General features: G+C 37.6%; 1 pseudogene; it reads left to right on the forward strand.

Moving 5' to 3' along the window:
* The first annotated feature begins 46,596 nt into the window (after positions 1-46,596).
* LOC140616892 (dnaJ homolog subfamily A member 1-like) lies at positions 46,597-48,478 on the forward strand (annotated as a pseudogene).
* Positions 48,479-57,352: the final 8,874 nt, after the last annotated feature.

Raw genomic sequence — 57,352 nt, forward strand, 5'->3', positions numbered from 1 at the left:
GATGTTTTCTTGCATGAATAGGGAATATTGATAGATATGGGTTGTTTCCTGTTTTCTACTCTTGATGAGGAAAAAAATTTCTTTCTACCCTTCTAAGTTCCTTGATTGATCTATTAATCAAATTAACATAAAAAATGTAACAGCAGAAAAATTTAATCACGAATGCACAGGGGTCCTACAAGAGTATGAAACTCAAGGACAAGCCAGGTAATTCATATTTACAAGTCATCTTGTGCTAAAAGATAGGATAGGAGCCTGGGTGCTTCAAAGGGATGGAGAGTGATTCAGAGGACAATGAGAAGAGCAGATATTTGGTAATTAGATGTTTGGCCTGCCATACAAATAAGTTATTCAGGTAAAAAGGTTATCTCTTAGGAATGGCTCTCTTTCTGAGCCAGGCCTCCTGTCTAAATATTTTTTGGTAGTTTAAGGGAGAGGTAAAAGTATTCTTGAGGCACCTGGAGTCTTGATTGCCTTGAGCTCAAAATAGCTCACTTTCCAAAGTTGCACATTTTAGAGAGAATTGTTCTGAACCCTTTCGCTAGTATTTAAATAATTCTATGATTGGTATTCTAGGATCTTTCCTTTAGGCATATGTATGTACTAATTTCTGTTGGCCATATCTCTGCATCATCCTAGATATAATAATCCTAAATAAATTTTCAAAGTAATTTTATCAATTTACATTCCAGATTAACAGTATATCATTTCTGTAACTCCCTACACCTTGCCAAAATGTGACAGCTCAAACTTTTAATTTTTAGTTAGTGTGTGTGTATATATATAGAGAGAGGGGGGGTGTATCTACTTGTATTTTAAACAATTTGCATTTCCTTTATTATTACTGAGGTGGAGCACGTTTTCATAGGTTTATTTTCCATTTGGCTATTATATTATGTGTTGTGCCCCTTCAAGTCTCTTGAATATTTTTCTTCCAGTATTTTTATTATTGATTCATAGCTTTTCAGATAGATAGATGATAGATAGATAGATAGATAGATAGATAGATAGATAGATAGATAGATAGATTCCTTTATCAATTACATGTATTGCTGTGTCTTCCTCTCTATGACTTTCCCAGTCATTCCATTATGGTTTCTTTTGAGAAATAGGAGTCCCTAACTTCAGGATAATACAGTCTATGTATTTTTTTCTTATTTCTGTACTTTTATCTTTCTAAAGAAACATTTTCTTACTCTGAAACTGTGTGTTTTTCTATTATCTTCCAGAAGACTTTATGATTCATTCATATTTCATATTTCATTCATATTTACATGTATAATTCATCTGGAATGAGTTTTTTGTGTGTGAGATATAAGGCATGGGGTCAAGTTCTACTTTTTCTCAAACAAGTGTCTAGTTGTGCCAACATCATTTGGGGAAGTCTTTCTCCATTGCTCTCCAGAGCCACTGTGGTCGTAAATCAAGTGTTCATGAAGCATAGTCATTTCCTACACTGTCCATTCTGCTTCATTGATATATTTGTCTATTACTCTGCCAAACTATATTGTCTTAGTTACTGTCACTTTATAATGATCCTTGATACTTAGTAGAGCAACTTTCCCCCCTTTATTGTCCTTTATGAGTATCTTGATCATTCCTGACTCATCATTTTTCCAAATAAATTTTAGACTTATCTTCACAATTTTCACAAGAAACCTGCTGAGCTGATTGAATGAATTGACAAACCAAGTTGGCAAAAATTGACATCTTTATTAAGTCTTTGAATCCCTGCTTATGATTTAATTCTCCTTTTATTTTAGTCCTCCTTAATTCTGATTATCTTATGTATTTATTTCAGAGAGAGAGCACAAGGATGAGTAGGGAGAAGGGCAGAGGGAAAGGGAGAAGCAGACTCCCCACTGAGCAGGGAGCCAGACATGGGGCTCAATCCCAGGATCCCAGGATCCCAGGATCCCAGGATCATGACCTGAGCTGAAGGCAGTCACTTAACTGACTGAGCCACCCAGGCGCCCCTTATTGCAACACTTTAAATTCAGCTTTCTTACTACCCCTCCCTGATGATGTAAAGCCCCACTCCATTCCCCATGATCGCCTTTCAACTACAGATAGAGTCTCAAAGAAAGTCAAGACTGACCAGCCAGTCTCATGGACAGTCGAGACTTACTTCACTTTTGTGGTGGCTCCTGTAAATGAAATTTCCAGGGAAACATAATAGCTGATTATGCCATACTTTCTCCACATGAAACATTGGTGGCATGTTCTTTGCCCACTGTAAAAATCAGCCCAAATGGCTAAATGCATAGGTCTTACTAGAGCTTGCACATTAGTGGAAGGGAAAATTGTTACTAATTACATCAGACTACAAATATGTTTTTGGAGTCTGCCCTACTATTGACACCATTTGGAAATCCCATGAATTCTTAGCTTCTGCAGATACTCCACTGTTAATGGGCATATAATAGCTAACCTATTACAAGCTGTAGACCTCCCTTCTAAAATTGCCATACTACAGAAACTGATGTTGTATCTTTAGAAAGTGATAAGGCTGACAGATCTGCTTAGGTATACAGCCCAACACGGACCACTTTATCCTTTCTCTACCCAAGTTTTTTTGTTTTGTTTTTTTTTAAGATTTTATTTATTTATTCATGAGAGACACACAGAGAGAGAGGCAGAGACATAGGCAGAGGGAGAAGCAGGGTCCGTGCAGGGAGCCTGATGTGGGAATCCATCCTAAGTCTCCAAGATAATGACCTGAAGGAAAGGCAGATGCTTAACTGCTGAACCATCCAGGCATCCCTACCCAAGTTTTAACCCTATTTTTATCCCTGACTGCTATTATGAGTCAGACAGATGCCCCCAAATCTTTAAAAGGACACTGGGATACAAGAGTGCCAAACAATTTACCAGGTGGGTTACCTCTTGAACCATATAGACTTTCTCTAGCTATGCCCCTATACCAATCCTTTTATTTTTTTTTCAATTTTTTGGTTTACATTTACTTCCCACCAAATGAAATATATATGCAAACAGGGGGTAGTCAAGGAATTAAATGACAATTGTTTTTGCTCTGGCACCCACAGAATTTCTGACCAAATTATTTCTCAATGTACTACTTATAAATCTCACCAAATTTCTAGAAGAAATCTGCTTACCCCAGAAAGTTCTTCTAGGCCCATAATCCCCTTTGTGAAACTTCACATAGATTTTATAGATTTGCCCCCAGCCTTAGGCTATTGTTACCGCTTGGTCATTGTTTGCATGTTTAATGGGTGGAATGATGCTATCCAACATGACAACAGCAGTAAAGAAACTAGTAACTGAGCTGAGTCTTCAATTCAGCATTTCTTTATGGATTGAGTCAGACTGAGAAATTCATTTTACTTGCTTAAAAGACTTTGGGTTACTCATTAAAATTTCATATCTCCTATCATCCTCAATCATCAGGGCAAGTGGAATATAAAATCCAGACATAAAAAAGATGTTAGGAAGATTTGCCAAGTAACTGGACTTAAATGGCCAGAAGCATAGTCTTTGGCCTTTAGTAAGATCTGGAATATTCTGGGGAACCTGGGTGGCTCAGTTGGTTAAGTGTCTGCCTTTTGCTCAGGTCATGGTCCTAGGGTCCTGGGATCCAGTCCTGCCTGCATCAGGCTCCCTGCCTCGCAGGAAGATTGCTTCTCCCTTTCCCTCTGCTCTGCCCCCGATCTTGCTCTCTCTCTCTCTCTCTCTCTCTCTCAAATAAATAAATAATCTTAAGAAAAATGAAAAGTTAAAAAAAAAAGACCTGGAATATTCCAAATAGTAGAGATGGATTGACCCCTTCTGAAATAATGTTTGGTCATCCAAAGCCTACTGGCATCTCTAAACTTTTCATCCAAGGACCAAATGAATGATATGATGCTATACACAAGCACTAGTATAGTTGAAGAATATTGTCAACAGGTAAAATAGGCATGGCCTCCACCAACCAATGAACTTTGCCACCCCTTGATATATCAACTTGATATATCAAGTTCTTTAGAAGAAAACACATTCTATCTATTGCTTCAGTTGGAGGGACCCTATAGGTACGGCTGTCCACCTACACTAGCATCAAAATAAAGAAAACTTCTCCTGGATTCATGCAAGCCATGCCAAGATAGACCCAGATCATCACTCCCAAGACAACTGGAGAGAAGCCCTACAAGTGACCTGAAAATAAGGATTTCTAGGGCCAAGTTTCAGGCTTCAAAAGAAGATGACACCATGATATAGACAGCTTTTCCTAAGATCACGGATCAGAAACTTCTCTTTCATCTACCTCCTCTTTTCCCTTAAGACTCCTTGATATTAAAAACAAGTAAAAACCCAACTTTTTAAAAATACTTTTTCATATTTTTAAATCATTTAATAGAAGGCTGACTAGAGAGCGTTGTCTCTATTCTACTTCCCATAGATTTCTACTATGGGCTTTTTTTCATCCTATGTTTTGCTTTTACTAATGCTTTCTTTTTCAACAGGTCAGGCATAGACCAAACACCTCTTACACCAGTTTACCAAACCTTGGCCATGTTAACTACTTGTCTGACAGTAGGCTGTGTTAACATCTAGCTAGTGCAGAAAGAATCTGGACCGTTCTTTGTTCTTGCAGCTATAAACAACTGGTAGACTAAGTGCAGAAGATAGAAGGACAGAAAAGTATGGTATCCACAGCCAGAAGAAATGCTGAAAATGGCATCCTCAAACGTGGCAAGGAGTTGAAAAACAACTCTACCATAGAGGTTTGCCAAATCGCCAAATGTTTTACATATCCATCCTGTACAGCATGGGCTGCTTACCTTGTTAGATTGGCCAGTACCACAGGCTATATTTGAGTGGACCAAAATCTGGATTTATCTGGCTGGGTGACAAAAACAAGTTTGCCAGCTGCCAGAACCAAATGGTCTCTTCTGTTGGGGTTTTTTCTCAACTTGTTCTGCTCTCATAGACTGACAGGAGCACATGAAAAATTGAGACATATGGATGTTAACATTATCAGTGGCCAAGGTCATGAAATCTCCAGACTTTAAAAATTTCAGGCTTCAACTTAATCTTGTCTCTAAACCACACTGGTCTTTTTATTTTATGTGGTAACGAAGTATAAATGGGCTTCCTACCTACACAGTCAGGATGATGTGACCTTGGATACCTGGCTCCTTTCTGTGACTAAGTACTCCACCCTAAATGCCAGGCAAATTATAAATTTGTGCTCCTCTGTTCATAAAATTGTGCTGCATAAACATGTCCATCAAGAAATCATAGAAAATCTGCTGAAATATCACAGTACCAAATTTTATTCAGTAAGTGTCTCATTACTCAAATTTGGGAGATTATGAATTAGAAAAGCAATCCTAAATCTCTCAGTGGTAAAGAAGGAAGAGTTCAATACTACAAAATAAACTTTTAATAAAACCACCATTTTTCACCAAAACAAACAAAAGCCTCAGAAATCCACAGCTAAGCCTCTATGGTACTCCAATGCCCTGTACTCAGCACGCTGACTGCCCAGCAATGGAGTAGCAATGCAATCACAGTGAAAAATGTTGCTTCTATGTAAACCAAACAGAACAAATAATATCTAACATATCTGTTAACAGAAAGAATTAATATTTTTTTATCAGGTGAAAAAAGAACAGACATTATATTGAACTGATCTATTTCTGGGGCTGGAACTGGCTTAATGGGATGTGGAAAATATGCTCTGATTTGTTATTTTCTGTTTATTCATCCTCATTCTAATCTATGTTCTTTTAACTTTTTGCAAAGTTCTTACCATGCATTTACTAATTTGGTTTCTCTCTCAGCTCAGCTTTTTGTTTTTGGTGGGTTGTTTTTTTTTTAAGATTTTATTTATTTATTTATTTATTTATTTATTTATTTATTTATTTATTTATTTAAAAGAGAGAGAAAGAGAGAGCACAACCAGAGCATGCAGCCAAGGGAGAGGGAGAGGCAGGCTCCCTGCTCAGCAGGGCTCCATGCAGGGCTCAATCCCAGCATGCTGGGATCATGACCCGAACTACAGGCAGACACTTAACTGAGCCACCCAGGTCCCATCAGTTCAGCTTTGAAGTTCAGGGAATTTTCAGAGGCAGAAACGGTCAGAGGCCAGGGCAATCCGTACCAAATTGTGCCACAATGGCATACTGATTATTTTGAATTGAAGCTATTGGAAAACAACCAGTGCAGAAACATTCACACCCTCCTTTGTCCCCCTGAAAACAGAAAACAAATCTCCCATGTGAATAATGCGCCCTATCCATAATAGGAAGTAAAAAAAACACCCTTATCATCAGAGACAGGGAAATTGAGCAAGCCGTAGAAAACACTTTGTTACTTCTTTATCTACTACAACCTACTACCTCAGCACAAATTCTGCTTAAAATTCTTTACCAATGAAAGATCCCAAACATTTGTTGTTGTTTCTTAAAGATTTTATTTGTTCATGAGAGACACACAGAGAGAAGTACAGACAAAGGCAGAGGGAGAGGCAGGCTCCCCGAGGGGAGCCCGATGTGGGACTAGATCCCTGTAATCTGGGATCACACCCTGAGCTGAAGGCAGACACTCAACCACTGAGCCACCCAGGCGCCCCAAACATTTGTTTTTTCATCCCATTAATTCCTCACAAATTTATTATCTCTTTGTCTAAAACATAGCAAAACTGCCTGCCTTGGTCATTTCTTTGGGTCTCAATTTCATTATTGGTTCTCAATGTGCATGTAATAAAATTTTGTCTTTTTTTTTTCCTCCTATTAATCTGTCTCACATCAATTTAATTGCTGACTAGTGAGAAGAACCCTGGAAGAGGGGGAAGAAGAAAATTTCTCCTTCCTCAACACTAGCAATCTGGGATCCTTTACTTTCAATTTTAGTGACTGAAAGGTTTGAAGTTGAGCTTCATCTCCTCCAAAGACCAGTCCACTCTTCCATCAGCCTTACTCCCTGGGCAGTGTTTTTCAACCTGGGATTATTTTGCCCCTCAGAGGATATTCAGCAGTGCTTAGAGATATTTTTGGTTGTCCAACATTGTCAGCAGTGAACATTGGGGAAGACTTGATACTGGCATCTAGAAGGTAGAAGTAAGAGATGCTTCTGAACAAGACAATGCACACAGGACAGCTCCCAACAACAAAGAATAATCTAACTCAAAATGTCAATAGTCTCAAGGTTGGAAAATATTGTCCTGGGTGTAGCTTTTTGGTGAACCACCCAAATGTATTGATTTTTCAGTCTTTCTATCTCTGCTTGAGGACTGAAACCACTCTAGTTCTGAGACTGCCAAAAGCCCTGCTCTGCTCCTCAGTTTCTCTGTCTTTGAGAATCTTTTATAAGAAGGCAACTAACTCTTTTTCAGAAGGCAACTAACTCTTTTTCTGGGTTTCAACTTTCTTTTGGACTTCCATTATGTTATTCACTAATTTGTTAACTCATCCATTTATTTATTTATTTATTTATTGAGAGAGGGAGAATAGAGGAGAGGCAGAGGGAGAGGGAGAGAGAAACCCCAAGCAGGCTCAGCAGGAAGCCCATCATGAGGCTCCATGTCATGATCCCAAGATCATGACCTGAGCCAAAATCAAGTGTTGGAGGCCTACCTGACTGAGCCACTTGGTTGCCCCTCACTGATGTCTTTAATATGTTTAAATTTTTTTCTGGCTTTACAGGTTGTCCTTGGTGGAGAGACGGTGGGTATTACTTAGTGAGTGATTATCCATGCTTTTTTTGAATAGCCAAATAAAAGTACTTGAAATCTCATCCTGCCTTTAAGAAATTGCCTCTGCTGGATAATGCTCAGACTCAGAGAGTGGTTAAAACTTGATTGTTGTTTAATACCTCTCCCTCTTAACTATTGCTCCAGGCTGCTCCATTAGTCACAGTTTGCTGATTTATGCCTGCTTCCATGTGGTACAGCTTTCAACCCATATTACTTTGGGAAATCTGAGGATGCTGGCTCCCTGTATTATCCAAAGCACCCCAAAAATAAAAGTAACAAGAGTTTGTATTGAATGATGATATGATTATTAATAAGGATAATTAAAATATAGCAATAATTATAACCAACATTACATATTTCTTCTATATGTCAGAAGCTAAACACTTTACAGATAATTTTTTTAATCCTCACAACAGCCCTATGACTTAGGTGTTATTAATATCTTATTTTATTATATATATAAGGAAACCAAGGTACAAGGAAACTTGCCCAAGGCCTTAACATTTTAGATCCAGGCAATCTGACACTTTGGGAAAATATGACTTATTTTGGCATATAAAACTACAGAATGTCTCAAATTGAGTATAAAATCTCATTGCTCTTAATAAGAGCAACCACAATCATATAGGGCCCCCTAGTGGCAGAGCATCTCCTCTTCATTCAGCTTGCACATGCTTGCTCAAGCTTGCCTAGTTTCCACAGAGACTTTGTAAAAAACCAGTCTTTCCCTAATTCTTGTAGATGTTTGTCCAAAACATCAGTGACAATTGTTTTGCTTCCAGAGGCAACAATGATAACATTGAAGATAAAAAGCTGAACCAAATTTCTAAGAGAAAATTTTTATTTACTAATAGATTTTTGATGGTTGTTTGTTGCATGTGGGCTTTGAAAAGCTATAGTGGACTTTGAAAAGTTTAAACATATTTCTAGGAAGCTAAAAGTTATATGCATGTGTAGTGTGAGTGGCCAGGACCGTACACATGTCCAGGAATGACACGAGGAAGCCCTAAGCTTTCACCTCTGACTGACCTTCAGACTCTGCAATAGGAGATAAAGGGGAAGAAAAGTTTTAAGCAGCCTATAGGAGTGTTGAAAATGTGTCTTAATAGGCACACAGACTCCTCCAGCAAATACTGAAAGATTTGTAGATGAAAAAGTTGAAAAATCAATTAAAAAAGAAAAACAAATTTTTACATGGGCAAAATGACTTGGAAGGACATTCCGCATACACACACAAATTGAAATAGCAAATAAGCTTATCGAACACTCAAATTTGCCATCACTTAGAAATTAAAACTAGAGGGAGTTACTGCAAGGCCAACTACAATCCAATTTTTTAAAGAAAAGCTGATAATACCAAATGTTAGTGAGAATCTGTATCAATTGGAACTCTTGTGTACCGTAGACCCTTAAACAAGCTGGGTTCGAACTGCATGGGTCCACTTATAGATTTTTTTAGTTAAATATATAATACTATATTATAAATAATATTATATATAATTATTATTATAAATATATAATACTATAAATGTACTTTCTTCCTTTTTACTTTCTTTTTTTAAAGATTTTATTTGTTAAAAAAAAAAAAAAAGATTTTATTTGTTTATCCATGAGAGACACAGAGACAGAGGCCGAGACATAGGCAGAGAGAAGGAGGCTCCATGCAGGGAGCCCGATGTGGGACTCATCCCGGGTCTCCAGGATCCCGGGTCTCCAGGATCATGCCCTGAGCCGAAGGCAACGCTAAACTGCTGAGCCACCCAGGCGTCCCTCTTCTTTTTTATTTTCTTAATAACATTTTCTTCTCTCTAGCTTGCTTTACTGTAAAAACACAGTACATAATACATACAACATATAAAATATGTGATAACTGACTGTTTATGTCCAGGGATTGAGCTCCATGTGCAGCTCCCTGCTCAGCAGGGAGTCTGCCTTTCCCTCTGCCCCTCTCCCCAACTCATAAGCTCACTCTCTCTCTCTCACTTGCTCTCTCAAATAAATTAATATATATATACACACCTATATATATAGAGAGAGAGAGAACAAGAGAGAGAGAGAAACATGTCTATGTTATTCCTAAGATATAATGGAATTTTTTTTTTAATTTTTTATTTATTTATGATAGGCACACAGTGAGAGAGAGAGAGGCAGAGACATAGGCAGAGGGAGAAGCAGGCTCCATGCACCGGAAGCCCGACGTGGGATTCGATCCCGGGTCTCCAGGATCGCGCCCTGGGCCAAAGGCAGGCGCCAAACCGCTGCGCCACCCAGGGATCCCTAATGGAATTTTTTTATTGCTGAACAAAGATGACTTAAAAACTCCACTAAAACAGCATTTGTTGAAAAATAAATTTAATGGAATAAAAAGGATAAGGAGGAAATGAACACAAAAGGTAAGTGTTCACATATTTTAGAAAATGTCAAGTGACTTAAGCCATAGAACTCCAAATGCTAAGAAATTAGAGGAAGTATGCACCTCTAAAGTTGGGTGTGAAAAAAAAATAAATAAAAAATAAAAAATAAATAAAGTTGAGTGTGGTATAAAAAACTTATGATGGCCCCACAATCCCTCTGTTCTGGGCCTCATGCCCTTGTATGATCCCCTCTCCTTAAGTGTGGGTGAGACCCATGACTTGCTTCTAACCCATAAAATGCAGGAAAGATATTACATTATGTATAATAAAGTTACATAAGATGGTAATATCTGTCTTGCTTGAGGACACTTTTTTTTTTTTGTATTGCTGGCTTTGAGAAAGCAAAATACCATGTTAGGAAAGTCTTTGTGGTAAGACACTGAAGGCCACCTCGAAATGGTAGCCAAGAAGAAACTGAGGTTTCAGTTTGACAGCATATAAGGAACTGAACGTTGCCAAAATGTGAGTTTGGAAGCAGATCCTTCCCAAGCTGCACCTCAGATAAGACCTCAGCCACAAGGAATACTTGGATTATAGCCTTGTGAGAGTCTGAAGCATAGGACCCATCTAAGTCATGCCTAGACTCCTAGCAAACACAAAATTTATGGCAATAAGTTGATCAGACATTAAAAAACTAATACAATAGAGGGCAAACATGGGGGAAAACTGGAGTATTAGTTGAAAATACAAATAAGGAACATTTTAATCTCTTGAGATCCTTTCCACCCCGAATAACCAAACTGTAACCTGACATCTCTGCAGAAAATTGGAAGTTTACTGCCTGGTATGAGTAAACCAAAAAGAAATCTGAATTCAAATTGGGAGTCTTTAGGAAAGGCTAAAGGAGGAAGCATTTTATTAAAAAGAGAGGAATTAATTGGAATTATGATTAATGAGGTCAGAGACTCTGACCTATATTTTAATTAACTTCAAGATCCTTAAAAGCCAGGCTTAAGGCAACCAGGCTGAAAACCAGAGAATTGTTTTAGTTTTAGTTTTTCAGTTGGAGTACAATTAGCATGTAACATTATACTAGTTTTAGATGTACAACATAATGATTTGATGTATGTATATATTGTGAAGTCATCACAATGTGTAGTTGACATTTGTTACCACACATAGTTACATTCTTTTTTTTTTTTTTGCAATGGGAACTTTTAAGATATTCTAATTTAGGAAATTTCAAATATACAATGCAGGGTTATTAACTATATTTCAAATATGCAATGCAGGACTATTAACTATATTTCAAATATACAATGCAGGATTATTAACTATAGATTACTAATGCTATGCTATAAATTATAGTGCCAGGACTTATTTATCTTATAACTGGAAGTTTAAACATTCTGATCATCTTTGTCCGTTATGCTCAGCCTGAATCCCCACCTTGGGCAACCATCAATCTGTCCTCTGTAGCCCTAAGTTCCTTTTGTTGTTGTTTTTAAGATTCCACACAGAAGTGAGATGATATGGTATCCTGAGTTATTTCATTCAGCCTAATGGAGAATTGCTCTTTCAGAAAAGCAACCAAAAGACCTATAAATATTGAGGATAAGAAGAAATGAACAGTCTCTGTCTGAACACACTGTTTTTCTGTTTGGTGTTTTTGACATTGTAGCTAATGACATTTAATCTTTTATTATGATATTATCGTCTTTTTTTTTGCCTTGCGACTTTAATGACAATGGTGGAGAAAGGGAATTTCACAAATTCTTAAGAATGTGTACAATCTTTTATTGAATAACCATTTTTCCTTAAGCATTACTATACTCAGTTTGACTTTTTTCTAAACTCAAAAATGCCTCCTTGAAAACACCAGATTAACAGAAGAGGCAAAATGAAATAAAGCCCCAGGGCTTGAGGAAGGGCTTGAAAAAACTACTAGAGAAATGTCACAGAAATTCAGTTGAAAGGACTCAGGGCAGGCAGCTCCAAAATTTGCCACAATAGCATATTGATTACTTTGAATTAAAGCTACTTAAGAAACACCAAGTGTAAGAAGGACACGCTGACCCTTTTGCCTCACTGAAAATAAGAAATAAATTTTTCATGTGAAACGTACCCTCCCCGTACCAGGAGGTAGAGAGATTCCTTATCACCAGCTAGGGGATTTAGAGTCAGGAAAACTGTATAAACAAATCTTGCTACTTTTTACCAATTAATACCTTAGCCCAAATTCTGTTAAGAATTCCTTATTAACTGAAGCTCCCAAACATAACACTCTTTGTCCTGTCAATTCCCCACAAAGTTATTGTCTCTTTGTCTAAAATGTATCAAAACTGCCTGCCTTGGTCATTTCTTTGGGTCTCAATTTCATTATTGGGCCGCTGTGTGCATGTAAGTAAACTTTGGAGGTGGGGGGTTCTCTCCTTAAACTGTCTCATGTCAATTTAATTTAGACTAGTTGAAAGATACTTAATGGATAGAGGAAAAATTTTCCTTCCTCACAGTGGTAACCAAGAGAAACAACAATATTTGTATAGTTTATTAAAGATTACAATGTTCATTGTAGAGATATTACAATTACAATATCTTACAATGGTGCTTTAATATTATTGTATATTTGTTGTAGATTGGAACATTACCATTAAAAAAAAAGAAATTTGCCCAAAATTGTTTAGCTACTACCCTTTGAAGTCAGATTCAAGCCTGAGTGTTTTGAATTCCAAATGCAGGAGTCTTATAGTGGGTTATGATGGAAACTCAAAGCCAAATAACATAGAAAAAATGAAACCAAAACAATTAGCAATATAATATTCGCTTTTTAAAAAATTTGATTATAGGATATAATTAATGAAAATATGTTTAAATGTACAGCACAACTAGCCATGATTGATTAACAAGAATCATTCTTAACTTCCCATTATAATCAACTAGAAAATTCAACAAATATATCAAAAAATTATTTCAGAACTTACACATCAGACAATTCAGGACTATGATCCTTCAGAAAAGGAAAACAACTAAGGTGGACAACTAAGGTGACCCCACACTTCACTGGGAATAATTTTCCATAATGCAGGAGCAGGAACAAGCATCCAAAGGAAGCTAGCAGCCTCACTGAAACTGAGGACACAAAGAAAAATTTTAGGAGTTGTGGAAGTTGTGGGCAAAGTTTCAAAAAAAGAAAAAAAAAGAAGCTCTCGATTCTGCTGAATAGTATAATGGTTATACATAGAATAAAAATTCATAATGCTGGGTAAATAACAAAAAAGTAGTTATCTGCAGACCAGTTCTCAGAGCCCAACCAGGGTGAGGAGACATTCAAGCTCTTATTAGTCCAAATGGAAAGTCATTAGTATTCACCATCACTACAGAAGCATAAGACCTTAGTGGTAGGAATAAACTATCCCTATTTTTAAAATATACATTTATTTGAGAGAGAGAGTACAGGTGCATGTGTGTGAGTTGGGGGGAGGTCAGAGGGAGACAATCTTCAAGCAGACTCTCTGCTGAGCGTGGAACCCACCTGCTGGGATCTCACAACCCAAGAGATCAACAACCCAAGTGTATATTAACTGATGAATGTATAAACAAAATGTGATCTGTCTATACAATGGAATAGTATTTTATGCCACAAAAAGGAAAACAACCACAAATGGAAATATATACGTCATAAAGCACATAGCCCCTCCATTAAGAGAAATAGTTCCATACAATCATTGTATTTATCCTCACCTTTCAATGACACTTAAAACATCTTGACCTTTTCTTTTAGAGTCCGTAAGTCTCCACATAGGTAAGGAGGTCATCTGATACCTCCTAAAAGGATACTTTGTTACAGCAGAACACAAATTGGTGGTGGTTAAGCCAGAATTAGAAAATGCTGACTATCCAGCACTCCTGATAAATTTAGAATATGCAAATTTAGGAGCAGTAACATGCAACATCATAACCTCTCAAATCTATTAATGCATTGCAGATCCTCAAACACCTATCTACTTTTCCTCTGGTGGAAGGGAAAGTGTTATTTCCACACACACTCCCTTAGCTGTTCTATTTCTGTAGATAGCATTTCTGAGATACATTCTATAGGGCATAAAGACAACTACGAGAGGTTCGTGGATCAAAAACAATCCATGCATGCATTTCATCTAGTTCACACTTAGTCTTGGACTCTGTTTTGAAAAAGCAATCAGAACTAACTTGATAGTCGTGTTTTCCTTGGGTTTGGCCTCCACTACTAAGGAGTTTCACTGGTTTGGAGAAGATACTAGACCTTGTTTTCACTGGCGCTTTGGTGTGTAGGAGCCCAGTCTCTTATATGTCAGTGGTGCTACTAGTTCTGCTTCTGTCACAGCTGTCTGATTTTTTTTTCTTCTTCTTTTTTAAGATTTATTTATTTATTTATTTATTTATTTATTTATTTATTTATATTTATTCATGAGAGATACAGAGAGAGAGAGAGGCAAAGACATGGTCAGAGGGAGAAGCAGGCTCCCACAAAGGAGCCTGGACCCCCGAGATCATGCCCTGAGCCAAAGGCAGACACTTAACTGCTGAACCATCCAGGCATCCCATAATTTTTTTCTTATTATTATTGGTGAAATCTGTACCTCACTCCAAACTCACATGTGATAGCTTGACAGTTTTCAACCTTGACTAAGTATGAAATCATATATAAAGGAGTTTTTTTTTTTTTTTTATTTCTGGTGTATGGGACACAACCCAAGTGAAAATCAAAATTCCTCAAGTAAATCCACACATAAGTTTTATTTTTCTTTTAAAAATGTTCTTATTAAGATACAATTGACATCTAATGTTATATTAGTTTCAGGTGGGCAACAGAATGATTCAATATTTGTTTATATGGGAAAATAATTATCACAATAAGTCTAGTTAATATCATTACCATACATATTTACAGAAATTGTTTTTCTTGTGAGAACTTTTAAGATCAACTGTCTTACCAACTTCCAAATATGCAATGGAGTATTATCACTGGGTCACTCTGCTGTGCATTCTACCTCTATCATTTATTTTTTTCTTTCTTGCCTTATTTTCATTTCTCATTTTACTAATAGGAGTGGGATAGATTGAAGGCTTTTTGGTGAAAACTTTTATTTATTTTTACTTATCTTTATTTTTTATTTCAATTTATTTTTATTTTTATTGAAGTACAGCTAACACACAATGATACATTTCGGGTGTACAAATGTAACTTGAGAACTCTATATGTACCAAAATGATTAAAGTTAGGACAATAATAAAGCACATCCCAAATACATACTATTTAATTACTTAGATCTGGTATCTATCAATAATGATAACTGAACACTACGTATTTTAATTGCTAATGCTTAAACTCAATGTTCAAAAAAGTTATAGCCCAGGAAAATTGTCATCAAGTTTAAGAATATCATCTTAAGCATATAATTTTCCTTATAACTAAATATTGTTATTCTTTCACATCTTTATTGATGAATATTTAATGAATCCAGAGTACTTAGCTGAACAGCTTATTTTCTTTCCAGACATATTTTATTTCTATTATTTAATGACATACATTGCAAGGCACCACAACTTTTAATATCCTATTGTTTAATTAATCCATAAATTAACTATCTACAAAATGGTCCTTCTGGCTAAGTGAGCCCTACCTACAAGAATCATCACAAATCAAAGTTAAATCAATCAAAGTTAAATCTCAACAAACTTAGAGATTACTACGTAACTCATACCTTGGTTACTTAACTTGGGCAGAGAAAGGAGACAAAGATTATTAATATTAAATATCTACACATTTAATTTAATCTCAAGTATTTGTTACATAATCTAAAATAGATTCTTTACATGCTAGTGTTTTGTTTTGTTTTTATATGGCTAAACTTTTGATAATATTTTTCATATCAATAGAAGTCTACTTTTTAGTCAAAAATGGCTGCTCTCATTCTGGAAAAATGATAGAATCCAGTAATAAAATTCAACATAGCATTAACCGTTTTCGTAATCCAATACATAATGACTAAGTGTCTGTTATGTTTCAGGCATAGATTGAGTGATGAATACAACAAAGTATAATAAAATGTGATTCTCATCCTCAAACTCTAGAAACCATTATTGCATCATACCATGGGCTTTGAACTGTTTCACTTGAGTTGAAATCCTCTCTTTGAAAATGAAAGGATTCTACATTACCTCTCAAAGTCAGTTTTTCTTTTTATTTATTTATTTATTTATTTACTTACTTATTTATTTTATTGGAATTCAATTTGCCAACATATAGCATAACACCCAGTCTCATCCCATCAAGGGCCCCCCTCAGTGCCCATCACCCAGTCACCCCCACCCCCCACCCACCTCCCATTCCACCACCCCTTGATTGTTTCCCAGAGTTAGAAGTCTCTCATGTTCTGTCTCCCTCTCTGATATTTCCCACTCATTTTTTCTCCTTTCCCCTTTATTCCCTTTCACTATTTTTTATATTCCCCATATTAATGAGACCATATAATGATTGTCCTTCTCTGATTGACTTACTTCACTCAGCATAATACCCTCCAGTTCCATCCACATCGAAGCAAATGGTGGGTATTTGTCGTTTCTAATGGCTGAGTAATATTCCATTGTATACATAGACCACATCTTCTTTATCCATTCATCTTTCGATGGACACCGAGGCTCCTTCCACAGTTTGGCTATTGTGGACATTGCTGCTATAAACATCGGGGTGCAGTTGTCCCAGCACTTCACTGCATCTGTATCTTTGGGGTAAATCCCCAGCAGTGCAATTGCTGGGTCATAGGGCAGATCTATTTTTAACTCTTTGAGGAACCTCCACACAGTTTTCCAGAGTGGCTGTACCAGTTTAAATTCCCACTAACAGGGCAAAAGGGTTCCCCTTTCTCCACATCCTCTCCAACATTTGTTTCCTGTCTTCTTAATTTTCCCCATTCTCACTGGTGTGAGGTGGTATCTCATTGTAGTTTTGATTTGTATTTCCCTGATGGCCAGTGATGTGGAGTATTTTCTCATGTACTTGTTGGTCATGTCTATGTCTTCCTCTGTGAAATTTCTGTTCATATCTTTTGCCCATTTCATGATGGGTTGTTTGTTTCTTTGGTGTTGAGTTTAATAAGTTCTTTATAGATCTTGGATACTAGCCCTTTATCTGATACGTCATTTGCAAATATATTCTCCCATTCTGTAGGCTGTCTTTTAGTTTTGTTGACTGTTTCTTTTGCTATGCAGAAGCTTCTTATCTTGGTGAAGTCCCAATAATTCACTTTTGCTTTTGTTTCTCTTGACTTCATGGATGTATCTTGCAAGAAGTTACTGTGGCCGAGTTCATAAAGGGTGTTGCCTGGTTCTCCTCTAGGATTTTGATGGAATCTTGTCTCACATTTAGATCTTTAATCCATTTTGAGTTTATCTTTGTGTATGGTGTAAGAGAATGGTCCAGTTTCATTCTTCTGAATGTGGATGTCCAATTTTCCCAGCACCATTTTTTGAAGAGACTTTTTTCCAGCGGATAGTCTTTCCTGCTTTGTCGAATATTAGTTGACCATAAAGTTGAAGGTCCACTTCTGGATTCTCTATTCTGTTCCATTGATCTATGTGTCTGTCTTTGTGCCAGTACCACACTGTCTTGATGACCACAGCTTTGTAGTAGAACTCGAAATCTGGCATCGTGATGCCCCCAGCTATGGTTTTCTTTTTTAAAATTCCCCTGGCTATTTGGGATTTTCTGATTCCACACAAATCTTAAAACAATTAGTTCTAACTCTCTGAAGAAAGTCCATGGAATTTTAATAGGGATTGCATTAAACGTGTAAATTGCCCTGGGTAACATTGACATTTTCACAATATTGATTCTTCCATCCATGAGCATGGAATATTTTTCCATCTCTTTGTGTCTTCCTCAATTTCTTTCAGAAGTGTTCTGTAGTTTTTAGGGTATAGATCCTTTACCTCTTTGGTTAGGTTTATTCCTAGAGCTTTTGGGTGCAATTGTAAATGGGATTTAGTTTGCAGTTACCCAATGAATCTGAGGTGTGGTTTTTCTCTGATTACAAAGGCATATCATTACCTCTCTAACTTTGCCCAACAAAAACGTATCCACTTTTTTTTCTCCCTAGACTGAGTGCTTTCAGTTTCTATGAGAAGATAGAACTTAATTTGAATAAATAATGTGGACTAGAGTTGCATTCTTATTCTCCTACCCATAAAAACTCTCATACTATTAGTCCAATTTTCTAGAAGCTATTTTATCTCATTTCAAGCAACAAACCAGCATTTTCAATTCTGCATTCCAGGGTCAGATTTTCTTTTTCTTTTTTGTTTATAGATAGAACTTTACTTTCTGTCCTGGTTCAGAGATTTGAGGATAGCATCTTCAATGCTATCTAGTCCAATCTACTAATATTAAAAAGGAGAAAACATAAACATATAATGATTAAATTATCTGCTAACAATAATGTTTATGACCAGAAGTCAAATATTTTATTACTCTTTCATTGCATATCCCTAGGGTTAGATAAATAAAGCTTCTGTTCTCATGTGTCATAACATTGTAGAGGGAAAGAATTATTTGACACACTGAATTGTCATGTCATACAGAAGCCTAGGTATGATATGACATGGCCCAAGTCTTCCTCTTCTAACTCGATATGTTTTACTTATTTTATTCTAACTCTTGTCTTCTTTGCTCCTTAAAGTTACCATAAGCCTCATATGTGCTGAGACCCTTTCCTTAATCTCTTAATCTTCATATTCTCAGCATCTCACACAGCACCAAGTGTGTAGCAGGTAATCAGTACATGCTTGGTAAGTAGATAAATGTTTAAATGGATAAATAAATAAATGGGCCCCATGAGTTACTCAATAGATATTATAGGTTCATTCGTTCTCTAAATAAAACAGAGAGAGCTGTCATGATGAAATTGAGCAGACTATCAGTGAGAAAGTATGATTCCACTGAGGATATCCCGGGCTAACACTGAGAAATTCATGCTTTTCGTGAATCTTACTTCAGGGCCTAAAAGAGCGACCTAGTATCCCTTACGTCAATCTTTTAATAAAATCTGAAATTTGATTCTGTAAGTTTTTAGGTCTCTCACCTTAGTTCTTTATATTAAAAACATATGTAGGGATGGCATTACACTCTTCTTGGAATTACCTTGACTGGAGGAGGGGCAAGATGGCAGAAGAGTAGGGTCTCCAAGTCACCTGTCCCCACCAAATTACCTAGACAACCTTCAAATCATCCTGAAAATCTACGAATTCGGCCTGAGATTTAAAGAGAGAACAGCTGGAACGCTACAGTGAGAAGAGTTCACGCTTCTATCAAGGTAGGAAGATGAAAAAAAATAAAATAAAATAAAATAAAAAAGCATCCAAGAGGGAGGGGCCCCGCGAGGAGCCAGGCTAAGGCCGGGGCGAGTGTCCCCAGTACAGGAGAGCCCCGCCTGGAGAAGCAGGAGCTGCACCAACCTTCCCGGGCGGAAAGGCCTCGCACGGAGCTGGAGCAGGACCCAGGAGGGCGGGGATGCCCTCGGGCTCCGGGGACACTAACAGACACCTGCGCCCCGGGAGAGTGCGCCAAGCTCCCTAAGGGCTGCAGCGCGCACGGCGGGACTGGAGCAGCTGGGGGGGGGGGGGCTCGGGGGCGGCTCCACGGAGGGGGCTGCAGGACGGGAGCAGCTCGGGGGGCTCGGGGGCGGCTCCGCGGAGGGGGCTGCGGGGCGGGAGCGCAACTCCAACAGCGCAGGCTCCGGAGCACAGGGCGCCGGGACACAGCCCAGGATCCGGCCTCCCCCGGGACAGGCAGAGGCCGGGAGGGCCCAGGACAGCAAGGACTCTCCTGTCCCGAGCTGAGCAGATCAGCGGCCCCGCCCTGGAGCCTCCAGGCCCTGCAGACGGAGAGCTCTGGAGCTACTGCAGGGGCTGACTCCAGGGCTCCAGAGCTGGCCCCGCCACTGCGGCTGTTCCTCCTGGGGCCTCACGGGGTAAACAACCCTCACTGAGCCCTGCACCAGGCAGGGGCACAGCAGCTTCCCCAAGTGCTAACACCTGAAAATCAGCACAAGAGGCCCCTCCCCCAGAAGACCAGCTAGGAAGACAGGGGAAAAACAAATTATTGACCCAGCAGCACTGGAAAGTTCCAGGGGAAGTCAAGGGACTTGCAGTATACAGAATCAGAGGATACTCCCTCTTGGTTTTTTGTTTTGTTTTGTTTTGTTTTTGTGTTTGCTTTTGTTTGTTTTGTTTTTTGTTTTTGTTTTTGTTTTTGCTTTTTGATTTCTATTTGCTTCCTGCCTCTTTTTTCTTTTTTTCTTTTTCTTCCCTTTTTTTTCTCTTTTTTTCTTCCTTTTTTCTTTTTTTCTTTTTCTCTTTTTCTTTCCTTCTTTCTCTTTTCTCTTTTCTCCTTTTCCCAATACAACTTGTTTTTGGCCACTCTGCCAAAATGAGCAAAATGACTAGAAGGAAAACCTCACCTCAAAAGAAAGAATCAGAAATCAGAATCAGAAACAGTCCTCTCTCCCACAGAGTTACAAAATCTGGATTACAATTCAATGTCAGAAAGCCAATTCAGAAGCACTATTATACAGCTACTGGTGGCTCTAGAAAAAAGCATAAAGGACTCAAGAGACTTCATGACTGCAGAATTTAGAGCTAATCAGGCAGAAATTAAAAATCAATTGAATGAGATGCAATCCAAACTAGAAGTCCTAACGACGAGGGTTAACGAGGTGAAAGAACGAGTGAGTGACATAGAAGACAAGTTGATGGCAAAGAGGGAAACTGAGGAAAAAAGAGACAAACAATTAAAAGATCATGAGGAGAGATTAAGGGAAATAAATGACAACCTCAGGAATAAAAACCTACATTTAATTGGGGGTCCCGAGGGCGCCGAAAGGGACAGAGGGCCAGAATATGTATTTGAACAAATCATAGCTGAAAACTTTCCTAATCAGGGAAGGGAAACAGGCATTCAGATCCAGGAAATAGAGAGATCCCCCCCTAAAATAAATAAACACCATTCAACACCTCGACATTTAATAGCGAAGCTTGCAAATTCCAAAGATAAAGAGAAGATCCTTAAAGCAGCAAGAGACAAGAAATCCCTAACTTTTATGGGGAGAAGTATTAGGGTAACAGCAGGTCTGTTACAACAGACAGGTCTCCACAGAGACCTGGCAGGCCAGAAAGTGCTGGCAGGATATATTCAGGGTCCTAATGAGAAAAACATGCAACCAAGACTCTCATTCACAATGGAAGGAGAGATAAAGAGCTTCCAAGATAGACAGAAACTGAAAGAATATGTGACCTCCAAACCAGCTCTGCAAGACATTTTAAGGGGGACTCTTAAAATTCCCCTTTAGGAAGAAGTCCAAAGGAACAATCCACAAAAACAGGGACTGAATAGATATCATGATGACACTAAACTCATAACTTTCGATAGTAACTCTGAACATGAATGGGCTTAATGACCCCATCAAAAGGCGCAGGGTTTCAGACTGGATAAAAAAAAAAACAGGACCCATCCATTTGCTGTCTACAAGAGACTCATTTTAGAAAGAAGGACACCTACAGCCTGAAAATAAAAGGTTGGAGAACCATTTACCATTCAAATGGTCCTCAAAAGAAAGCAGGGGTAGCCATCCTTATATCAGAAAAACTAAAATTTTCCCCAAAGACAGTAGTGAGAGATGAAGAGGGACACTATATCATACTTAAAGAATCTATCCAACAAGAGGACTTAACAATCCTCAATATATATGCCCCGAATGTGGGAGCTGCCAAATATATCAATCAATTAATAACCAAAGTTAAGACATACTTAGATAATAATACACTTATACTTGGTGACATCACTGTAGCACTTTCTACACTCGGTAGGTCTTCTAAGCACAACATCTCCAAAGAAACGAGAGCTTTAAATGATACACTGGACCAGATGGATTTCACAGATATTTACAGAACTTTACATCCAAACTCACTGAATACACATTCTTCTCAAGTGCACATAGAACTTTCTCCAGAATAGACCACATACTGGGTCACAAATCAGGTCTGAACTGATACCAAAAGATTGGGATCGTCCCCTGAGTATTCTCAAACCATAATGCCTTGAAATTAGAACTAAATGACAACAAGAAGTATGGAAGGACTTCAAACATGTGGAGGTTAAGGACCATCCTGCTAAAAGATGAAAGGGTCAACCAGGAAATTAAGGAAGAATTAAAAAGATTCATGGAAATTAATGAGAATGAAGATACAACCATTCAAAATCTTTGGGATACAGCAAAAGCAGTCCTGAGGGGGAAATACATCGCAATACAAGCATCCATCCAAAAACTGGAAAGAACTCAAATACAAAAGCTAGCCTTACACCTAAAGAAGCTGGAGAAAAAACAGCAAATAGATCCTACACCCAGCAGAAGAAGAGAGTTAATAAAGATTTGAGCAGAACTCAATGAAATCGAGACCAGAAGAACTGTGGAACAGATAAACAAAACCAGGAGTTGGTTCTTTGAAAGAATTAATAAGATACATAAACCATTAGCCTGCCTTATTAAAAAGAAGAGAGAGGAGACTCAAATTAATAAAATCATGAATGAGAAAGGAGAGATCACTACCAACACCAAGGAAATACAAACGATTTTAAAAACATATTATGAACAGCTATACGCCAATAAATTAAGCAATCTAGAAGAAATGGACGCATTTCTGGAAAGCCACAAACTACCAAAACTGGAACAGGAAGAAATAGAAAACCTGAACAGGCCTATAACCAGGGATGAAATTGAAGCAGTCATCAAAAACCTCCCAAGACACAAAAGTCCAGGGCCAGATGGCTTCCCAGGGGAATTCTATCAAACGTTTAAAGAATAAACCATACCTATTCTACTAAAGCTGTTTGGAAAGATACAAAGAGATGGAGTACTTCCAAACTCATTCTATGAGGCCAGCATCACCTTAATTCCAAAACCAGACAAAGACCCCACCAACAAGGAGAATTACAGACCAATATCCCTGATGAACATGGATGCAAAAATTCTCAACAAGATACTAGCCAATAGGATCCAACAGTACAGTAAGAAAATTATTCACCATGACCAAGTAGGATTTATTCCCGGGATACAAGGCTGGTTCAACACTCGTAAAGCAATCAATGTGATTCATCATATCAGCAAGAGAAAAACCAAGAACCATATGATCCTCTCATTAGATGCAGAGAAAGCATTTGACAAAATACAGCATCCATTCCTGATCAAAACTATTCAGAGTGTAGGGATAGAGGGAACATTCCTCAACATCTTAAAAGCCATCTAAGAAAAGCCCATAGCAAATATAATTCTCAACGGGGAAGCACTGGGAGCCTTTCCCCTAAGATCAGGAACAAGACAGGGATGTCCACTCTCACCACTGCTATTCAACATAGTACTGGAAGTCCTAGCCTCAGCAATCAGACAACAAAAAGTCATTAAAGGCATTCAAATTGGCAAAGAAGAAGTCAAACTCTCCCTCTTCGCCGATGACATGATATTCTACATAGAAAACCCAAAAGACTCCACCCCAAGATTGCTAGAACTCATACAGAAATTTGGCAGTGTGGCAGGATACAAAATCAATGCCCAGAAATCAGTGGCATTTCTATACACTAACAATGAGACTGAAGAAAGAGAAATTAAGGAGTCAATCCCATTTATAAATGCACTCAAAAGCATAAGATACCTAGGAATAAACCTAACCAAAGAGGTAAAGGATATATACCCTAAAAACTACAGAACACTTCTGAAAGAAATTGAGGAAGACACAAAGAGATGGAAAAATATTCCATGCTCATGGACTGGAAGAATCAATATTGTGAAAATGTCAATGTTACCCAGGGCAATTTACACGTTTAATGCAATCCCTATCAAAATACCATGGACTTTTTTCAGAGAGTTAGAACAAATTAAGATGTGTGTGGAATCAGAAAAGACCCCGAATAGCCAGGGGAATTTTAAAAAAGAAAACCATATCTGGGGGCATCACAATGCCAGATTTCAGGTTGTACTACAAAGCTGTGGTCATCAAGACAGTGTGGTACTGGCACAAAAACAGACACATAGATCAATGGGACAGAATAGAGAATCCAGAAGAGGAACTTCAACTTTATGGTCAACTAATATTCGACAAAGGAAGAAAGACAGAAGAGATGCCGTGCCTCAGCCAGGCTGGCACAAGACTTGCCCCCACAGCCCCTGGGGTATGTCCCTGGGTCTTGTTGAAACTGTTTTCTATCAAACCCTTCCTTGCCTGTTTCTATTTAGCCGTCATTAAAGAGCACCTGGCACAGTCAAAAAAATTGGGAAAATTGGACATCCACATGCAGAAGAATGAAACTGGACCATTCTCTTTCACCATACACAAAGATAAACTCAAAATGGATTAAAGATCTAAATGTGAGACAAGATTCCATCAAAATCCTAAAGGAGAACACAGGCAACACCCTTTTTGAACTCGGCCACAGTAACTTCTTGCAAGATACATCCACAAAGGCAAAAGAAACAAAAGCAAAAATGAACTATTGGGACTTCATCAAGAAAGCTTTTGCACAGCAAAGGATACAGTCAACAAAACTAAAAGACAACCTACAGAATGGGAGAAGATATTTGCAAATGACCTATCAGATAAAGGGCTAGTTTCCAAGATCTATAAAGAACTTATTAAACTCAACAGCAAAGAAACAAACACTCCATCATGAAATGGGCAAAAGACATGAACAGAAATCTCACAGAGGAAGACATAGACATGGCCAACATGCATATGAGAAAATGCTCTGCATCACTTGCCATCAGGGAAATACAAATCAAAACTACAATGAGATACCACCTCACACCAGTGAGAATGGGGAAAATTAACAAGGCAGGAAACAACAAATGTTGGAGAGGATGCGGAGAAAAGGGAACCCTCTTACACTGTTGGTGGGAATGTGAACTGGTGCAGCCACTCTGGAAAACTGTGTGGAGGTTCCTCAAACAGTTAAAAATATACCTGCCCTACGACCCAGCAATTGCACTGTTGGGGATTTACCCCAAAGATACAAATGCAATGAAACGCCGGGACACCTGCACCCCGATGTTTCTAGCAGCAATGGCCACGATAGCCAAACTGTGGAAGGAGCCTCGGTGTCCAACGAAAGATGAATGGATAAAGAAGATGTGGTCTATGTATACAATGGAATATTCCTCAGCCATTAGAATCGACAAATACCCACCATTGCTTCGACGTGGATGGAACTGGAGGGTATTATGCTGAGCGAAATAAGTCAGTCAGAGAAGGACAAACATTATATGGTCTCATTCATTTGGGGGAATATAAATAATAGTGAAAGGGAATAGAGGGGAAGGGAGAAGAAATGGCTATGAAATATCAGAAAGGGAGACAAAACATGGAAGACTCTTAATTCTGGGAAATGAACTGGGGGTGTTGGAAGGGGAGGAGGGTGGGGGTGAGAGTGACTGGGTGGCGGGCACTGCGGGGGGCACTTGATGGGATGAGCACTGGGTGTTATTCTGTATGTTGGCAAATTGAACACCAATAAAAAAATAAATTTATTATTAAAAAATAATTTAAAAAGTAAAAAATGCAACAGATTTTGCATGTGGATTTTTGTATACTGCAAAAAGAATGGAATTACTTTCACTGTCACAATTTGCATTGTTTTACATGATAAATGAAAAAAATAGACATTTTATGTTCTGAGAATTAATAAACTTCTATTAAGAATGTTTTATTTAGGGGCTCCTCGGCAGCTCAGTTGGTTAAGTGTCTTCTTTGGCTCAGGTCATAATCCCAGGATCCTGGGATTAAGCCCTGCATGGGGCTCCCTGCTTAGTGGAGAGCCTGCTTTTCCCTCTCAGTCTGCCTCTCACCCTGCTTGTGCTCTCTCTCTCTACCTCCCTTAAATATAAATATATTTACTTATATAAATAAATAAAATCTTTTTTTTAAAAAAGGATGTTTTAGTTAACAATAATAATTTGAACATAAAACGAAGCTCTCTATGATAATATTTCGCTAAAGAAGCATTCAGGTTAATGGGTCTTGATGCTTGAGTTTGTAATTGGTTATATTTCAATATCAGTTATTGTATTACTTTCTCAGTGTATTTTATCTATGTATGTATCATATATCTAGTGGAATTGATATACTGCAATTATTTTGGATTAGAGGTTGTTGGTTTAACTCTCAGACAAAGATTATAATTCCTGCTTCTTTTTCTGATTTATTATTATCTTTTGAGTAATCCAAAGGCAATGAAATAGTATGGATAACAAACCAACCACTGCTTTGGAAGACAATAAAATAACTGTGATTGCGGACTTGAATATTCCCATAAATATGTAGATGTTGAGCAAGGTAATACCTAAGAGTACTTTTATTTTAAAATAAAAAATGAATGAATGCATGAAATTATAATTATGTATCACAATAAGTAGGCATGTTACATAAGAGAGAAAAGAATGGATCAATCCAAATAGGTGGCTGTTGTCAATAAACTTATTAAAGACTCTGGAGAGCTCAGTCTTATATAAAAATTTAGGACTACAGAGAGTTGATCATTGTAAGATTAATGTTGTGGAACATGTATGATAAATCCACAAACAAAAGTTCACATCCATTCACAGTTTTATAGGTCCTCTCCTCACAAACCAGAAGACCAAATATAGTCTCTCTTGTGTGTGCATGCTCAAAATGAAGCTGGGTCTATATATTTCAAAGGAAAGTAATTTAGAAGCGTGGTAATGAAGAAAGTTTATTCAGCTCGCTCTCACTTCTGACCATATGAGAAATTACTTACTGGGCTAACTATCCAATCTATCCAATTGTGTAGTTCCTCACCATCATGGAATTGTCCTGAAAGTTGGATGTGCAATGATCATCATCCTCCTTGTAATGGTAATTGTGCTGAACATTTTGGGTAAGTAACCATCAAAATTATTTATTTTTCCCAAAGTGTTTTTCTTTAATAACCTGTTTTAATTGTGTTTGCTGTTCAGTGGCTCCTAAACAACACAGTACAACTTCACAAAACACGAAATTTGAAAAAATTAAAATTAGAGATTTTCCCATAGAACTTCAGCATGTGATATCATTATGGATTCACTTAATTGCTAAAGTGAGGTCAAGAATATGCTTATATTTTATGATCAAAATCACACAATGCAGCTTGATAGTGACCTATATACAAACTTCTCTAAGACTACATTCAGATGAAAGAAGATTAAATTATGTAGTGTATTTCTATGTAAGAGTATTCATATTAGCTACCCCTGGGGACTATCAATCTTGTATCAGTATATGAGAAATTTGCCTAAATTAATCAACTAAATTGAGCATTTAAAAATTCTACTCATGTACTTTGGACCTAGCAGCATAATCTAATATTCAGGTGGCAAATATTTTAATTGTTGAATAAGTGCTTGGAGAAAAAGCTCCTCACAAATATCTATAGGACAAAGATAATATACAAATTGTATATATTCCAAGGAATTCAGGCTTCTAGATTAAACCCTAGAACAGACCAATGCATACCTGCCTACATCAAAGAACCCTTGTGAATGATGTTAGCAATTACAAATGACATTGGAAGTTGCAAATTAAATAGGCACTGTGATAGAGTTCCAGAATTGGAAAGAGCTAGACTTCTAGGTCAAACCTCTAGTTGAGATGAACACCCTAAGTCCCAGAAAGAGAAGTTATCTGACTAATTTCATATAACTGGCCTATTGTCTAATTGCAGCTATAAAATTAGGAGAGAAGGAAACAAAAACAATTAGCATGAAAAATCTCTTCTGTATCTTTTTTGTCATGTTAAGGTAGGTTTATGTGTTACTAAAATAGCAGTTTTTAAATAAAATATATCTGTTTGTTACGTATAGATTCATTACCAAAAGAGATTTTAAAGATTTATTTGCCTGATACGCACTATTATGAAATTAAAAGTCACCAAAGGTAATTTCAGTTAAATAATCCTCAGAAAGACAAATACCTTCCTCATTGTAGAAAAAGTCTCACCTCATCCTACCCTTCTATATGCAACATTTACATGCAGATTCTTGAAAGAAACAGAATTATGAACCAAGCCAAAACCTATAAAATCCTTCCCCTGAATCATGTTACACTGGATATAATCTAACAATATCTCACTAAATATAAACTATCCAAATGGGGCTTATATCCATTGCTGGATATTTTGTGCTTAATAAAATAAATATGAAAACTCAGGACAAAAATTAGGTGAGAATCTCTGTGGTCCCAGATCATATTTTTTTTTCAATTTCACTAAAGTTGACATTAATAAAATAAATAAGAATGCAAAGGAAAGTCCAAATCTTAGAAAAATAGGGTTGTTTCCCTCCCTAAAATTATAATTATTTAACTTACTATAGAGTTTCTACATTATTAAACTTCAGAATCACTAGAACCCAATGCTTTTATGCTTTTTATTTAATTAGGAAAATATGTTTCTTCTTTCATGAGTTACCCAGTTTAAATCTGAAGGACATAATATTGTGAAAATGAATCAAAACAGAAATTTTGTACTGGGAAAAATAAATCTGGAGTAATCAATCACCTCAACAGGCAACGTTATTTTATATTATATAGTCAAATTCCTGAGTAACCAGACACTGACAGTCACATTGGTCTTACTTGAATATATCTGAAAAGAGAGATTCCTTTACCCCTATAGAGAGATGATTTAGATCATTGCTTTTTAGGGACCCATTACAGTCCATGACAAAAATATTCAAAGATCCAAAGCAAATGAGAAAAATGAGCTTATAGAGTTCTAGATTAATGAAAAGGTATTTCATTGACCCAATTGCATTTTATTATTTTTATTTCTATGGGAGCATGTGCGAGTGTAGGATATAGTCAAAATATCTTCATTCTTAAAGTTTATGATTGTATTAGTTCTTTTTTTCTTATCAGGTAATGTTATTACATGAAAAGCAATTGCAAATGGTAATCTTATGTTAATCTTTCTTTTGCTAGCTCATATGAATATATTTGCACACTTTTAAAAGTCAAGAAAACACTCAATTATTTGAACTTTCTGCTCTCTTTTTTTCCCAGTGGTTTTATTACATTTTGAAATCTGTTAACTTCTCAATTCCATGTTGAAAAACCATTCTCCCTTTGAACATCTGAGTGTAATTCTATTAGAAAGACTTACCAGTCCATAATGTAGAATATATACAAATTCTGGGAATTCATTAAAACATTAAATTGGATTTTGATATTTCCAAGCCCCCTTGATCACATTCTAAAACCTGATACAATATATGTTCATTTTTGTTAACTTGTGTGACTATGAGGGCAAATTTTGTGACACTATCCCCAGAGCAAAAGCATTGAGGTGTCCTATACCTAATACAGAGATGGTAATAGTGGTATTAAATAAAGCTCTAGCTTTAAATTCTGTCAAAGTTGTTTTCTAATCCTCATCTTATTATTATAGATGTATAAGCCCCTGCTCCTAGAGTCCTAGATCAATTAATCAGGAAAGAATATCCATTCTAAATTTGATCTTAACAAAATAATAAAACCTTAAAATATATGAGGTAAAACGTAATAGATCTCTTCAGCCATCATTTCTAATGCTTTGTCAACCTTCCCTCTATTTTCTTTCTAGAATTTAATCAGATGTGCAATAGGCCTTCGCTCCTCCATTTTGCTTACCATCCCATTTTGTCCTCATGGCTGTCGGTTTGTGCTGAAGGCAATGTTTTTAGGTATATCTTGCAGTTTTAAATGCTCTCTTTTCCTATGTCTAAGCTACAAACTCATTCATGGAGTCTAATGCCAATGATCATACTTCTCTCTTTTTTTAAAAAAAGATTTTTATTCATTTACTTGAGAGAGAGAGAGAGCAGGAGGAGGGGCAGAGAGAGAAGGAGAGAATCTTCAAGCAGACTCCACCCAGAGCTGGTCCCAGAGCTCAATCTTATGACACTGAGATCATGACTTGGGCTGAAACCAAGAGATGGAAGCATAACCGACTGAGTCACCCAGGCGCCCCCAATGATCAGTTTTCAATCCTAGACTTATTTTCAAACAACCCTGGTAGCTTTCGATAGTCTCCTATTATCTGATTATTTTTAATTTATTATTTCTTAAAAGAATTTAAAAACATTATTATTTATGGTACACATGATTTTTAAATACCTAAAGTCTTTGGTGACCAAGCTAAAGTCTTTGGTGACCAAGACTGCTGTTTGTATTTCCTGCTATGTTGAGTGTTTTTTAAAGTATTTGATATGTGTTTATTTTAATTTGAATGATTTCAGGACGCCTGTGTGGCTTAGTGGTTGTGCATCAGACGTTGGCTCAGGATGTGACCCTGGGGTCCCTGGATCCAGTCCTGCATTGGGGTCCCCACAGGGAGTATGCTGCTTCCTCTGCCTATGTCTCTGCCTCTCTCTGTCTCTCATGAATAAATAATACATTTAAAAAATTTTTTTAATTTGAATGATTTCAGTTGATGGAATTTCTAAAAAAATTAAAGATACTTTCTTGCAAACATTATTTGCATTTTCATTTGCAGGGAGGCACTGAGGAGCTAATGATTAGATGGCTTGAGGTACTTTTGAAAATGGTTAATTAGCAGACTGTAGACTTTTATTTATTTAGAAATATATATTGTTTTATATTCCATGATAGAGAAACAGTTGGGAAGCACTGCTTCATACTATCTAGTCAAAGTATCTACTATTAGAAATATAGAAGTGAAAACAGTAGTTTCTTATTAAATATCTTCTTAAAGTCCCAGTTGCATAGTTGCTGTGTCTTTAGCAATAATTATAGCATGTATTTGGCATTATTACCTGAAAAGGTTTGGATATGATGTATTACACTGATCTGAAAAAGAACTGTACAAGTGAGACAAGTGTGTGAACTTAATATTGAAAGGAAGAACAGTGTTTTGAATATATGTTGCTCACCTTATGCTTTTATTCTTACCTATATGTTTGCCATTTCTGATGTTCTTCTTTCTTGAATATGAAAGGTTCTATTTAGAAATATTCCCAATAACTTCCTGAAAAACTTCCTTTAACATCCATTGTAGTGATCATTCAGCAATGGATTCTTTATGTTTTCCCTTATCTGAAAGTGTCTTAAATTTGCCATGATTTTAGAAAGATAGTGTCATTGAATATAGAATATTTTGTTGGCAGTTATTTTTCCCTTAAACAATTCTTTTAAGTTTTATATAAATTCCAGTTTGTCAACATACAACATAGTGTTAGTTTCAAGTGTACAATACAATGACTCAACGGTTCCAAACAATGCCTGGTGCTCCTCACGGCAAGCACCCTCCTTAATCTCCATCACCTACTTTACTCATTGCCCCACCCATCTTCCCTCTGGTAACCATCAGTTTGTTCTCTAGAGTTAAGAGTCTATTCTTACTTCCCTTCAACAATTTGAAGGTATTTTTCACTATGTTCTGTCTCCTGTAATTCATGATGAGAATGAGAGATTTTTAATAATCGTATCCCTATAAATGGCATGCAATTTTTCTCTGCTTTCAAGATTTTTCTCTACCTTTGTTGTTAAGCAGTTTATTTTTATATATAATTTCTTCATATTTATCTTGCTTAGGGTTTGATGAGCTTCTTGAATGTATAAATTTATAAATTTAAATAATTTAGCAAAATTTTAGCTATTGTCCTTTTCCCCTCTTATTATCTCTTTCCTTTGGTTCTAGCACTTCAATTTCATATATGTTAGATATTTTTATATTGCCCTGCAAATCCTTGAGACTCTACATTTTTTCCAACTTTTTTCCCTTTTTTTTATATAAGACAATTTCAAGTTTACTAATCATTTTTTCTGCTAATTCTCTATTTTTAAGACAATCTAGTGAAGTTTTCATATCATGTATTTTTCAATTATAAATTAAATTTCTGAATGAAATTCAAAATTCTCTATTTCTTGGATAGAAATGTTAAAATATCTTATTTTTTAATTGCAAGCATATTTTCTTTCTTGTACTTGAGCATAATTAGAACAGCTGCTTTAGAATATTTGAGGATAATTCTAACATCTGCATCATTTTTCTATTGCAATGAATCCCTTTCTCTTTTGAATTGGTCATATTTTCCTGGTTTTTCTTACATTAAGTGATTTGAGATTGTGTCCTAGACTTTGTGAAAATCATGCTAAGAAATCTATAGATTCTGTTGTACTTCTCTAAAAAAATGTTGATTTTCCTACTTTAGCAGGGACTCGGTATGGTTGAACTCAAATTTTAACTTCTTTTAGGCAGCAGCTCAAATCCATGTTTTTATCCTTAGCTGGAATGTAGCTTTCACATGCATCAGACAGAAACTTGGAAAAATTTTAGACATAGAACTTGGTGCACATCTTTTATTTTTTCTCATCTATGGGATTCACTCTTCATTTTTAGCATCTGTGGTTGCCCCAAACTCTGTTCTCTGGTATTTTAGTTTAGAAAGACTACAAATGGGCTATTGAAATTTTATTTACTCTATGTAGCAACCAACATTGGTCTGTCATAGACTAAAATTTATAAAAATGAGAAACTTTTACCTTGCTCTACTTATTACAAGTGTCATTTCCCCCTCCAAAATGTGCCTGCTTTTATTAATGATTCAGTGGCTTCAGGTCATTGTGTGTGTATAGGAATGTGTGTTTTTTTTTTTTTTTTAAGATTTTATTTATTTATTCGTGAGAGACAGAGGCAGAGACACAGGCAGAGGGAGAAGCAGGCTCCATGCAGGGAGCCTGATGTGGGACTCGATCCCCGGTCTCCAGGATCACACCCTGAGCTGAAGACAGCACTAAACCGCTGAGCCACCCAGGCTGCCCGGAATGTGTGTGTTTTTAAAGGATGTTTAGTTGAAGGGCAATGAAGTTTTGGTATATCCAAGATGCTTATGTGTCATCATCTAAATCTACTGGCAAATATTATAAATTAAAACTACCTATTTCAAACACATTTTTGTGTAAGGATCCTTTTGTGTAAAGGAGGATAAATCTATCCTGAGTTTGGGGGCCACCTATTGCACAAATTTTGCCCAAGAAAAATTATTCCAGTGTGATATATAATTCCCAAAATGTCTGGTTCATTGGTAGATTGCTAATTAAAATCTCTAATTTCTATTTTTCATTTAAAATTCTTATCTCCCTGAGATTTGGGTGTTCACTGTTTGATCCTAGTGTCTAGTACATTGTTTTGCTGATAGAGAATATGATATATTTTAATTGAATATATTAGAAAAAGGAAGAATGAATATATGCATGGCTGTAAGTCTATTAATCTTTATTTTTTCCAAATCCACCCTGAGAAAACCACATATGTTTGTCAAAAAAAAACTTTAGACCAGAACTTAACAAATTATTAGAAGCTTTAATGATACTAGGGATACCGTTCTGAGTTTCTTTTAATTACTTATCCTTTTCTCCTCCCAGTTTCTTTCAATTCTTCCTTTCCTCATAAATCATGCCCCTTTAAAGACTGGAAGTTACATTGGGGGGGGGGGATATGTTACTGGGTTGCTGAAGATAAGAAATCTTGGAATGAAAGCAAAAATGACTGTGCCATGAAAAATTTACATCTCATGGTGATTCAAGACTTCATTGATACGGTGAGATATCAAACTTAGAGATTATAGCATCCTTCACATTTTCAATGCATTTGTTGTGCTACATCTTAAAAATGTCTATGAAATAAACTTTAAACTTCATTGCTTTTAACTACATAAATGATTCAATGAATGAATCATTGAACTACAGGATTATTTTAGGCTTTTTGTTTTCTTTTTTGGCTATGGATTGGAGGAATTCATTTGGTACTATACACCTAAATTCTTCTCCACAAGGGATCCCACTGCTTACTAGATTCCATTTTAAAATGTAAAACAGTAAATATCTTACATCATCTCTCATGTTTATTGCAATGTTCACAAAAGCTGCAATCAGATATGGCAGCTACAATTAAGATGATACTGAGAGAAAAGAAATACAGAATAATCCTCCTTAACATTTCATTCTCCTTTAAGCAGAATACTTTGGTAACTCTGGTTCAACTCAATTTTTACTACATGAATATTGGACACTATACTTTCAATTAATAAAGCAAATATAGATGTTAATTAGCAAGCAGCAGATAAGGATACTCAGGATGAAGACTTGTGTATTGGAAAGACAAGTCATGTCAAAGTTTCCACTTCTGAAAACCCAATGACCAGCAGTGCTTTAAAACCTTAGTTGATTAATAGCCATCTGGAGGACAGCACAGCTGTTGAAACTTCTGAAGAGAAAAAGAAAGAAAAAAAAAAAAACCTATTCTGAGTTTCACAGGAATCCGCCACAAGAAGACAAACAAAAACAGAAGTAAATTATCTTCTCACCCTAACCAGTATAACTGCCAATCTCAAACTGTAAGACTGCCTATCAGATGCAGTTCAAATTGATTCAAATATGAGCCCAATCCAGGATACATAAAGAGCTGAAAAGAGATCTGCTTTCTTCTCCAAGAGATCAATTTTAAGACGAGAAAGAGGAAGCGGGTATCAACTAGAAAGCTTCTCTGAAAGGGATAAATAAGAAATCATTGCATGGAGAAACTGTGCAACGAAAGATTTCAATCAGAAGCTCATCTAGAATGGATAAAGAAGATGTGGTTTATGTATACAATGGAATATTACTCAGCTATTAGAAATGACAAATACCCACCATTTGCTTCAACGTGGATGGAACTGGAGGGTATTATGCTGAGTGAAGTAAGTCAGTCAGAGAAGGACAAACATTATATGTTCTCATTCATTTGGGGAATATAAATAATAGTGAAAGGGAAAATAAGGGAAGGGAGAAGAAATGTGTGGGAAATATCAGAAAGGGAGACAGAACATAAAGACTGCTAACTCTGGGAAACGAACTAGGGGTGGTAGAAGGGGAGGAGGGCGGGGGGTGGGAGTGAATGGGTGACGGGCACTGGGTGTTATTCTGTATGTTAGTAAATTGAACACCAATAAAAAAATAAATTAAAAAAATAAAATAAAAAAAAAAAAAAAAAAAAAAGAAGCTCATCTATTTCCTGCTCACCATCAAAGGGAAGGATGCTGAAATGCAGAAAAGACATATCTTCTAGGCCATTGATAAACCAGATTGGGGTGACTAGCAGACTGAGACGATTTTTTTTTACTTTTTATTTAAATTCAGTTCAGTCAACATATAGTATATTATTACTTTCAGGGGTAGAATTCAGCAACCCTAAGTTCAGAAACAGTGGTCTTGGGATGCCTGGATGGCTCAGCGGTTGAGCATCTGCCTTTGGCCTAGGACTTGATCCTGGGGTTAGGGATTGGGTCCCACCTTGGACTCCTTGGGAGGAGTCTGCTTCTCCCTCTGTTTGTGTCTCTGCCTCTTTCTCTATGTATCTCATGAATAAATAAAATCTTAAAAAAAAGAAACAGTGGTCTTCTTCCTGTTCAGATGACCTCTCTCACATTATTCCTAAGCAAATATATGGGCCAGATGTAATTGTTCCCTTTCATGGATAAATAAGAATCTGAAAGCAATCAACATAGGAAGTATGCATACATATTTCCACTTCCAAACTTCTCCAAAAAAGACAAGTAAAAGTCAAATAAAATATATATTATAAAAGAATAATTACTCCAAGAAACAGACAATAATTTTCTAGCCAATACTTTTCCAGCTCTCAAATAAGAGTAAAATTTTAAAAATAATTATTAGTGTATATAGAATTGCCATGTATCATCATATGGCAAAAAGAAGAAGAAAGAAAGAAAGAAAGAAAGAAAGAAAGAAAGAAAGAAAGAAAGAAAGAAAGAGAAAGAAAGAAAGAAAGAAAGAAGAAAGAAAGAAAGAAAGAAAGAAAGAAAGAAAGAAAGAAAGAAAGAGAGAAAGAAAGAGGAGGAGGGAGGAAGAAGAAGAGAATGAGAAAAAGAGGTAAACAAACCACAACAACAAAAAACAACAACAATAAAATAGAAAAAAGCAAGAAGGTTTATAGCTTTCACTCTGTCATGCAAAGATCTTGAAGAAATGTTGCTACAACTTTTACAATGAGAAATAACCAAGTTAACTTTAAATTGCCAACTTGTTTCAAATCCATTGAAGAATTGAGTTTGCAGTGCCAAAATCCATGTTGAAACAGGTACCTGTGGGAGAGAGAAGACATATCCTCACTTACTTAGAACACACAAATCAGCTACCAGACATTAGAAAGAGGAGTTCAGTCAGAGTATTTGAAAAATGAGTGAAGTCTGAGTGTAAGTTGGCAAAATAGTGTGAAGCTCCTGGGCTCTGCAGAAATTGGGGAATTCTACAATCCATTGAAGGCTCTTTTTTTCCCTTTTCTTTTCTTTCTTCTTTTTTTTCCTGTAAATGCCACTGGTTCCCAAGATTGGAAAGAACCAAGAGAAAGTGTCCATTGTGGTGCAAACCTGGGAGAAGAAAATAGCAATGACACGGAAGAAGCAAGGAATTCCACCTAAATCCTTGTCCCCTCTCTGAGCTACAGGACAACAGCTTTCATGTGTGTTGGTGGGAAGGACAAGTGTCCTTAGGGACCTGATCAAGCATCACTGCAGGTGCAAAAGAGGATTTCGGGCAAGAGATACTCCTGTGGGAGGGGTAAGAACGCACAATGGGACCACAACTATACACAGGGTAGGGGCAGCAGAAGGGAGAAAGCTCATGGAGAAGACACAGAGATGAGTGGCTGCCTAAGACCGAGGCATAATCAGATCAAGAAGACCATTGCCTCTGCTGCCTTTCACTGTCAAGCTAACAAGTTTCAAACAAGAAGTCAAGAAGAACACTGCTGAGTGAGGAACAGAGGAAGAACACTGTGTAAAAAGGTCTTCTCTGAGGCATGATGTGAAGGGGAACCTAAACGCCCAGGTCAAGGAGACGTCTTTCTGACAAACAAGCAAACAAACCCCATCAAACACAAGATATCATAACAGGAATTTGAAACCTGTGGAAGCTTTGCGGGTAACCAGAGCAACAATAAATCACAAACTCACCCCCATAACTATTGACTTAAACCCCACATGAATGACCTATGAGAAGGAACTCTACTCATTTCTATGCACAAAACTATTTAAGCCAGTCTCCACTATACTAGACAGCTTTCAACAATCAAGTACGAGGTATATAAAAAGACAAGAAGAAACAAGACACTTCCAAGAACAAGGAGGACTGTTGCACAATGATAAAGGGGCTGTATGAGTTTGCTAGGGCTGCCATAGCAAAGTACCATGAATTTAATGACTTAAGCAACAGAAATTAATTTCTTTTGTTTCTGAAGACTGCAAGTCCAAGATCGAGGTATTGGCAGGTTTTGTTTCTCATGGTGACTCTCTCCTTGGCTTTTAGCTGGCCACCTTCTTACTACATCCTCACATGTTCTTTCCTCTATGTATGTATATCGGTGTCTCTCTGTGTGTCCAAATTTTTCTCATAAAGACACCATCAGATTGAATTAAGACCCACTCTAATAGCCCTACTTTAGTTTACTGACCTCTTTAAAGGCTCTGACTTCAAATGCAATCATATTTTGAAGTACTGGGGGTTAAAACTGCAACATATAAATTTTAGAGAGACGCAATTCGGTCCATAATATTCTACCCTCTGGCCCCTAAGTCCCATCATAGGGGTCAACTATATATATGGAGAAATTCACAATTATAGGTGAAGTTGTCAACAACTCCTCTTTGAGTAACTGATAAAACAAGTCCAATAAGTAAATAAATAAATAAATAAATAAATAAATAAATGCCTGAACAATACTATCAACCAATTAGACCTAATTAATCTTATAGAAAACTGTATCCAACAAAGTAGAATCCGTATTTTTTTTCAATACACCTGGAACTTTCCTGAAAACAGTCCGTATTTGGAAACGTAATAAACTTTTAAAAATTACAAATATATATATTATACAAGGCATGTCAGACCATAACAAAATAAAACTTGAAATTAGGAACAGAATAATATTCAAAAAAAAAAAGAAGAATATTCAGAAAATGCCCAAATATTTGAAAATTAAACAACCACTTCTTAATAATGTATGGGCCAAAGAAGTGATCAGAGAAAAATTTTAAACTATATTATGAACTGAATGAAAACATTTTAACATATCAAAATTCACAGGTTTCAGCTTAAGAAGAACTTGGAAATTTATAGCATTAAGTGCTTATATTTGAAAAGAAAATAATATAAAATCAATCATCTACGCTTCCGTTAAAAAAAAAAGGACTAGAAAAAAGCAAACTAAACCCAAAACAAGCAGAAGGGTGAAAGATGTACACTACTCTATGTCAAGTCTTACTATAAAGCAAAATTAGTTAATATGGTGTGAAATTGGCAAAAGAGAAATATGCAGATCAGTGGAACTGAATAGAGACCAGAAATAGGCCTATCAAAATTTAGCCAACTGATTTTTTTTTATCATAGTGCAAAGATAATTCAATGGAAAAACACTATTCTCTCTCTTATATGCCTAATGACTATTTCTTTTCCTACAAACAGTTATGACATTTAGCATAAGAGTTTGGCTGCATGTGACAGAGAACAAAAATCACTATAGCTTAAACCAGGTGGACGTTTACTTTGTTTATTGAATCTAAAACACTGTTAATTATAAGATGTAACATTGGTACCCTTAAAAGCATTAGTACAGTTAAAAAGGAAAAACAAAGACAGAGAGAGGCAGAGACACAGGTAGAGGGAGAAGTAGGCTCCATGCAGGAAGTTGATGTGAGATTCGATCCCAGGACCAGGATCACGCCCTGAGCCAAAGGCAGATGCTCAACAGCTGGACCACCCAGGCATCCCAAAAACTAAGCTTCTGATTAAACTACTACAAGCCATAGATTGTTTGATGTTTCCAATTTTGAAGCATTAAAATAGGGGGGGAAAATCTGTCCATTCTACATGCAATAGGTCATATTACTCATATTGTAGTCCATACAGTTATGGATTTCTGGTCTCATCAGTGGGGTGCTGTCCATGTTTTCCTATTTCTGGTTGATTCACCACCATGTCCACATTCTAGCCATCAGAAAAGAGGGAAATGATGAATGGAAGGGTATAGTCCAACATTTTTAAATGCTTGATTAGAATTTCCGTATCACTTCCATTCTAATCCATTGGCCAGAAATTAAGTCAATCACATTGCCACACTTAGCCAAAAGGCAGCCTGGGAAATGTAGCCTTTATTATGTCTGGCCATATATATGGCTCAGGGGTTACATTACTATAGAAAAAGATATTAAGAAACTATAAACAGTATTATCACATGAGCTCAGATTTGCTTTCTTTCTTTAATTTTCCCTGTATACATTCCTCCTTCTATATATTATTTCATACTCATATTTAATAATAACCACTAACATTTGTGTAATGAGAATTTATTACATGCCAAGCAGTACATAATAATATTACTTAATAGCAAAATAATAGTAGCTCTTTGAGATAGGTACTATTATAATCTGAGTTGCAGAGATTGGAGAAAAGAGAAGTAAAAAGATTTAATAACAGTGCAGAGGCACAGAAGTAAATTGTAGAGCTAAGACTCAACTTTGGAAGTTTGACTTCACAGCCTTAGTATCTCCTGCAATTGTACATAATTCTACCTTAATGCCATTATACTGCACAGCAGCAGTTTGTCCTTCCACTTTGATTTGTTGGATAAAGGTGAAGTAGGGGCACCTGGGTAGCTCAGATCATGATCTTAGGGTCCTGGAATCCAGCCCCATGTCAGGCTCCCTGCTCAGAGGGGAGTCTGCTTGTCCTTCTCCCTCTGCCACTCCCCCCAACTTGTGCACTCGCGTGCTCTCCTCTCTCTCAAATAAATAAATCTTTTTAAAAGAAGAAAAAAAAAAGGAAAGAAAAACAGGAAGTATGTCCTACCTGCTTGGCCCTGCTTCTAGCACAGGGTCAAGCACATAGAAGATTTGCTGGAGATATTTTCTTTTTGTATCTGTAAGAATCTGCCAGTTGTTTCATATAGATTTCCTATTCTCTTTAGAGTTTCTAGGGGTACCTAGATACTTCAGCATTATACTGGATTGGCTTGACTATTCCACCTGGAGGGGAATCATGGACCAGGGGAGACAACAGCCTTTTTGACTCCGTCTGTGAGTTTATTGTATTTTAGCTTTTTTTGCAGTATTAATCCCATATTGTGTGATAAGAAAGAGTCATCTGATGTTATTGGGCTTGAACTAGGAAATAGGTTTAAATTTCCTGACCAACTCATGTGATCTGATAAAAATATATAATGGTCTACTCAGAAAGTTGAGAAGCAAAAGAAATCTTACTCTATCCACTCAGAAGATTTAGGTGAGAATAGGGCTTGCCGATAGTACCTTTTTATTTTATCATTTTGTTTAAGAGGTAAATTGACAAGCTTAAAATCTCTTATAAGAGCACAAGTTTAGCTTACAAAATATAAATTTCTGCTCATTTCAATAATTTTTACATGAACAAAGCAAGAGGTGCCATTTTAGCATGATCTACATACATCTCTGACTAATCATTAACTATTAACTTCTCTTGAGAAATAAAACTGAAGGTGGGAAGAATTATTTTACCTATCATACAGTGTATTGTTTAAGTTGTTTTCATGATCTATTTTTATTTTAAAACTTAGAAAGTATTTCCTAGGCCCTCTTTAGTCTCTAGACATATGCTGATATAAAGATAAGCATTTTCTTTCTTCATAGGTTTTTAATAGAAGAAAAATGGAGAACCCAGAGCATGAAATGTGCCCAGATGTCTCGGATTAAGGTAGCCAGAGAAAAATATCAGAAAAATGATCAGTGGATTTGTTAACTGTAATCCACACTGCAGAAAATCAGTCTCCATTTCTCTGACTGAAAGACACCATGTCAAGTTCAATGTCAGACTCCATCAAAGACCAGAGGGCTCTGCGTGTGTGTGTATGTGTGTGTGTGCGTGCACATGCATGCTCATTCCTGTGAGTATAGTACTATTTCTCAGAGATGTAGGAAGGCTAATAGAGAAAATGAAGTGTCATAGAAACTGAGTAGATAGAATGAATACATTTTTTCATCTGAATTACCAATGACCCCCTTTTTGCCTGTATTTTTAGAACTTCAGTCTCCTCTACATCTTGTCTCTACAATATCCTTATTTAATCTGTTACATTCTTACAGCTTTCATGTACAAAGCAATTCATATCAAATTTATATCACAGGGGATCCCTGGGTGGCGCAGCGGTGTGGCGCCTGCCTTTGGCCCAGGGTGCGATCCTGGAGACCCGGGATCGAATCCCACATCGGGCTCCCGGTGCATGGAGCCTGCTTCTCCCTCTGCCTATGTCTCTGCCCTCTCTCTCTCTCTCTATCATAAATAAATAAAAATTAAAAAAAAATTTATATCACTAGCCCAGTCCTTCCCTGATCACCAGACTCACATATCCTAGTGCTTATTTAACATAGCAAATCTAAAATCTCAAAAGCATTTCAAACTCAATGTATAAGAATAATTAGTGAACTCTCCTCACCAAAGGAACCAGCCTCCAGCACACAGCCTCTCAGTCAATGGCACAACACACAAGAAATTACACAACCTATAAACCAGCTGCCTCATCACCAGCCTCTTTCTGGCCCATGCTTCCAGGCTGCTCTCCATTCTACCTCTCACAAAACCAAGTCTTGTCACCTTTTTTACTAAATATCTCTTAAACCTGACCTCTTCTCTTCCTTGCTTTCACAAACTTAATACCAAAGTACTAAAATATTAAATAACTGCCATTAAATAATACCAAAGTACTAAAATATTAAATAACTGCCATTAAATAATACCAAAGTACTAAAATATTAAATAACTGCCATAACAGTCTTCCTGTTCTAACACATCTGACATGTAATCTAAGTGATATTTAAAATATATATACACTAATGACATAACCCTTCTTTTGAAAAATGCTTCAACATCTTTCTTAGAATAACACCAAACTCCATAACACAGCTTAGAAATCCCTTGTCAGGTCTAATCCTTGCTTACGTTGTCAGTATCTGTCTACACAAAATTTACCCAAACTCCCAGCACCACAACCCCCTAAATTAATTTCAGGAACTGAAACAGAGTTCCACCACACTACATTTACAGACATTTTCCTTATACCTGGAATTCTCTTTTCTCTCTTCTTCATCAAGTCAACTCTCAAACTTTATATATAAGCCAAATGTTTAAGGATCCTTCCTTGAACTCCATGACAAGGTCAAATATCCCAACATTACAATCCCCTCCCCAGTACTTATCACATTTTTGGTCTTACATATATCAGTTTTTGAGTGATATATGATTAATGTTCTCCACTCTCACCTGACTGTAAATTACATAAAGTTTCAATATTTGTTTTTATATTTCTAGTGCCTTTTAAAGTCTCTAGCACATAATAAATACTAAAAAAAATTATTTACTGTATTGTTTTCTCTAAGTGATCACAGAAGTAAAATACTGATGTGTGGCTGAGGAGCTGGCTACAAAAGAAACAGCAACTCAGGGATCCCTGGGTGGCGCAGCGGTTTAGCGCCTGCCTTTGGCCCAGGGCGCGATCCTGGAGACCCGGGATCGAATCCCACGTCGGGCTCCCAGTGCATGGAGCCTGCTTCTCCCTCTGCCTATGTCTCTGCCTCTCTCTCTCTCTCTCTGTGTGACTATCATAAATAAATAAAAATTAAAAAAAAAAAAGAAACAGCAACTCAGACAGTGAAGGCTTCATTGGTAAGTCATTGAGTGCCAGGAGAAAACTGAAGAATTGTTCTACTTGTGTGACTGATATAAAAAGAAAATCCTATAAATGCCAAGGGAGTTTGTATGAAGGGCTAAATGCTTCAGAGACAAACTTTTTTATGATGTTTATCCTCATCTCTTTATGGTGATCATGTCCTTACAAGCTTTCTTGTGCATCATATCATAACATTATAAACCAACTTGTATATGTTGAGTTGGATAGTGTATATAAACTTAAAGCATTTGTATTACGGCTTGTTAACGACTATATTCCAGGGGAAAATAAGTTTTATTTTATGAGCACAGTAGTGTTTATAAAACTATAAGAATATTTATTAGCCCGATTTTCAGACTAAACTACTTGAAAATACAGAATATTTCATGGGACAATAATCACCAAAGATTTGCTGTGTACAGTGGATGGACACAAAACTACCTAACACTTTGTACTGCAAGTACTCTGCAAGGTCTTGGGATTCAGGCAGTGCTGCTGACTGTGCAGGTATTCTGGTTTGCATTCATCCGCTAAAAGGCATGGGATGGGGGTATTTCCTGCTCATATGATTCTAGGATAGAGTCTAGCAAGTGATTCTACGGTGGTCTCAGAATCATTTGTTTGGTAATCTTGCCTCAGATATTTTGGAAATGATCCCTTCTTACTTTCTTTCTCCTCTCATATTTGGAAATACATTCTTTTTTACATATATATCCAGGAGTTCTTGGATTATAGTGTTCAGGAGCAAGAAGCTACTGGCATCCACATGGCCAGCTGTAGGGTTTTCCCAGGGAGAAGTCTCTGTTAGATGAAGAAAATAGGCAGACCTATGAGGCTGACCTAAGCCACAATTTCATTAATCAGTTGACCTCCTTATGTCCCTACTCTGATCAGTATAATACAATGATGGTTTGAGTCTCTTGAAATTAGTGTTCATTCAGAGTCAATGTCCAATAACACTTCAAAAGTCTGATTGTTTCTCTTCCCTCAATGAAAGACTAATGGTCGTAGATCTCTTTGGGGAGTGGAAAAAAAATGAACTATATAATTTTTTTTTCTGTTTAATAGAGTTATTTCTCAAAGACTTGCCCCCCACTTTTAATTTAAAAGATTCTGGGTCTGGGACACCTGGGTGGCTCAGCAGTTGAGCATCTGCCTTTAGCTTAGGGTGTGATTCTGGAGTCCCAGGATCAAGTCCCGCATTAGGCTTCTTACAGGGACCCTGCTTCTCCCTCTGCCTATGTATCTGCCTATGTGTGTGTGTGTGTGTGTGTGTGTGTGTGTTTTTCTCATGAATAAATAAATAAAATCTTTAAAAAAAAAAAGATTCTGCATCTGTAAAATAGCTCAAGTAAGCAAATTGAGCAGACATGACCTCTTACAGAATTCAGGTTAGACTTCTGGTCACTTGACCATCTACTTAAGTGAGGACATTACAGGTGCTTCAAGCAAAGTAAGGCTAACCTACTTGGATGGGAGTGGAAAGGCTACATTTACTGGCAAAAAGGATGCAATAGAATTTGGGGTTTCATGTCCCTAGCTCGATTAGAATCTTCCCATATGTCCTGATTCCAGTTTTCAAGATCTCAATCCTTCCCAGCCAGTGTCTTCACATTAACAGAAGACATTTTGCAATGCTTAAAAATCCAGAAATTCCCTCTCTTCAGTCCCTCACAATGCTGCAAATGTGGCCGAAAGTTTCATCTTTCGGCCAAATTCCCTAAAAAATGTCCAGCTATATCTAGGAACTTTCTACCTTGCCTCTTGACATTTTACCTGATAACAAAAACAAGCAGTGCCCACTCTCTCCAGCAGATGGAGCCATTAAACAAACGTGTCCTTAGGAAGACATCAGAAAACTTAGCTAACCCCTTTTCTGTATGGTCGGTCATCTGAGACATTGATAGCAACAGTTAACATCAGTAACTGACTTAACTACAGCTTACAGTTAAGAAAAGAAAAAAAATGCAATTAGTAGATACCATAAAAAAGCTTACGGAATGAGAGAAAATAATTAATTTTTATCTATTTTATAAAGCCCTGACCACAGAAGAGGCAAATTGATATGGAGGTGAGAGCATAAAAGCATGAGCTGACCTGTCTTCAGAGCTTAGTGAACTTGTGGTCTCTAGTGATACTTGGAATAACATGAGGGAGGTGAGCATGCACATCCTAGTGAGTGAGGGTGGGAGGGGACTGAGAGGAATTTTTAAGATCCCTGCTGCCAGGCAAGCTGTTTACTGTCATCTCTGTAATGTAACCTGTACCAGAAACTGAAAGCTGAGATATATGAAGATTCACAATGAATCATTAGATCACTTTTTGCTCACCTCCACAATGCATCCAATTCCTTGGACAGCCCAATCAAATAGTTAAGTTAGCCTTAAAATTTGAAGAAGAGGAAAAAAAGCATGGAAACATATATGTAAATCAGTATTAACACATCTCACTTTTTAGTTTCCATTAACCAGAGAATCATACCACAGCACTCTAAATATAGAGGTGAACTATAAAACTGTCACAAAAACAAAAACTGTTTTTGATAAAAACAATGGCAACAGAACCAGGACAGTAAATCTGAACTATACCAGTTGTGGATGAAAGAAGAAAAAAAAAAAAAAGATCCAGTTACTATGAGATCAACAGGAATACTAAAAATTGGATGTTTCTGTGAAAAAAAAATGGCTACAGAGATATGATTTAGAAATCAATTTCATCAGAATGCTTAGAAGTTGAAATGAATAGGATCTCTGATGTAAATCGAACAAATAGAAGGTAACCATGCAAAATAATCCCAAATTTGCTTTAAACAGTTCACTCTCTTGAGCCTTCAATTTGAGTACTAAAAAGTCACCACTTAAATAGTATGTACTACTTATTGAGCATAGTTTTAAGGTGTTTTAAGAATTTTAAATATATATGAACCTTACCAAAAAGCTCCTAGGTAAGGGCTCCAGGAGTGGCTCAGTTGGTTAAGCATCTGACTCTTGATTTTGGTTCAGGTCAGGATCTCAGGGTTATGGGACCATGCCCCAAGGCTCCACACTCAGGCTCCACACTCAGTGGGGAGTCAGCTTGAGATTCTCTCTCCCCCTCCCCCTGTCCTTCTCCTACTGACCCTCTCTCAAATAAACAAATAAATCTCTTTTTTTTAAGCTGCTAGGTAGACACTGCTATGATTCTCATTTTAAAGATGAAGAAATTGGCAGAATTTCCAGAACACTTGGTGAGACGCGGAGGAGCAGCGGCTGCCCGAGCTGCGCCCAGCAACGTGCTCCTTCCCTCTCCTCCACACCGGCCTTGGCCCTCTCACTGGCTGTAGAAAATGGTGAAAGAAACCACTTACTGGGATCCCTGGGTGGCACAGCGGTTTAGCGCCTGCCTTTGGCCCAGGGAGCCGGTGCATGGAGCCTGCATGGAGCCTGCTTCTCCCTCTGCCTGTGTCTCTGCCTCTCTCTCTCTCTCTCTCTCTCTCTCTCTCTCTGTGTGTGTGTGTGTGTGACTATGATAAATAAATTTTTTAAAAAAGTAAAAAAAAAAAGAAAAAGAAAAAGAAACCACTTACTATGATGTTTTGGGAGTCAAACCCAATACCACCCAGGAGGAATTGAAAAAGGCTTACAGGAAACTGGCCTTGAAGTACCACCCTGATAATCCAAATGAAGGAGAGAAGTTTAAACAGATTTCTCAAGATTATGAAGTGCTCTCTGATACAAAGAAAAGGGAATTACATGACAAAGGAGGAGAACAGGCAATTAAAGAAGGTGGAGCTGGTGGTGGTTTTGGCTCCCCCATGGACATCTTTGGTATGTTTTTTGGAGGAGGAGGCAGGATGCAGAGAGAACGGAGAGGTAAAAATGTTGTACATCAGCTCTCAGTAACCTTAGAAGATTTATATAATGGCACAACAAGAAAACTAGCTCTGCGAAAGAATGTGATTTGCAATAAATGTGAAGGCCCAGGTGGTAAGAAAGGAGCAGTCGAATGTTGTCCCAATTGCTGAGGTACTGGAATGCAAATAAGAACTCATCAGATAGGATCTGGAATGGTTCAGCAAATTCAATCTGTGTGCATGGAGTGCTAGGGCCATGAGGAACGCATCAGTCCTAAAGATAGATGTAAAAGCTGCAACGGAAGGAAGATACTTCGAGAGAAGAAGATTCTAGAAGTGCATATTGACAAAAGTGTGAAAGATGACCAGAAGATAACATTCCATGGTGAGAGAGACCAAGAACCAGGACTGGAACCAGGAGATATTATCATTGTTTTAGATCAGAAGGACCATGCTGTTTTTACTCAATGAGGAGAAGATCTTTTCATGTGTATGGATATACAGCTGGTTGAAGCCCGGTGTGGCTTTCAAAAGCCAATATCTACTCTTGACAACTGAACCATCGTCATCACCTCTCATCCAGGTCAGATTGTCAAACATCGGGATATCAAGTGTGATCATGTTTATATAATGCTCATGATCATGTTTATATAATGCTCATATAATGCTCATGATCAAGTTTATATAATGCTGGTCCAAGGCAGTCTGCATATCACAGACAGCCAAGGTATTTAGCTCATGATTATGGGATTTTTGTTACACGGGGGGTTTAAATATAAAATAATAATACTAATTTTGAAGGTCTGCCGAAGTTCACAGTCCCCTACAACTCTTATCTTCACTCAGTTAACTTTGCTATCTGGCCCTTAGATGCAATATAACTGAATAATAGTTAAGCATGGACTCTGAAATCAGATTTCCTGAGGTTAAATTCCGACTTTGCCACTTACTAGATGTGAGATTTTAAAAATTTACTCAGATTCTCCAGAAGGATAAATTAATTAATTAATTTATTTATTTATTTATTTATTTATTTCCTTATTTATTATTTATTTTTTTAGTGAAAAACCAGTGCTTTCAATCGGGGGGGGGGGGGGGTTGGGGAGCCTGTAGTGACACATTGGAAATGCTTTGTAATCAGTATATTAAGGAGACATTCATACATTTCAAGTGCTTAATTCTGATTCCAGATTTAAGCTTGTGAACATGACTTTTAAACATACAATTAAAGCTGCTCCTCATAATTTGCTATACTACCAACATGAAATTACAGTTACTTCAGAGCATAAGTTAGATGGTTTAAAGTAAGCCTGTCACATACCTAGAAGACAACTTCCTGTCTCATACATGCAAATTAACTTTTCCACGTCAATGTTTCTTCACTCTAAGTTACCCTGCTCCCGAAGTCACTACTCTGAAGTTTATCATGGTCCAAAGAGAAGGAAAAAAAGTGTAACCAGGACTGATATATATATATAGCACACTAAACGAAGGCATGCCAATTTATCGTAGACCATATGAGAAGGGTCGCCTAATCATCGAATTTAAGGAAAACTTCCCCAAGAATGGCTTTCTCTCTCATGATAAACTTTCTTTACTGGAAAAACTCCTATCTGAGAGGAAAGAAGTAGAAGAGACTGATGAAATGGATCATGTAGAACTGGTGGACTTTGATCCCAATCAGGAAAGACAGCGTCATTACAATGGGGGAAGCATATGAGGATGATGAACATCATCCTAGGGGTGGTGTTCAGTGTCAGACCTCCTAATGGAGCCAGTGAATAGCACTGCTGCTGGCATTTTACATGCAGTGTAGTGAATGAGTGAAGGACTATAATCATAGCTCACTACTTGCTATTGTTTTTGTTTTAATATTCAACTATAAGAGTATTTTAAAAGTTAAATGAAGAATAAACTCAAAAAGAAAAGCTCTGATTTTGCCCTGCGTGTATGATAACTTCAGTGTGCAAGATAAGTTTAATATTGTAAAAACTACTTTTAAAAAAAACCTCCCCTAGCATTTGTTAGGCCATACCTTGTAATTGATTGCAGCTCTGTGTATGAAACAGTTCAGGCTGAAGTGCTAGGTGTATGTATTGACTTCAGTGTATGACCCTTAGTTGTTAAGCTATGAAGTTACAACTTGTATTTAATTGGCAATCAGACAAAGAATTTATTAATTTATAGAGAAGTGTTGGTCTATAGTTATGTTACGTGGGATTCATTGTGATGCCCCTGCATTTTATTGCCTCAACTGTTATTTGAAGATGACATGCTATGTAATTTGGCCTATGGTATCAGTGATTGAAAGGATACCTCTCTAAAGAAGGGGTTTATCATATGCTGCTGCTTGAGGGCTTGCACTTGTAGAATTGCATTCCCTTCTGCTGTGCCATCTTATATATATATATTAATATATATATATATATATATCAGTCCTGGTTACACTTTTTTTCCTTCTCTTTGGACCATGATAAACTTCAGAGTAGTGACTTCGGGAGCAGGGTAACTTAGAGTGAAGAAACATTGACGTGGAAAAGTTAATTTGCATGTATGAGACAGGAAGTTGTCTTCTAGGTATGTGACAGGCTTACTTTAAACCATCTAACTTATGCTCTGAAGTAACTGTAATTTCATGTTGGTAGTATAGCAAATTATGAGGAGCAGCTTTAATTGTATGTTTAAAAGTCATGTTCACAAGCTTAAATCTGGAATCAGAATTAAGCAATTGAAATGTATGAATGTCTCCTTAATATACTGATTACAAAGCATTTCCAATGTGTCACTACAGGCTCCCCAACCCCCCCCCCCCCGATTGAAAGCACTGGTTTTTCACTAAAAAAATAAATAATAAATAAGGAAATAAATAAATAAATAAATAAATAAATTAATTAATTTATCCTTCTGGAGAATCTGAGTAAATTTTTAAAATCTCACATCTAGTAAGTGGCAAAGTCGGAATTTAACCTCAGGAAATCTGATTTCAGAGTCCATGCTTAACTATTATTCAGTTATATTGCATCTAAGGGCCAGATAGCAAAGTTAACTGAGTGAAGATAAGAGTTGTAGGGGACTGTGAACTTCGGCAGACCTTCAAAATTAGTATTATTATTTTATATTTAAACCCCCTGTGTAACAAAAATCCCATAATCATGAGCTAAATACCTTGGCTGTCTGTGATATGCAGACTGCCTTGGACCAGCATTATATAAACTTGATCATGAACATCACACATACATCTTAGCCCAGAAATATTAACAACATCAATCAATAATTCTTAGTCCTGAAGGAATCACCTGTGTTTTGGTGACAGTGTGTCAACCAAATAAATTTTGTCCGTGATCTAATATATCTCAACACAGAAAAGTTCATGTAAGAGATACACTTTTGAGTATTAGAAAAATTAATTTCACAAGTCCTGTGGAATTTATGTGTTCCATAATTTTAATAATGAGAATCATATATAATCATGCTTTCCTCTCACTTTTAACTACCTCAAATCTCAAAGTTTGTTCTGGCTATCAGAAAGTTCAGAGTTAGATTCAGTACTAAATAATCACAGGTTTTGCCTACTTTTATGGCAATATATTAAGTTGCCTCCCTTTCTTTGATCCTCATAATGAATGAATATCTCTTCAAGTGTATATTTTTTACAAATCTACTCAAAAACTTTTAAAATAAATATTTAAAAGAAATCAATGTATATTTTAGTTTATTTATTGTTTTTGAGGCAACTCCAGGATATTTCTTCTCTTAGTAGGTGTCTGGATCTGGATTCATACCAAAGTACCTTCTAGAATAATTTGAGAGTAGGTCACTGAATACCAAGAGCCTTATTTTATGTGCATTGCTTCCTGTCCCTTGAAGAACTATACATTCTGCCTCTCCTGTACCACTAAGCCCTACGCTATGAACAGCAGAGGCATTTGAGTGAATTAATTAATAAATAACCAAATGAAGTATAAATATCTTCATTCTCAGAGGTTTAGAAACACCAGTTAAGCCTCTAACTCTCTTTTCTTTGGGGTCTGGATGGCAATTCTACAAGTTCAAAGGATTCAGTTTTATCTGAAGTTTCTATCAGAAGAGTCTTAGGAGTTCATATGAATAATTAGCCTAGCTATTAGTTGATCACCAATTTGTTGTCCCAAATCTATCATTCACTACGTGCTCTATCATGGAGATGGACTGTAAATTTTTCTGCCATGCCAACTGGTGCAGAGTCAAGTTTTGTCTGCTGAGGATATTAGAAGAACTCTGTAAGAGGAAGGAATTTCTCTTCCTGGTTCTAGTGTACTTTGTTCACCAGACTTTTACACAGTTGGGTTTTCTTCAATACTCAATGGCCAGTTGCTTGTAGCACCTGCCCCTGGGAAACTTTCAATGACACCTTTTCAGATGCTTTCATAATTGAGTGGTGGTCCCCTGCACCTCTGATGGTGGGCTTCCCCTCCTATGTGCTCTGGTGGCTCTGGAGTGAACTCCTAATTGTAGCGCCTTCCTGTGGACACTTTCCCCAGCCCGCCAGAGGGCAGATCTGAAGATTCCTGCTGATGTGGCACCTCACCTAACATTTCAGTTATCTGGTAAGTCATGCTGGTGTCTTCTGCTGAGGTCAGGATTTTGATCTGCAGTGTGGTATGGGGAGGGGGCTTGTCCTTCAATGTTTTCTCTCAGCCCAAGCATAAGTGAGTGGCTGTATCCTGTGTCTGATATTGTATTCTTTAGAGTTTTCTTTACCTCCTTTTAACCAATGCCCTATAAATTTAATCCTCTATTAATATTTTTTATATTAAATTTTCCAACAGGATGCCTGGGTGGCTCAGTGGTTGAGCATCTGCCTTTGGCTCAGGTTGTGATCCCAGGGTCCTGGGATTGAGTTCTGCATCTGTGTTCCCACAGGGAGCCTCTTCTCCCTCTGCCTATATCTCTGCCTCTCTCTCTGTGTCTCTTATGAATAAATGAAAATATTAAAAAAAAGAAAAGAAAAATAAATTTCCCAGTTCAAGTTATTGTGGTTTCCAGCCTCTTGTGTAGGCCCTGACTAATATAAGAATGTAGTTAATTCAACTGAAATTTTAATTAATCCATTTTTTTTAACCTCCAGGACCTCTAGAATTTCCTCTGATTCAGTCGTATTCAAGCTTCTTAAGCAATGGAATATCATTTAGAGACAAAATCCTATGTGGAATACCAATAGGTATAATACATAAAAAATAAAAGTGCTTTGATTTAAGTGGGAATAGATTGCAAGATGCCCCAGGTATGGCTTCTCCTCCTCCCCCTTGCTCTCTGTCTGTGATGGTCTTGAAACATCTCTTGGGAACACAGAAGATTCTCAGGACACAGTGTCTTAGTGATCAAGGACTACTGTAACAAAATGCCACAGACTGAGTAGCTTAGGAAAAACAGAAACTTATTTCTCATAGTTCTAGAGGATAGAAGTCCAGATCAGGGTGTCAGCATAGTCAAGTGAAGGGTCTCTTCTAGGCTGCAGACTCCCAGTTATATCCTCACATGGTAGAGAGGGCCAGGAGCTCTGTGGGGCCTATTTTACAAGGCACTAATTCCATTCATAAAGGCCCTGCCCTTAAGAACTAATCACCTCCCAAAAGCCCCCCTTGTTGATGCCATCAAATTGGGTGTTAGGATTTCCACATACAGATTTTAGGGGTTTGCAAACATTCAGACCATAGTACACAACTTGAGAAACAACTTTGCATCCATTTTATGTACAATAAAATCAAGACCCTTCCTCCAAATTTATAACTTATATTAGCATATTTATTATAAGCAGTTCCTCTTTTATTCAAGAAATAAAATAATGGGAGAGGTGGGGCAAGATGGCGGAAGAGTAGGGTCCCCCGGTCACCTGTCCCCACCAAATTACCTAGATAACTTTCTTTTTTTTTTTTTTTAATATTTTTTTTTTTTTTTTTTTTTTTATTTATTTAGGATAGTCACAGAGAGAGAGAGAGAGAGAGAGGCAGAGACACAGGCAGAGGGAGAAGCAGGCTCCATGCACCGGGAGCCTGACGTGGGATTCGATCCCGGGTCTCCAGGATCGCGCCCTGGGCCAAAGGCAGGCGCCAAACCGCTGCGCCACCCAGGGATCCCTTTTCTTTTTTTTTTTTTTTTTAATATTTTTTTTTTTTTTTTTTTTTTATTTAGGATAGTCACAGAGAGAGAGAGAGAGAGAGAGGCAGAGACACAGGCAGAGGGAGAAGCAGGCTCCATGCACCGGGAGCCTGACGTGCCTAGATAACTTTCAAATCATCCTGAAAACCTATGAATTCGGCTTGAGATTTAAAGAGAGAACAGCTGGGATGCTACAGTGAAAAGAGCTCCCGCTTCTATCAAGGTAGGAACATGAAAAAAAAATAAAATAAAATGAAAAAGCATCCAAGGGGGAGGGGCCCCGCGAGGAGCCGGGCTAAGGCCGCGGGCGGGTGCCCCAGGACAGGAGAGCCCCGTCCCGGAGAAGCAGGAGCTTCACCAATCTTCCCGACAGAAAGGCGCTCGCAGGGAGCTCAGGCAGGATCCCAGGAGGGGAAGGGATGCCCTCAGGCTCCCAGGGGCACTAACAGAGGACCTGCGCCCCGGGGAAAGCGTGCCACACACTGGCCAAGCTCCCTAAAGGGCTGCCCCAGCGGGACCAGGAGCAGCTCGGGCGGCGGCTGAGGCAGCAGCTCTGCGTGGAGGGGGCTGCGCAGCCCGGGAGCGTGGTTCCAGCAGCGAAGGCCCCAAAACCCAGGGCGCCGGGGGACACAGCCCAGGATCCGGCCTTCTCCCCGGGACAGGCAGAGGCCGGGAGGACACAGGACAGCAAGGACACTCCTGCCGCTGGGCTGCCCGAGCTGTACAGATCAGCAACCCCCGCCCCAGAGCATCCATGCACCTGCAGACGGGGAGCTGCAGTAGTTACTGCAGGAGATGACTGCAGGGCTGGAGAGCTGGCCGCTGCCACTGTTGTTCCTCCTGGGGCCTCACAGGGTAAACAACCTCCACTGAGCCCTGCACCAGGAAGGGGCTGAGCAGCTCCCCAGGAGCTCACACCTGAGAATCAGCACAGCAGGCCCCTCCCCCAAAAGACCAGCTGGCAGACAGGGGAAAAACAAATTATTAAACAAGCAGCACTGGAAAGTTCCGGGGGAAGTCGAGGAAACTTCCAGGGGAAGTCAAGGGATTTACAGTATATAGAATCAGAGGATACTCCCCTTGTTTCTTGTTTTCTATTTGCTTCCCTCACCCCCCCCCCATTTTTTTTCTTTTCTTCTCTTTTTTTTCCTTTTTTTTCCTTTTTCTTTTTCTTTTCTTCTTTCTCTTCTCTCTTTTTCTCCTTTTCCCAATACAACTTGTTTTTGGCCACTCTGCACTGAGCAAAATGACTAGAAGGAAAAACTCACCTCAAAAGAAAGAATCAGAAACAGTCCTCTCTCCCACAGAGTTACGAAATTTGGATTACAATTCAATGTCAGAAGCCAATTCAGAAGCACTATTATACAGCTACTGGTGGCTCTAGAAAAAAGCATAAAGGACTCAAGAGACTTCATGACTGCAGAATTTAGAGCTAATCAGGCAGAAATTAAAAATCAGTTGAATGAGATGCAATCCAAACTAGAGGTCCTAATGACGAGGGTTAACGAGGTGGAAAAACAAGTGAGTAACATAGATGACAAGTTGATGGCAAAGAGGGAAACTGAGGAAAAAAGAGACAAACTATTAAAAGACCATGAAGATAGATTAAGGGAAATAAATGACAGCCTCAGGAATAAAAATCTACATTTAATTGGGGTTCCCTAGGGCGCCAAAAGGGCCAGAGGGCCAGAATGTGTATTTGAACAAATCATAGCTGAAAACTTTCCTAATCTGGTAAGGGAAACAGGCATTCAAATCCAGGAAATAAAGAGCTCCCTCCCTAAAATCAATAAAAACAGTTCAACACCTCGACATTTAATAGTTAAGCTTGCAATTTCCAAAGATAAAGAGAAGATCCTTAAAGCTGCAAGAGACAAGAAATCCCTAACTTTTATGGGGAGAAGCATTAGAGTAACAGCAGACCTCTCCACAGAGACCTGGCAGGCCAGAAAGGGCTGGCAGGTTATATTCAGGGTCCTAAATGAGAAAAACATGCAACCAAGAATGCTTTATCCAGCAAGGCTCTCATTCAGAATGAAAGGAGAGATAAAGAGCTTCCAAGATAGAAACTGAAAGAATATGTGACCACCAAACCAGTTCTCCAAGAAATATTAAGGGGGACTCTGTAAAAGAAAGAGGAAGTCCAATGGAACAATCCACAAAAAGAGGGACTGAATGGGTATCATGATGACATTAAATTCATATCTTTCAATAGTAACTCTGAATGTGACTGGGCTTAATGACCACATCGGAAGGCGCAGGGTGTCAGACTAGATAAAAAAGCAGGACCCATCTATTTGCTGTCTACAAGAGACTCATTTTAGACAGAAGGACACCTACAGCCTGAAAATAAAAGGTTGGAGAACCATTTACCATTCAAATGGTCCTCAAAAGAAAGCAGGGGTAGCCATCCTTATATCAGATAAACTAAAGTTTATCCCGAAGACTGTAGTGAGAGATGAAGAGGGACACTATATCATACTTAAAGGATCTATCCAACAAGAGGGCTTAACAATCATGAATATTTATGCCCCGAATGTGGGAGCTGCAAAGTATATCAATTAACAACCAAAGTTAAGACATACTTAGATAATAATACACTTATACTTGGGGACTTCAATGTAGTGCTTTCTACAATCGACAGGCAATCTAAGCACAACACCTCCAAAGAAACAAGAGCTTTAAATGATACACTGGACCAGATGGATTTCACAGATATTTACAGAACTTTACATCCAACGCAACTGAATACACATTCTTCTCAAGTGCACATGGAACTCTCTCCAGAATAGAACAAATACTGGGTCACAAATCAGGTCTGAACTGATACCAAAAGATTGGGATTGTCCCCTGCGTATTTTCAGACCATAATGCTTTGAAACTAGAACTAAGTCACAAAAAGTTTGGAAGGACCTCAAACACGTGGAGGTTAAGGACCATCCTGCTAAAAGACGAAAGGGTCAACCAGGAAATTAGAATAGAATTCAAAAGATTCATGGAAACTAAGCAGAATGAAGATACAACCATTCAATATCTTTGGGATACAGCAAAAGCAGTCCTGAGGGGGAAATACATCGCAATACAAGCATCCATCCAAAAACTGGAAAGAACTCAAATACAAAAGATAACCTTACACCTAAAGGAGCTGGAGAAAAAACAGCAAATAGATCCTACACTCAGCAGAAGAAGAGAGTTAATAAAGATTCGAGCAGAACTCAATGAAATCGAGACCAGAAGAACTGTGGAACAGATAAACCAAACCAGGGGTTGGTTCTTTGAAAGAATTAATAAGATAGATAAGCCCTTAGCCAACCTTATTAAATAGAAGAGAGAGAAGACTCAAATTAATAAAATCATGAATGAGATAGGAGAGATCACTACCAACACCAAGGAAATACAAACGATTTTAAAAACATATTATGAACAGCTATATGCCAATAAATTAGGCAATCTAGAAGAAATGGACGCATTTCTGGAAAGCCACAAACTACCAAAACTGGAAGAGGAAGAAATAGAAAACCTGAACAGGCCCATAACCAGGGATGAAATTGAAGCAGTCATCAAAAACCTCCCAAGACACAAGAGTCCAGGGCCAGATGGCTTCCCAGGGGCATTCTATCAAACGTTTAAAGAAGAAACCATACCTATTCTACTAAAGCTGTTTGGAAAGATAGAAAGAGATGGAGTACTTCCAAACTCGTTCTATGAGGCCAGCATCACCTTAATTCCAAAACCAGACAAAGACCCCACCAAAAAGGAGAATTACAGACCAATATCCCTGATGAACATGGATGCAAAAATTCTCAACAAGATACTAGCCAATAGGATACAACAATACATTAAGAAGATTATTCACCATGACCAAATAGGATTTATCCTCGGGATGCAAGGCTGGTTCAACACTCGTAAAACAATCAATGTGATTTATCATATCAGCAAGAGAAAAACCAAGAACCATATGATCCTCTCAATTGATGCAGAGAAAGCATTTGACAAAATACAGCATCCATTCCTGATCAAAACTCTTCAGAGTGTAGGGATAGAGGGACATTCCTCAGCACCTTAAAAGCCATCTACGAAAAGCCCACAGCAAATATCATTCTCAATGGGGAATCACTGGGAGCCTTTCCCCTAAGATCAGGAACCAGACAGGGATGTCCACTCTCACCACTGCTATTCAACATAGTACTGGAAGTCCTAGCCTCAGCAATCAGGCAACAAAAAGAAATAAAAGGCATTCAAATTGGCAAAGAAAAATCAAACTCTCCCTCTTCGCAGATGACGTGATACTGTACATAGAAAACCCAAAAGCCTCCACCCCAAGATTGCTAAAACTCATACAGCAATTTGGCAGTGTGGCAGGATACAAAATCAATGCCCAGAAGTCAGTGGCATTTCTATTTACTAACAAAGAGACTGAATAAGGAGAAAATAAGGAGCCAATTCCATTTACAATTGCACCCAAAGCATAAGGTACCTAGGAATAAACCTAACGAAAGAGGTAA

The sequence above is a fragment of the Canis lupus genome, chromosome 25 (genome assembly GCF_048164855.1).
Source record: "Canis lupus baileyi chromosome 25, mCanLup2.hap1, whole genome shotgun sequence".
Taxonomy (NCBI): domain Eukaryota; kingdom Metazoa; phylum Chordata; class Mammalia; order Carnivora; family Canidae; genus Canis; species Canis lupus.